Source organism: Haliotis cracherodii, unplaced genomic scaffold, assembly GCF_022045235.1.
Source record: "Haliotis cracherodii isolate W230 unplaced genomic scaffold, xgHalCrac1.p SCAF_26, whole genome shotgun sequence".
NCBI classification, from domain to species: domain Eukaryota; kingdom Metazoa; phylum Mollusca; class Gastropoda; order Lepetellida; family Haliotidae; genus Haliotis; species Haliotis cracherodii.
The window spans coordinates 3,042,055-3,114,143 of NW_027266282.1; the positions used below are offsets into that span (position 1 = coordinate 3,042,055).

The 72,089-nt window shown below is 39.8% G+C and overlaps 5 protein-coding genes across 5 annotated transcripts in view; 4 read left to right on the forward strand and 1 right to left on the reverse strand.

Moving 5' to 3' along the window:
* LOC139473067 (autotransporter adhesin BpaC-like) overlaps window positions 1-275 on the forward strand; it is a 7,588-nt gene extending 7,313 nt beyond the window's left edge. Inside the window, exon 14 of the mRNA XM_071255581.1 lies at window positions 227-275. Within this exon, the coding sequence (XP_071111682.1) occupies window positions 227-234 (8 nt within the window). The 3' untranslated portion in view covers window positions 235-275. The remainder of the gene's footprint in view (window positions 1-226) is intronic.
* Window positions 276-12,436: 12,161 nt separating this feature from the next.
* On the forward strand, window positions 12,437-25,591 carry LOC139472985 (cubilin-like). The gene is made up of 20 exons (XM_071255482.1): window positions 12,437-12,512; window positions 13,009-13,045; window positions 13,739-13,990; window positions 14,436-14,525; window positions 14,644-14,811; window positions 14,955-15,209; window positions 15,462-15,554; window positions 17,308-17,565; window positions 17,732-17,821; window positions 18,052-18,321; window positions 18,770-19,024; window positions 19,596-19,688; window positions 21,984-22,241; window positions 22,416-22,505; window positions 22,767-23,066; window positions 23,787-24,041; window positions 24,251-24,343; window positions 24,713-24,940; window positions 25,178-25,264; window positions 25,518-25,591. The coding sequence occupies exons 1-20, from the start codon at window positions 12,438-12,440 to the stop codon at window positions 25,523-25,525; spliced, it is 3,255 nt and encodes a 1,084-aa protein (XP_071111583.1). The 5' UTR covers window position 12,437; the 3' UTR covers window positions 25,526-25,591.
* A 12,556-nt stretch (window positions 25,592-38,147) lies between these two features.
* Window positions 38,148-43,837, forward strand: LOC139472988 (autotransporter adhesin BpaC-like). The gene is made up of 10 exons (XM_071255486.1): window positions 38,148-38,222; window positions 38,713-38,749; window positions 40,064-40,321; window positions 40,457-40,546; window positions 40,778-41,419; window positions 42,098-42,352; window positions 42,559-42,651; window positions 43,019-43,246; window positions 43,491-43,577; window positions 43,830-43,837. Exons 1-10 carry the CDS (start codon window positions 38,148-38,150, stop codon window positions 43,835-43,837), a joined length of 1,773 nt encoding a protein of 590 aa, XP_071111587.1.
* An 8,670-nt stretch (window positions 43,838-52,507) lies between these two features.
* On the forward strand, window positions 52,508-60,033 carry LOC139472987 (autotransporter adhesin BpaC-like). The gene is made up of 14 exons (XM_071255485.1): window positions 52,508-52,582; window positions 53,073-53,109; window positions 53,703-53,954; window positions 54,348-54,437; window positions 54,559-54,685; window positions 54,803-54,843; window positions 56,024-56,281; window positions 56,417-56,506; window positions 56,737-57,546; window positions 58,235-58,489; window positions 58,696-58,788; window positions 59,156-59,383; window positions 59,629-59,715; window positions 59,970-60,033. Exons 1-14 carry the CDS (start codon window positions 52,508-52,510, stop codon window positions 59,975-59,977), a joined length of 2,451 nt encoding a protein of 816 aa, XP_071111586.1. The 3' UTR covers window positions 59,978-60,033.
* A 9,382-nt stretch (window positions 60,034-69,415) lies between these two features.
* LOC139473090 (ankyrin repeat and SOCS box protein 8-like) overlaps window positions 69,416-72,089 on the reverse strand; it is a 3,593-nt gene continuing 919 nt past the window's right edge. The window contains exon 2 of the mRNA XM_071255608.1: window positions 69,416-70,890. Within this exon, the coding sequence (XP_071111709.1) occupies window positions 69,716-70,861 (1,146 nt within the window). The 5' untranslated portion in view covers window positions 70,862-70,890 and the 3' untranslated portion in view covers window positions 69,416-69,715. The remainder of the gene's footprint in view (window positions 70,891-72,089) is intronic.

A 72,089-nucleotide genomic window follows, 5' to 3' on the forward strand; every position in this document is an offset into this window, starting at 1 on the left:
GTAAACAATATGGATCCGGTAATACTAGTATATTTGTATGGAAGTGCCCATAAATTCAAGTCTATAATATTATTTAACCAATTGTTTGGTTTCAAAAACGTAAACATAAAACTATCTTTACAAATTGTGGAATCCACAATCAAATTTATTATGTTTGATGTGTTTTTGTAAACAAGATACACTGACACACATTTTTTAACTGATATTCCTATTTTCTTTTACGCAGTGGCATAAACAGACTGACCTACACGGCGAGATCTAGTTGACAACAATATGAGTTAATAAACTCCATGTGCTCTATATCTATATTTCATCTTATTATTTCAATTAGTGACTGACTGTGTGAGTTTGTTTTATTGACACTTTGAACTGTAAATTAACTCATCACGACGTGGCATACGGATGCGACGCATAGTCTTTCGTCTATATGCGGCAATTCGCTTTGCAGAGTTGTGAACCTTTGTTGCACCCTGATTATGTTTCTAGTGTTATGTTTCTTGTGTTTCACCACAGAGGCAAACGTCTGAGACCTGCATCACTTTGTTTTTTTCTGAACACAAGAAGCTGACACGCCGTGATGTAGCTGAAATACTCTTCAAAGCGGCGTTAATACCAACTCACTCACTCAATCGTAAAGGCTGTACATATGTTATAAGGCTCTCTTCATCTTTCTGATATTGGAGAGCCCACCCATGGGCCTATTGAAATTCATTGTGAAGTGCACTATATGAAAAAACAGGTGCTTCTGTAATGGCAAAATATCCATAAGATAGGCCCGGCAGACGAACTCTAACCCGGACCGCCGATTCCTAACACGACACCTTGATGACGTCCGCTGATTAGTATGTATGACGCCTCTATAGTTGGGCCTGATAACGTTCCTTCACGATTTCGACAAGCTCTGTGTGCACGTATTTCAACACCAAAGCCCACATGTACAGAACAGTCTTATTCAAGCAATCTTAGGCGCCTGCAATCAACTTGACAACCACCGTTCAGCTATCCTATTCCACTTGCACAAACCGATTGTAAGACGGCTTGGATTTAAGATCGAAATCCTTAACGGTGGAGTTACGATGATGTTTAGCTCGACTCCTGTCTACAGTTGTATGCAAACGCGCAAAGGTTGCTGCGCATAGCAATAGTGGAACCCGTTACGACACACAACACGTACCTCCCTCCATCGCTCCTTGCGCAGTTTTTCAAAAGGTTCAAATTATTTGATCGAAACGATTAGTAGAATGATGGCATATAGGTGTTTATTTGTGGTGAAATACCTACCCATGTTTTGGAAATATTAAAATAAGAATAAATACATCCATATTTAGTAACAAAATCATTGTGAAAATTAAAAGAAATTATTGCAATATATCCTTATAACATGACCCGTTAATGTATGATCGTCAAATGGTTGTCATCAGGTCACTATTTAATGCGGATCTATTTGCGGGAAGGGTATTTGGTAAAATCCTAAATATATCCTATATGTGTAGGTGATATTTTAATATATCGAGAAAGCATTGTGTCATATGTACTGGATATTAATTATTTAACAACATTACATTGATGCTTGTTTTTAAATATTTTTTTGACAAACATTTCAAATGTCCCATTATGCATATATCCATGTGCAACTGGATGGCGATTGTATCCGAAGATAACTATCGCGATTGTAATGATTTACAATTATTGCAGTGCTCAGATTGTTTTGTGCAAGTGGATCCTGGTAACGTGATGTTCGACTCGGGCTCGCTCGTCGCAATGTAGCATGTATTGATTCTGTATTGTAGGTTTTTAAATCACGCATGTCAACATCATCGCATAATTATGCACTTCATTACATTTTAATACAGAGCATTTACACATTTCATAGTGAACTTAATGCTCATGAGCACAGAATGCATCCTGTTCATGGGAAACTCAATATAATCAACATCTTGCAGTGGGTACTGAATTGAACAAACACATGTACAACAACCTTAGTTTTAAAAGGTACCTTGAAGGTCTACAGATTTTACATACTTTGCAATGTGACGTATGACTTATCTTGATACACGTGCAGCTTACATTCAACATGTAGCCCAATGATATATGACTTATCTTGATACACGTACAGCTTACATTCAGCATGGGCCCAGTGACATATAACTTATCTTGATACACGTACAGCTTACATTCCACATTCAGTCCAGTGACGTATGACTTATTTGATCCACGTACATCTTACATTCCACATTCAGTCAAGTGACGTATGACTTATTTGATCCACTTACATCTTACATTCCACATTCAGTCAAGTGACATATGTCTTATATTGATACACGTACAGCTCACATTCAACAAGCAGCCCAGTGACATATGGCAGCCCAGTTGAGTAGGCTATGCGTGAGAGAGTGAGTGAATAAGAGAGGGAAAGAGGGCGAGAAGGGTGGCTTACTAATAGAGTAGTGGCCAACCCTTAAAACGAAGCTGATTTAAGGAGTAACACCTCCCCACAGTAGAACAAAGCACAACCATATTTTTCTTTACAAGATGTCATTAATGCATTAGAAAACGATGGTTGTGGTGATTTCTTTTGGTCGCAGACATGTATTTAGGTGGTAAAATGCATATTTGTGTCTAAACAAGTCAGTTTGCATATTGCAATGTTCATTTTATGAACAAAATCAGTGTGCTGACTTCGGAAACCTACCAAAAAACAATTAGCAAAATTTTTAACGTCGAGTTATGGGCCAAAACAGGACAAAAACAGGACAAAATACTCAATTTTCATTTTCAAAATTTTCCAAAACTGAAGATAATGTTACCTCCATATTGACAACTATGTCGTGTGATAGCTCAAAATCTGCCTGAATGCTTTATAAACTTACAAAAATATCCTTAATTAATGTAGGTATAATATAATGTATGAAAATTTAGTAAATGTGCTCCGGTCCCCATCCTGTGAAGGAAACAACAAATAACAACATAGTTTAAAAATTACAATGACAACACTAACATTCTTGGACACCAATGTGTTTTATTTGAACACATGAATCGTTTAAGTATCTTACATATATGAGTTTAAGAAATTTGATTTATCCAATATGGCGGACAAAATGGCCTCCAAGATGGCCGCCAATACAGGAACATGATACTATTTCGTCTTCACTTCGGAATGTATGAGAACTTTAGATGTCAAAATTTTGGTTTCGACCAGGAACTCCATCTAGCATGTTATTGTCATATATAAGATATTATCGCCTGTGTTATGTACTATAATTGCTGATCATATTGACTTACTTTGAAGTGTCAATGTGAAGCACTTATATACTTACCGTAAAAGGCGACTATGCTTGTCGTAAGTGGCCACTAACGGGATCGGGTGGTAAGGTTCGCTGACTCGGTTGATGCATGTCATCGTATCACAATTGCATTGATCGATGCTCATGTTGTCAATCAATGGATAGACTGGTCTGGACTCGATTATTTTACAGTCCGCCTTCATATAGCTGTAATATTGCTGAGTGTGGCGTTAAACAACAAACAAATAAACAAACAAACAAACACTTGTCAATGTTGTCAGAAACTCTTACCAAATCCATTATCTTTCTGCAATGAAGTAAGGTACATATAGTCTCTGCCACCACTGCACTATCTCTCAAGCCTCAGGTTCAAATGACATATGATCTGTCACTGCAGATGAGATAGTGATATATCTGCAGCCATATTGCCGTCTGAAACATGGCTCTTAACATGTGTTGCTTGAAAGCATCTTCTATAGGTGGAACTTCTTCAATATTTCATCATGTGTCAGCAATGTCGAGAAAGCTGTCTTCTTGGAATTTATAACCAGTCATCACCATAAGAATATCACGTTTCACATTGTTCTTCTAGATCACACTTACCAGCGTGTAACTGACTTTCACGACTCACTTAGGAGATACAATTTTCGTTACGGCGTCGTGTTCAAATGAAATTTCCGTACATCCATTCAGCATAAAAACACGCAAATCTTACAAAATGAAATATTTATCGACATTGTAACATGAACGTTAATTTAAATCGATATTTAGGAGGAACTAATTTACTGAGCGCATGACACAACAAAACTGTCGTCAGCAATGCGTCTCCTCGTGCTCAACTTCGAAAAGATGCATGTTATGGGGTGCCGCGAAACCGATCAATGGTTTCAAGGTATTCCAATAATGATGGTTCGTTTTACGAAAGGAGTGGTCACATGTTCAAGCCCATTTCTCAGAAAAGAACAAACAACAGGAAATATCACAAATTCAATTCTTTATCACAGTTCCTCATCTTACTTGTAATTTGTAGTTATGCGTATCTACATGTCTGAAATACAAATAATCAAAATTAGAAAAGACGTACATGTACATACTGTTTGGCCCCTATACAAGATAGTGTCAACTCGACTGAAACTGAGGTGGTGACAAGAGACGTCAAACGTGCGAGATTTTAGACATGCAGCTTAGCTGGGATGGAAAAAGCTGTTTACTGTTACAGTGGAATTACATATATGAAAGAGACCAATGGAATTAGCAGAAGAATAAACCTGGAAGTTATTCACGGGAGCTGTGGACAGTGGCAGGATATTAGTATCTTGGACAGGTACCGAGCTGCTGCTGTCCCTGAAGAATGTTCGAATAATGTCGTCTTTGAGCCGAGCTCGAGTCAATGGAATACGACTTCAACGATTCATCGGTTTTGTGGCCGGTAATTTTGCAAATCTCGCGATTTTCAATACCTGCGTTTGACAGCCAAGTGACGGCAGTTGCCCGAAGACTACTTTGTAAACACTTTGAGACCAGCGTTGGTAGAAATTTCTTTCATCATGTTGCCAATGACATTTACACCAACTCGTGGTGTACCATTCGGTGTCGTCGACATGGACTCGTCTCTTGGGAGCCTGGTAAAAAGCACCATTGCTGTTTTTGAGGAGAGACATGTATTTTTCAAATGAAAGTACAGGACAGAATTGGTCCGATGTTGCATAAATGCGTTTGTTGGGCCCATTTGAGTCTTTGAGGTCCCCCCTGTGATTTTTAGTGACTTCGGAGTGTGTCATTTCAATAAACTCGAACCCCTGTTCATCAGTGGATACACGAAAGGAAGATGCAGTTAATTCCCTTTGGTTTTCTTTACCACGACGAGCGAAACCGATTGAGAGGTCGAACTACACTTTACGAAGCAAGCCGGAAGGAGTTTCCGTATCCAAACTTTCACGAATTATTTTTAAATCATTCCCGGGAATGGCAGCATGATGTGTTGTCTGGTCAAGGCCATCGCGCTTAAGTTTTTTTAACATGGACAGAAAAACATTGTTTGCAGTGTGAAATTCCCGGTCTTGGAGAACGCAACCCAACAAAACTCGATTTTGAGTAAAGATCTCCCTCAGCATTTCTGACTTCGGCATAAAAGAACCTCAGTCTCTCATTCAGTTGAAAAGCAGGAAGCTCTTCGAACTTGGGTTCAAAACCTCGGAAACCAAGCCATTCTGGAAGTGAAAAGATTGCCTTCTTCGGGGTACAAATGTGACAGTAAGTCGGAGTAATTTGTTATTATTACAGCGTTTTGTTTAAATGAAATTTCCGTATATCCATTTAGCATAACATATCTCAAATCTTACAAAACGAAATATTTAATTTACGGTAAGATTTTGGTCAATCTCGTTATATTATTGCCAATTTTTGCGATGACACATTGGTCAGGCTTTACATTGCTATCATGGCAATGGTGTAAGGGAGGTAACTCTCGCTGATATTGATCGAATCTGCGTAGAAATGTTTGGTATGTGTTTATGTATTCTTTAATGTTTCAATGGCTTACGTCGGAATATTTTAACTCCCCAGGAGGTATTACGCCCAGTAGATTTGGAGAGCTGCCTATCCACGATGTCCTGTACTGCTTTTGCTTGAACTTCGGGCTCTACGGAAACGCTGGCTGTATTTCCTAGTTCAGGGGCCATCTCAAAACGGTTTTCAGCTTCAAAAGATGTTGTGAATAATAATAATAACAAAATTAGGTGCGTGTATGAAAGCCATAACTATACTGAACAGCATTGAAAACGCACCGCCATGAAAATGGATGTATCTTTATCCGGGGTTAAGTCATATGAAAATATATAAGTGAATGAGTAATATACGACGTTCTGGACGAAGCTCGTCAAAACACATTCCTAAAGTATTTGTGAGCGAAATCGCCAAAACGCACACATCATGGAAAACGTGTTTTGTTTCACGGGAAGCATGCAGAATAGGGCTATAAAAGACAGACTTTTAAAAGCCACATCACTTATTGCTGCAGACGTTAAGGGTACTGACACAAGAAATGCCAAGATTAACAGCAGAAGAACGTGAAAGTGCCTTGGGCATGCTTCAAGTTGGTACGTCAAGTAGAGTCGTTGCACAACGGTTTCAATGCCATTATTCAACTGTCCTCAGGCTACTGAGCAGACACCAGCAGTGAAGAACCACCAGAGAGTAACTACAATACGTCAGGATCGCCATATTGTTCGTCGGCATCTTCGTGATCGTACACTTCCGGCTACCAGAACTGCAGCAACCGTACAAGGCCGACGGAATTGATCAGAGTTGACACCGTTCGTCGACGTCTCCGCTCAGCAGGGCTACGTGCTCGACGTCCATATGTTGGACCCATACTCACTGATCGACATCGAAATGAATGTCTGCGTTGAGCCAAAAGGCATCGTCAATGGAGATTGCGGCAGTGGCATTGTGTGCTGTTCTCTGATGAGTCTCGTTTAAATTTACGGAATGCTGACGGTCGACTGCGAGTGTGGCGTCGACGTGGAGAACGTTACCACAATGACTGCGTTGTACAGACAGATCGATGGGGGGGGGGGGGGGGGGAGGGAGTTGTTACGACGTAAATTGTAATAAAAAGGTAAATTGTAATACTTGCAGCAAATTGTAATAATTTTGACGTAAATTGTAATAACAACGTAAATTGTAATACGCAAATTGTAATAAATATTGACGTAAATTGTAATAATCTCAACTTGCGGTAAAATGTAAGAACTTTTTACGTAAATTGTAATAACTTTATAAGTTTAGTGTTAAAGGCCTTAAATGACTAGAACCTATCCTTGTCAGGGTTGGTACAGGGTTTATCGTACAATCGTCATCAAAGTATGGGTGTGGGGGAGGATTGAGGTCGCTATCGTACATTGTTGTATAATTATATGTATATATAAACGCATTGGAATTTCATTTCTATGGTTGTCCAGAAGAGGATTAATTACAAAAAAGAACTTACTTTTCTTATTTATTTGAGAAATACTCTGTGTGTTTTGTACTTAATTGTAATATATCCCATTGACGATTTCCATCATAATTGTTCATATTTTACCTAATGGAATCATATTTCAATTGGTAAAGTAGGTAGTAATATACACAATGGAATAATTATAACGTAACAAACGTACACAAATTTATTGATGTGTAAATGTGGAAAGTCTGACTTTTACTGACTGAAGCAAATTTATTTATTTTGCAACTGTATATTTGTACATATTTTATGCGGAGAGGGGTTTACTAAGTTGCAAGAACTTGTCCCCAATACAATTCTCATTTTGTTCTATGAATAAAATATGTTTAAACTAAACTAAACTAGTAAATGGATGACATGTCATTCTGCCGTTGTCTGTGTGCAAGCTGATATATACATGTTCATATACATAATATCAATTTATTATTATTCAAGTTTCAATTTTTTTAACGTTGCTCGGAGGATGTCAAGGAAATAATGACAATGTCCTGGGCGATGTACATGTAGGTATGTGAACCCGCAAGGACTACCTTTATCAATTATTTTACGTGCAGCTTGTGTCATGTCTGTATTGTTAGAATGATACTGTATCAACTGTACACATCGAAATGTATGACTGAAAGATCCATCCTCGGGTTATAAATGATGGATTACATTAGGTACGTCTATTCGACAAATAGCTTAATTGATTTATCATCCTATAGTAGCTTAGCTAGGAGTCCATTGCAATAACATTGAGTTATGAGTTACCGAAGAGTGCTCTGTGTAACCGGACCCTGAAATTATGTCGATTTGCATTGGAGGTTTACTCAATTTGATAAGGAGCACATGACCGTTTCCTTGAAACAAACGAGACAGTTCAATCATATTTATACATTATACTTTGACGAAGAATTCAATGAGTGACAGATCTCCTGTGCAATGTCAAAGGAAAAAAAGAGTCGTCAACAAATGCAACATAGATTTCCCATGCATGGGAAAGGAGAATACTTAATACATAACATTATATACAATGTTTTTATTAATATCAAAAGTGGGGCGTGGATATCCTTTACCTACATTGCATATAGTATTAGATATTGTGTATTCTAGATCTCTTTGAACTTCTCACAGATAAAGAAATAATAATAAATAAATGCAAACCATGTTAACTTGTGCAATATTTGTAGCAATGTATGATTAACATATGGATCATTAATATAACATAAGATATTTCCTTTCATAGGAAGAAGTATATTTAATGAATTAAATGAATAAGTGTAACTGTCTGGATTCCTTTCATATGTCATGAAGAACTAACAACAACTTATTGACAACTTTTGCTGGGATATTAACTCCTTGCCCTAACAACAAAAACAGAATCCATCATGATAACGGCACGAAATCATATTTCAAAGCATACACAAATAATATCCGGTATCTTCGGGCTTGTCTTGTTGAGTTTCAAAGAGCATCAGAATGTATAATAAATTTGTTGCAATCAGTTATTGCTGAAATATATCTGTTTTGATCAAAATTGAAAGGATGGAAAATCTATAATGAAAAGGGTTTTGTCACTAACGTAAATATTCTCTTTGACCTTATATAAAGAGTATTCTAAGATCATTAAACTCAGCAATCGTTGGTGGATTGCGCCAAGTAACCTTGATACCAAATTTGGTACCTAACGTATAATGCGGTACATAATTTTCGAAACAGATAATTACGTTTTTCATAAGTTATCACTAATTTGTGACATATATACGGACAAAAAATACCCAAGAGGATAATCTTCTCTGGGGGTTTAAGAGGATTAAAATAATTCCACCTAACATCAAGCACTGTAATAAATTATAGCATACCTTCTTAACATTCCAGTGAAAAGAATATTAGTGACTAACTAAGAAACCAAATTATATTTATCTCCGATACTATGCCCTCACCAGTATACAGTTATTACAGTGCTTGATGTTAGCCCAAATTACTTTAAACCTCTTAATCTTTCAGAGGAGGTTATGTTTTCAGAGGATTATTGTACGTATATATTTCGTATCAAGGTTCCTTCGCGCAATCCACCAACGCTTGTCGAGTTTAATGATCTTCATGTACGTTTCAATGTCAAAGAGAAAATTTACTTTAGTGACAAACATATTTTCATTATAAATTTTCAATTCCTATCTATTTGGATACAATCAGATATATTTCAGCAATTGATTGCAAGAAATTTATGATAATTCGTATACTCTTTGAAACTGTACAAGAGTTATCCGAAGACACCGGATGTTATTTGTGTATGCACGGGATCTGTCAACTTATTTGTTGAATTTGAATAGCCAAGCCCAAAAAAATAACATCCATAAGATGGATCCACTGATCGTAAGTTCCAACCCTGGATGAGCTCCGATTCTGACCCTCGGTCTCTGTGACGCATCTCTGTGCTCGCGGGTTCCACCAAAGCGATATTCTGAAATAATGCTAAAAGCAGCGTTGACCCACATTACTCACGTCAATTAAGGCTGGTTATTGGGACTTTGATAATAAAATACCGTTAAGTCATAACCCAGTTATTTTCTTCAGTGGCTATCCGTTGATATACCATGGAGATGGCACAAAGTAACCAATGGAGTGAAATATGTACAAAGCGCCTGTAAATACACGTATTCCGTGTTCTCAAAAACATTTCGTTTTGAAAATAATTACTTTGCATCATATCCTGGTGTAACAAAAAGACCCTAATTATCCGACCCACTCTATGTTTGATGCTATTTCATTAAACAGGGAAGGGGGGTAGCCTCGTAAGAAAACATACGCAAGTTTTACTTTTCAGTTATCAATAATAACTTTTGGGCATACCAGTATACCATGTACATGAATCAGACATGCTAGAAGACACAACAGCTAGCTTCATGTATGCTACATCCAATTTGTAAAACTTTAAAATAAAACATTCGGGAAAACATTAGAAAAATACCACCCTTCTTCGCATATCTGTCTTTGGCAAACAACAGAAGGAAGACATATGTCTCTTCCCGCTGTCTGTCGTACTGAACATACTTTTACTTAACACGAGGTTATCACGTACAGTCCGTTTGACTCCAAATGAGAACGATGAATTGCAAAATAACTCGAAATCCAGAAAAGTGTATGAACCGCGGAAGGAACAGCACAAGCACGGTCTGCACGTGATACACAGTGACCGTGTTCATGCAATGACAAGATGCGCTACAGATGTTAAACAGTTGATGTTGAATGTGTATGATTTCTTTAGAAGTAAAGCAGAAAGAGCAAAGCCATTTTATGCAATTAATAAATTCTTGGAACGAGCTTCAAAAGCTCTTGGTATGTCCCCTCAGAAACTTAAAAATGTTGTTAGTCGACGAGATACAAAAAGTCAGGCCAAGGAGGTAGGGAACTTGTCAAAACCACGCAAGGTTGATAAATTAGACAGTTTTCAGAGGGATCAAGTCAGACGTGCAATTGTTAAACTGCACTCAGAAAATAAGTACCTGTCCCTAAGAATTTTGAAGAAACATCTTGAAACTAACCATGATTTACGTGTTACAAAGTACAAACTATGGCAGCTGTTGCATACATTTGGTTACAAATACAAAAAGATAACTGGAGAAAATAGGGCTGTGTTGTGTGAACGGTCGTCTCAGAAATCATTACCTTCGTACCATCAAGCAGAAACGTGAAGAAGGATATGAGCCCGTCTTCTTAGATGAGACATGGGTCAATGCGTCACACACAGCCAGCAGTCATTGGGTACCCAGTGGTGACTGTAAGGAGTCTGGTAGAAAGTTACCAATGGGAAAGGGTGAAAGACTCACAGTTCTCCATGCTGGTTCTGCTAGACAGGGTTTTCTCCCAGACTGTGACCTCGTCTTTAGAGCCAAGGTCAAAGACAACAGGGACTACCACACAGAAATGAACGGCAATGTATTTCTGGAGTGGGTGAAAGATAAATTAGTCCCTGCTTTGCCTACCAAGTCTCTCATTGTCATGGACAATGCACCGTATCATAGTGTGCAGGATCCAGAAAGCAAGACTCCAACCTCTAAAAACCGTAAAGGAGACATGGTTACTTGGCTGCAACGGAGGAACATTACCTTTCCTTCTCGAGCGACGAAACCACAGCTCTATGAAATCATCAAAACTATGAAACCTGACCCCGTGTATAAAGTTGACAGTTACATCAAGGGTCAGGGTCACGCTGTCTTACGACTGCCACCTTATCACTGCGACCTGAATCCAATCGAGTTGGTATGGGGCATCGTCAAGGGTGACGTTGGACGATCGAACAGACCGTTCAAATTACGAGACTTTGAACAACTCGTAAAGGAATCCCTTGGTCGGGTAACAGTAGAAACATGGAGGCGTTGTGTGGCCACAGTCGTTGACGAGATAGAGCCACGTTATTGGTCACGAGATGGACTACGTCCAGCAACAGTCCAACCTATAATAGTGGCAGCCGGTTCAGGCACCAGCAGTTCCGACGACGAGATCTATGGCATGAGAGAGTCAGATTGCGACTGAAATTATCATGAGACGGCCCCTCTAACGCTCTGTCATTTCCCGTACCACCGAACGTGCAGTGTATGCGCGCTTGCGCTGTGCCTTCCACGGTCTGTCCCCCCTACGTGTCATGTACACATTTCTATACAAAATTACATGATAGTTTCTTAAAGAACTTCATCCGTCATGGGTCTTAAAATAAACAAAATTCAGATTTTGTTGGGTACAGGGTATTCATGGTCAAGTACCGTATTGATGTTTCATACACTTTTCTGGATTTCGAGTTATTTTGCAATTCATCGTTCTCATTTGGAGTCAAACGGACTGTAGTTACCACATGATATTTTTGTTGATTGTGAACACCTTGAACATATCAATATCTGTAGAGTAATGGTATGTCAATAGTGACCATCAGCGTCTGTGATATCAAATTCTGCAGATGGTCCTGTTGGTAGATATGTAAGCGTATTGCCAGCAGGTGAACACACAATTAGCACTTATTTTAAAAATGTACGTGTCTGTATGCTATAAGTTTCAGTATGTCGGAAGCTACCCACATTAGGGCCATTGCTGAAAATCAATATGATTCTTTAATTGTTGAAGCTCTGAGACTATATAAGTTTCAGCAATTGTCTGGAGGTACAGAGTACATCAAGATGTCTCCACGTGCAGTGATCAGCTTGCTGGTGGTTTGCCTCTGTCTGGCCTCCACAGAAGGACGAGCATTCAAAGTAAGTGTAGTACACGGCAACTTATCTAACGCGAGGATTTACACATTAATTGTGTTACTGTCCTCTTCAGTACAACTGCAGTTGGTCGTCATTCAACTCATAGTTTACAACTCTTAGTGACAAACAACAGTACGCCAGTTACAGAAAGCAAAACATACCACTCTGTCATGCAACGATATATAACTGTAACAATATGAAAGAATCGGGTGTTTTTCAAATTCGTTTGAGTAGTATTGGTGTACTTAATCTAGGTCTCTATTGCAGAACGAGACACATTAAATCACAGTTCAGACTTTTTTATATATATAAGTCGTGTTCGGCTAAAAAGATACAGATTTCTGTGCTGTTAAAACGTTTACGGCGTAAATTCACTGTGTGATATTTTGCAATGTCATGAGATCATACTGAGGTTATCAAAACCTGTTGAATATACAAACCATGCCGTAATGGAGGCTAAACATATCGACAGTAAATATATTCTATTTTTCTCCAACAGAATGAGAAAGCACGGCTGAAGCGACAAGCTGGAAGCAGTAAGTTCAAAGTTTTAACGGGTGGTTTAAAAAATGAAAACGCAGCTAAAAAATTAAATGCCATCATATCTACGTATATCATTGATCGAGTTTTGATAAATATGTACCTGTTGTACAGTTGGGACAAGAACACTGCATTACTTCTGAAGGTCGCAAGTCGTATCATGTGATGCAAAGAAGCTGAGGAAGCATTTCAAATAGTGGTAAAAAATCTATGTTAGCAGTTACAAAGCGTCATTAGTTGGCCGATTCTGGTTTCTACATTTCAATGTGGTTATTTCACACAAACAAAACTGAATACGAAGAAAGTATATTATTTTATGAAAATGCTACGAAAATAATTTCAAGGTGTATGTATTTCATTGCTAATGAATTTTGACCAATTAGTTCTTATATTAGTTTGACGTCTGGCCACATATTGATGGATAAGATATGTACCTATATTAATACATCAAGTGTATATACATGAACGTATATACATAATGCCACTGAAAGAAGTTACATGAATGTGTTTATGATATCGTTCAATAGGGACCTATCATTCATGGGTATTTTACCTGATGATGGACCTTGCAGTTGAAAGAGAGGTACAACGAGAACTAAGATTTACATGAAGACCAGCACATATTTTGATAACATATATGTTCAGTCCGTATATTATAATGTGTTCACATAATCTTCCATGATGTTCAGGATGTGTTGGGGGCGTGAGGGAAGATCCCATGGGAGAGATAGAGTTTGGCTCTGGTCAATACCAAAACAACGAAGATTGCTGCTTCGAGCTCCGTCCTTACTTTGGCGGTTCTTTCACGGTCGATCTGGAGTTTAATGTCTTTGACATTGAGCAAGGTCCTCGCTGCAGTTATGACTCTGTTACCTATGGAACAAGTGACGGTATTACCGAAATCGACTGTGGCACAAAGGATGTCGGATACATAAGATCGTGTAAGGAAGAATATATTTTCTTTTGGTTTTCTTTTCTTCTCTTTGTTTTGCAAAGTGTTAGAATTCACAAGCTTGACGTACCTATGATTTTCGTTTTGTTTGTTTTTTCTTCTCTTTGTTTTGCAAAGTGATTGGCGTACAAATGACTCTGTCGTCAACGCAACACGTGGCGGCAGTATACCTCCAGGATATACAACAATGGCCCACTTTTACCATATACGTTTTATATGTTCAAAGTACCTATCTTTATAATGACCATATAAATACTTGTTTATAAACAATACGTAATTCCGACATAGAAACATTACACAGACCTATCAATCTACCAACTGTTTGTTGACTCAACAACACAACATCGCAACAACATCTTGTATAGACATCTTGTATTATACTTGAAACAGCAACTTACTTAAAAATGCGTGATTGTACCATGTTTGCGTTTCAGTCACTAGTACGGACAGTTTCCAGTTGTGTTTCCATAGTGACGGCTCTGAAGTTGGTCGTGGCATCAATGTCATTTATATGACTATCCCAGGTGTGTACAGGTTCGGTTTAAGAACGCAAAACAAATTTCAACTTCCATTGTTTTGACTGAGCTCAAAAGATCTAGCGTCGAATCCCAAATATATATATATTTTTTTTCATCGATACAGTACCTTCTCTGAACTATAGCACCACTCCGTCCTTGAACGTGACAGCCTCGCCTTCCCTGAACTATAGCACCACTCCGTCCTTGAACGTGACAGCCTCGTCTTCACCGAATTTTACCCTTCCCTACAACAATGCAACATCTTCTCTCAACACAACCGGAAATGGGACTCGTAAATATATTTTCATCGCTCTTTGATTTTAAGTCTACATATAAAACACAAAACGAAACGTTTTCCCTCCTCTCTGAATAAGTTGTATAAAGGTAAAAACATTTGCAGCAAAAACAAAAACACACATGTAACTGTTATTTCAGAATCCTGCAACAGATATCTGACTGGCGAGAGAGGCAACTTTTCAAGCCCTAACTACAACCAGACCTACCCCAACAGACAGGACTGTGCGACTGTCATCAGCGGACTCAATGGGGACTACACATTGAGGGTCAACTTCACTAGGTTTGATCTGGAGAGTAATAGTGCCTGCAGATACGACTGGCTTCAGTTCAGCTGGGCTAACAACCAGACCGAAAAAGCCTGTGGTCACGAGTGGGACAACCGCACACTGGAATGTACGTTGCACTGTGTCCTTTGTTTACTTGTTATTATAATGATACAACACACTATTATGATGTGCACAATAACGAAGTCACATTTACCGAAGAGTTGCCTGTACTGAAGTCAGATATGTTCCCTATTATGAGGCCATGACCATTATATATGGATATATATGGAGTACCCCAACAAAACTATCCTATGTGCTTCAGTTCTGCCTCTAACCAATCCAGATGTCGATGCTCTCAACACTGGTTCGTTTGTTTCAGTCGACGTCGACGGTGGTAACGTCACAGCAAGCTTCCACTCCGACGGCAGCGTTACAAAGCCAGGATTCTTTGCCACATACGAAATCAAGCCAAGTGAGAGTGACTTCATAACGCATTCCTCTGTTAGTGGGCCTTTAGATTTAAACTGATTGTAGGTCAGTTTTATAATTCACATAGTTTTATAGGTACATTATAGGTATATGGACACATACGAAATCAAACCAAATTGGTTTTAATGAACTCTGTATTTCTTTGTCATTGAGCCAAGCCATTATGTTATGTGTTGGTTGATAAAAAAAAATCTGCGTTCAACGGCTCACTACGATGAGGCATTGCCTCCTCGACGATTAAGTAACATTTTCACTGCATTAAGTATATCAGTACAACAGGAGAAATTGCCTCATATAAAATGAAATAACATTTTCACTACATTAGGTATGTCAGTACAACAGAAGATATTGCTTCATAATATTTTGACTAGATGAAGCATTGCGGTACAACGAAAGACATCGCCTCATTGACAACATTTTAACTACTGCCCTTATCTTCGCATTCTGTATGGTGTTTGATTTGAATCGACTACAAATGTTAGTGAAAGCATGCAAACTATTCTTCAAGACAAGATATTTGTCAGCGGGTTTAAACACAAACTACTACGTTCAGCCACAGGGAGGGACATGAGATTCTATATAGCATTTGAATATTTATTTGAATAAAATCAAAAAAAACATTTCCATAACCATAAGAATTCAAATTCGATTATTCGATTCCGACTATATCTTAAGTATGTATTTATGAACAACTTCCAAATAGTGATGATACCACGTATTCGCGTAATGATAAGCGTGCTCGGCTTCACAGATGACACAAACACGTGCCGAGGCAAGTCAATTGTTCACCATAAAAAATACGGGTACATATGATACAACTTAAATAAGGATTTGCGTCATACATCATTTTAGGAACTTACCTTCACATATATCTCATAAATCTTTTGAAAGTTTTACTGAGGCCTTGAATGTGGTAACTCGATCAAACAAACTTTGAGCAAGAGTCGTATGACGCTCTTCAAAATCTTCGGAGAAAGAGTATGCTCGATTGTACCTCAAACGTTGTGACATGTAGATAAGCATTGCAATATTGCTCGACATAAGAAGAAAGTTATTGGTAAGTTAAAGTCATCTCTCTTATCATAGTATTGTGAATACCGATTTTTTATGAATAGATCTGAATATAAAACAGATGAGGTGGTTTCACTGGTATCTATTATTTCTAGCTCAGGTGGGCAAATAAGTGGAAAGGAATTGGCTATTTGACAATTATTGAAAGATACGTGATCTTTTATATACCTGAAGCATAAGTTATACTTTTTGCCCAAATTTCCTTATTTTGATTTTGCCAATCTGAGCATAAATACTGACTCGAATGCATAACAAAAACCAAACAGGTCAGGTAATTTCGAGCATAACTGGTACCCACGGGAATGCCCACTCCTTGTCTAAATGTCCTATCCCTACATTTCACACATATGTCATATACATGTGTGAGGAAGTCCAACATTTCATATGTGTTTTCTCAATAAACTTACGGTTAATCTTTAAGACAGGAATTTAGTTGTACATTTCCAAGGCCATGATGGATATTGCCCTTTGTACGGACTTTTATAAATACATTTAGATTAATTTCGAGTAATTTGCGATATGACTGTATTCTGAAATGACGAGCTGTCCTCGGCATGTCAACTTACCACTTGTACCATGCCCTTTCAAAACAATGCATGACGACATACATGCTACTGGACTGATAAGTTGTCTGCACTTGATAGAAGCCTATTTTTGTGTTGTAGAGGGTGTTCCCAGGAGCCGTCGCAACTGCACCTTCACTACTCGGGCTGAGCACGGTATGATCCAGAGCCTGCCTGGTACAGGGGAAGACTACGAGAACAACCTCAACTGCAGCTACGTCTTCAATGTCCCCAGCAATAGTAGTCTTCATTTCAACTTCACCACCTTTGACCTCGAGGGCGGAAATGGATGTCCCTACGATTATGTTCAGATAAATGGTGGACGAAGATGGTGCGGAAGTACCATTAACGGGAGGCAAGGTGAGCTCATAGAAGTGGTCAATATCAAATGAGAGTTCAACATGGTTGTAACGCACTACTTGAAAAACAAACTTTCACTAGATTCTTACCACAAGGATGTATGCATATTTATTTTCATTTGGGACTAGAAGTCTTTTGTCAGTAGATTCCACTGTTACTGTTGCAGTGAACGGAACTGGTGAGGTTGTGCTGAGATTTGTCACCGACGGTTCAGTGAGGAGGAGAGGTTTTGTGGCTCGTTTCAACATTAGGATGGGTAAAGTTCATTTTTGGTTGTATTAGGTTTGGCAACAATATATATTCAATTCTACTGTATAAATGTGAGCATTGATAATTAGTATTATTTTGGAGGATTTGCATGCTCCAGTAGGACTTAATCTTTCATGCATCCCTTCAAACAGCAGTACGCTATAACTCTGCCGACAAAATAATTCATGTCAAAGCAGGCGCTGTCAAAATGATGTCATAATGATATTTTTCCTTCAGACAATGGAACATCACCAAACACAACAGTTGCCCCAGCCAACACAACCATCGTCCCAGCAAATACGACAGTCGTTCCACCCAACACAACAGTTGTACCAGCCAACACAACAATCGTCCCAGCAAACACGACAGTCGTTCCACCCAACACAACAGTTGTACCAGCCAACACAACTATCGTCCCAGCAAACACGACAGTCGTTCCACCCAACACAACAGTTGTACCAGCCAACACAACTATCGTCCCAGCCAACACAACTGGAAATGGAAGCCGTAAATATCATACCACGTATATGTATATGTGTTAGTTTAAAAAATGTTCTGAGAACTATATTGTCTGAGAAATATAAAATATTCAAGTGTTTGATGGACATTTAGTTGGAAGAACATGAAGACATTCAACTTTTTGTGGATAACAACTTCTTTTATACTTTGTAACTACCTTTCAGGATTATTCAGGTGGATACTAAATAAGCGTATTGAGTTGATATACATATACATATATATATATATATATATATATATATATATATATATATATGCTGGCATGTGAATATTGTCTTCATGTAAACTATTCATTGAAATCAGTGTTTGTGGAAAGACACTCCGTTTCTGTCAACAGGTTATTTGTAAAAGTTGTTTTCTTCAATGCTTACGATGCTCTAATGAATCATTGCCAAATATAGTGGTTACGTATCAAATTATATCTGTTTTACATTAGAATCCTGCAACAGATATTTGACTGGCGAGAGAGGCAACTTTTCAAGCCCTAACTACAACCAGACCTACCCCAACAGACAGGACTGTGCGACTGTCATCAGCGGACTCAATGGGGACTACACATTGAGGGTCAACTTCACTAGGTTTGATCTGGAGAGTAATAGTGCCTGCAGATACGACTGGCTTCAGTTCAGCTGGGCTAACAACCAGACCGAAAAAGCCTGTGGTCACGAGTGGGATAACCGCACACTGGAATGTATGTCGGCCTGGTTGAAATGATACCGTTATTACTTTAAACGTTAGCATTACAGTCACTTGTTAACGAAACGAAGTCAGTTGTAATGAAAACTTGATTAATCTAAGTTACGTAAAACAAGCCATTAATGATAATGAAGCACGTTTCTATAAGGAATAACCAAACTGGTTTTGAAATTACTAAATGTGTGTTACATCGTAACTAGGGAGGAGTACGTGTTCTAGTCAGAAGTATGTCATGTTCTACTCGTTCAGAAAATAGCTTTCTACCTATCCCCTAACGTCCATGCAGTCGCTCTTAGACTTTCAAATAAACCTTAGCTGCAAAGTTTTGTTCGACAGAATCTTACAAAGGATTAGAAATGTGGTGATAGTTTATTGTTCATGACCGACAGAATGAATGTGTGATTCTTTTCGTAGACATAGGTCTGAGAGTGTGTTTTAATAAATCTCATGATCATGAAAGTAGTTATTTTTAATCTTACCTCCCTTTGTATCAGTGGCATGCATCTTTAGGTTCCATTCGTCGAAACATTCAGATCCTGCCAACAATATGAGTCTGTTTGTTTCAGTTGACGTCGACGGCGGTAATGTCACAGCACTGTTCCACTCCGATGGCAGCGTAACCAGGCCAGGATTTTTTGCCACATACGAAATAAAGCCAAGTGAGATAAGCTTCATAATTCACTCCTCTGCGATTGCGCAATGAGTTTTAAACTGATTGCAAGTCATGGGTTTTATGGGTAAAGGACATATTCAAGGAACTATTCGTCGATCATTTGTCGCCCCCTACTTTTCCATAAACAGTAATATATACACAGTGAGGTAAAACGGAAAACACATATGTCAACCTGGGGAGAATGTTTCATTTGTTCTTGATGCTAAATTGACGAAGAATGTCAGTGAAGATTATGAATGATACAGGTTAATACTTGACCCCACAATATATGTATAACTGCCGAGGCTGCTCAAAAAACGTCTATTCCCATGACAAAATATCCGTAAGCTCAAGTAGTTATGTTATGGCGTTGAGTCTCGTGAAGCTGCCGTATATGTATATTTGAACACACGAGATGTAGTTCGAGTTACATACATTGCCTCATAGAAAATGAAGTACCATTTTCACTACATAAAGAATGTCATTACAACAGAAGATATTGCTTCATAGACACTGCACTAATATTCTAACTATATGTTATTATTGTCTTCAGACTGTATTCTGAATCTTGTGGGGTGTAAACTACTTCTTGCCGTTGCAGAAACTTTTTTAAAAAATCAGATGAATGACAAAAGTATTTTTCTCTCTTTGTACGGAATTTAATGAATACATTAGACTTAATTCACATAATTTACGATATGACTGTATTCTGAATTTACGATATGACTATTGCATGTCAACTTACTACTTTTACCATGCCCTTTTAAAAAAAGTGAATGACAACGTTCATGCTACTAAATTGATGGCCAAAAGACACGTTTCCAACGATATTTCTAGGATAAAATATGACCAACACAATTTGAAGCAGCAGTAACAATTGCATTGAAGATATTCATCATTCAGAACAGTAAATTTACTAATTCAACAACAAATTCCTTGACCTCCAACAGGGACATTTCTTGACAAGGGGTCATTCGTCCAGCATTCGATCAACAACATTGGTTGCAACTTTAAGGTGACGACGGCCCAGACCGTTCAATACGGGATATGACCTCCGTGAGCGGCAATGCATCTTGGAATGCGGCGTCGAACTGAGTAGACAAGCGTCCTCACATCGACTGCAGGTATCCGATTCCATTCCTCACGGAGGCCAACGATCAACGCTTGTTTCGTGAAGGGAGGATGTTGACGTTTCCGAAGACGACGCCCCAGCTGGTCCCAGAGATGTTCTATGGGTGACAGATCTGGTGATCGAGCTGGCCACGGCAGGACAGTCACGTTGGCGTTGAGGAAGTCTCTAGTAATACGGGCTTTATGGGGTGTGGCGTTATCTTGTTGGAACACCGTCCGTTGTTGACGCTGGATGAAAGGAAGAACCACTGGCCGTAAGATTTTGTCAATGTAGCGTTGTGCTGTCAGATTGCCTTCGATGATGACAAGTTCCGTGTTCTCGTCCCCGCAAATGCCGCCCCAGACCATCACACGTCCGCCCCCGTAAAGTTCCCCTCCTGGACACAACAAGGAGCCGTACGTTCACCACGTCGTCGATAATCTCGCGTCCGCCCATCAGGTTTGAAGAGTTGGAACCTGCTCTTGTCACTAAACAGCACTCGCCGCCATTCCCTTTGTTGCCATCGCTGAGTTTCCCTGCACCACGTCAGTCTGGCACGTCGATGTTGACGGGTCAGGGTCATGCCCTTGAAAGGGCGATAAGCCCGGAGACCATAATGTCGTAGTCGTCTGGTCACTGTTTGTCTGCTGACCGGATGCCCTAAGGTATTGGCAGCTGATGACGTCACAGTAAGAAATCTGTTCCTCAGATGAGGTACCCGTAAAAAGCAGTCATCCTGCGGGGTCGTGGCCTTTGGTCTGCCATTCCGTGGTCTGTCTGCGGTTCTGCCAGTCTGTCGGAGACGTGCGACCAGTCTGGTAATGGTCATCTTGGAGCAGTTCATGTTAATGGCAACCGTTCTCTGTGTCGCTCCCATCTGCAGCATACCTATGGTTCTCTACCTCTGATCAGCGTTATTTTTACCCGTAATTTGCACGATAATTTGGGAAAGAATGTTTTAAAAAGATGCTGAAAAACACCAATTTCTCCCTAAATCCGCAAAGCACGTGCAAAGAACGACAGAGAACATGAAGGCTGTATTCGTGAAATGTGTTCTTTACTGAATTTGAACAGGTTGGCATCTTTGTTTCAAAGTGGCAACTCAGTTAATGTTGTTAACGTTTCTTTTGGCCCTCAGTTCAGATGTTTTAGCTCTCTGTACTATCTATTGAAACCTATTTTGTGTTTTAGGGGGTGTTCCTAGGAACCGTCGCAACTGCACTTTCACTACCCGGGCTGAGCACGGTATGATCCAGAGCCTGCCTGGTACAGGGGAGGACTACGAGAACAACCTCAACTGCAGCTACGTCTTCAATGTCCCCAGCAATAGCAGTCTTCACTTCAACTTCACCACCTTCGAACTCGAGGGCGGTAATGGATGTCCCTACGATTATGTTCAGATCAATGGTGGACGAAGATGGTGTGGAAGTACCATCAACGAGAGGCGAGGTGAGCTCAAGTGGTCAATATCAAATGGGAGTTCACATTAACGTCGCTATAACACACAATTTGACCAGCGAGAACTTTCACCAGAGTGTTGAGTATTTTATTTAGTTTGGGACTGGAAGTTTCTCTCAGGTGGTACTGCTGTTGCTTTTTACGTTGTGTGTGCTGCTTTTACAGTGAACGGAACTGGTGAGGTTGTGCTGAGATTTGTCACCGACGGTTCAGTGAAAAGGAGAGGTTTTGTGGCTCGCTACAACATCAGGATGGGTACGATACACTTCTTAATGTGTGGGATGATGAATAATGGCTGGCTATGAAAAAGATTTACAATCACTAAATATCAAGTTAGTGAGTTCGTTAAAACGTTGCCAGAAGATTTACCATTTAATAACTTATAACTAATGATCATGAAAATCATTGAGGACATGTTTCATTACTGTATGTAAGTTAAACTGGAGACATGTTGATCACTTTTTTCCTTTAAATGCTGCATTACTTCAAAAAATGGAACATCTTCGAACACAACAGTCGCTCCTGCAAATACGACCGTTGCACCAGGCAACACCACCGTAGCACCCGGCAACACGACCGTCGCACCAGGCAACACCACCGTCGCACCCGGCAACACGACCGTCGCACCAGGCAACACGACCGTCGCACCAGGCAACACCACCGTCGCACCAGGCAACATCACCGTCGCACCAGGCAACATCACCGTCGCACCAGGCAACATCACCGTCGCACCAAGCAACACCACCGTTGCACCAGGCAATTACACCGTCGCACCAGGCAACACAACCGTGCAACCTTACGACGTAACGACATATGGTAGGTTATAGTCATCTTATACAAAAATAAAGCCTTCAGTTGTAAAGAGTATTCATCATCTAAATATGTGGGACTGTGATGGGCACATTTAGATTTTCAGTAGATTGTTAAAATGGGAACAATGGGAATCTTGTAAATCCATTCGTTCACGTCGCTTATTAGATGCAGAGGCATTTGGTTTCAGCCAAAGAAATATAAAAAACAAAATAACAAATTGTTGAACTAAAGCCATCCGTTATATTATGATTTTGCATTTTCTGGCAAACACGGAAACATGTTTGTCTCAGAGGCAGCCTTATTTAATGTTTTGATCAGGGTGTAGTTCTTTCTGAAAGCTTGAAGGCGTACGGTTCCAGAACAATGCCATTTGGATCGTAAACAAAACACGACTGGATGAGTCATGAAAACGTTGTTCGTTTTGGGTATTTTTCAATGATTCATACTTTCATAACAATTTCTATATATCTGACTCAGGGTTTGGGCCTTGTCAGTATATCCAACAAATTTTGTCTCTTTATGTGTTATTTTAAGAGGAAGGAAACTTATTTTTAATGATTCATAGTTCAAAGTTCTGCCTTCAATGGTGCCGTGACATGCATGACATAAAACAAAGGCGACCAGGGCAAAGGTTTTTCTCCAAAGTTACTGAGTTTGAAGGTTTGCATTTGAGTGTTTCTGAAAGACGATTACAAACGTGTATGTCCCCATCTCCTATTGCAGCCTGCAACTACGACACTGAATCCCTGGAAGGCAGAATATCTCTGGCAACTGACATTGATGGTTTCTACGCAAACAACGAAGAGTGCCGCATCAATCTATATTCACCTGCTCTTCCCCACGTGACAACGATCAACTTCACACGCTTTGATGTTGAATATAATAGCAACTGTCGTTACGACAGCCTGTCAGTGAGGCTTGGAAACAACACCATCGACACACTATGTGGAAACAACAGAGGTCCCTTCGTGAAGCAATGTAAGCACACTGCAAGTGTTAATATCAATGTTAACACAGCTACATTACTACATTTATGCATGTGTCTTCTGATATCGTCTTTTAGCATATGCATATTTGTGTCCCCAGCCCTGATATTTGTATACTTGAGATTTCAGAAACAAGATTTTCCACATCACTTTTATCAATTAAACTCCTCTGTTATCTGATAAAAAAATTCTATAATCCAGACTCTAACGCAGAGCCACTCCTCACCATGACATTCGTCAGTGATTCGAGTGTTTCGGGTCTCGGTTTCGCCTTCGACTACCAGACTGAAGTAGGCAAGTACAACCTTCGCATCACATACGTAATCAGTGATTATTATTAAGACATTTACATTAACGTATATTTATCATTGTATCATGCCCCAGAGACCATTCAGATGAACAAATACTGTGATCATTTTAAAAATGAATTGTTGGGACGAACTTTCAAGTTGATTTCATATCAGCCAAACAGGCGAATATCACCTCACAAGCATTATTCCGCTTTCCTCCTTGGCATTGCAGTTTTAATAACCCAAAGCCCTCATTAACAGGCGAGACACTTGTTTGACCCCAAGATCCCAAGCTCAGTATCGTGTGGTCAATGACGCTAAACTAAGGACATGAAACTACTTTTAGGGTGTTCTGCCTTTTTATCGTATTCAGAGTATTGTAATGCTGTGATCAATGGTACATCCGGGTCATTCGCAACTCCCCCTGGTGGCTACGGTCCCAACATGGCATGCACATACACCATCAACACCCCCATGCCAGCTGAACTCCACTTCACCTTTGAGGAATTTGACATTGAGAGTGGAAGCAGATGCATGTACGACGCCGTCACCATGGGCGAAGACAGACTGTGTGGAAGCAGCCCCGGCAGCAAGACATACCGTGAGTGTAGCTCACTTTCCACCTCTGTAATTTATGTAACATGCTTATCATTTCTGCTTTCCGTTACCTTGAAACAACTGATGAACAAGAAACACTGAAATAGAAACAGTTTTAGTACCTTAGAAGTATTTTAAGATTAAAAATAAAAAGCTAAACCAAGCAAACTTTCACATATGAATTTCTTTCTGTAAAATCCGTATTAGTACTTCCAGTAACTTTATGTTTATTGCTCCTCAGAATCTGATGGAACCTTTGTGATCACCTTCACATCTGACGGCTCCGTGCAAAGGGAAGGTTTCTACATGTCCTTCACATCATCGCCAGGTGAGCTTCGCACATATTCTAGTAAACAATATGGATCCGGTAATACTAGTATATTTGTATGGAAGTGCCCATAAATTCAAGTCTAAAATATTATTTAACCAATTTCTTTGTTTCCAGAACGTAAATGTAAAACTATCTTTACAAATTTTGCAATGCACAATCAAATATAATTTTTATTATCTAATATTTTTTTTCGAAGCAAGATACACTGACACACACTTTTTAACTGATATTCCTATTTTCTTTTACGCAGTGGCATAAACAGACTGACCTACACGGCGAGATCTAGTTGACAACAATATTAGTTAATAAACTCCATGTGCTCTATATTTATATTTCATCTCATTATTTCAATGAGTGACTGACTTTGTGAGTTTGTTTTATTGACACTTTGAACTGTAAATTAACTCATCACGACGTGGCATACGGATGCGACGTATAGTCTTTCGTCTCTATGCCGCTATTCGCTTTGCAGAGTTGTGAACCTTTGTTGCACCAGAGACCTCTGATGGTCGGTTCGAATCCAAGATTCACCCTGATTATGTTTCTAGTCTTATGTTTCTTGTGTGTTTCACCACAGAGGCAAACGTCTGAGAACTGCATCACTTTGGTTTTCTGAACACAAGAAGCTGACACGCCGTGATGTAGCTGAAATACTCTTCAAAGCGGCGTTAATACCAACTCACTCACTCAATCATAAATATGTTACAAGTCCCTCTTCATCTTTCTGATGTTGGAGAGTCCAGCCATGGCCCTCTTGGTGATCATTGTGGAGGTACATACAATCCGCCATAGGGCACTATATGAAAAAAACAGGCGCATCCACAATGGCAAATTATCCATAAGGATAGGCCTGGGAGACGAACTGTAAACCGGACCGCCGATTCCCAACACGACACAGACCGCAGACTGGCGTGTCTCTAGCTAACGCCACTACAGTTTGGCTTTATACCGTTTTTTCACGCTTTCGTTATGCTCCCAGTGCATGTTTTTGAACTTCTAGGCCCACATGTACAGAGCAATCTTAGTTACAAGCGATCTTTAGAACCACCATATAACTGTCCTATTCCACTCGCAGAAACCGATCTTTGCACGATTGTATGATGGCTTTGGAGTCAGTTCGAATTCTTCAACGATGGAGATACGATTATCTTTAACTTGACTCCCGTCTTCAGGTATCTGCAAATGCGCAAAGTTTGGTGCTCATACCAATAGTGGAACCGGTTACGACACACAACACGAACTCCCTCCATCGCACCTTGTGAAGTTTTACTAAACGTCCCAATTATCTGATGAAAACAATGAGTAGGATGATGTCATACAGGGTTTTTTTCTGTATTGATACTGCAGTGATTTGTGAATTTGATATCACAACAAGAGAAATACCTACCCATCTTTAATGGAAATATTGAAATAGGAATAAATACATGCATACATTTGGCTCCAGGTTTAGTGACATAATCCTTGTGAAAATGATTATAAGCAGTAATAATTTTTCCTTATAACATAACACGTAAATGTATGATTCGCCAATGGTTGTTATAAGGTCACTAGTTTATGCGCATCTATTTCGGGTAGGGTTAGGCTTTTCGTAAATCCTAGATATATCCTATATGTATAGATTTTGCTGCTATAATAAAAGATGCTATGACTTCTACGGGATTGTGAATGAAAGGGAAATAGGAAGAATATATAATAATGTCGGGAAAGCAGTTGTTTAATATATAATAACTAGGTATCAATTACTGAACAAAATTACATTGATAATTTTAGTTTATTTTAAATGTGAAATATGCTTTTGCTTTTTATAAATTATTTTTAACAAAAGTACAAATGTCATGTGTATGCCCTTGTTTGATGAATACTTTTATTTAATATTCATATATTAAAACCGATCGTCACGGGTCCCACTGCATGGTGTTGCACTTCAACTTGTATTTAGATGTAGATTATTTTAATGATAAACTGAAGACAAATCGCAGACAGTAATGTAACCCCCAAAAATATAGGCAGAGGTCAACGATTTTACAACATTAATACATTTATTTACGTACTGCTTACATTCAACACGCAGCCAAGTGAACGTGACTTATTATCTTGATACACGTACAGTTCACATTCAACATGCAGCCCAGTGACATATGACTTATCTTGATACACGTACATCTTACATTCAACAAACAGTCCAGTGACATATGACTTATCTCCATACACGTACATCTTACATTCCACATGCATTCCAGTGACGCATGACTTATCTGGATACACGTACATCTTACATTCCACATTCAGTCCAGTGTCATATGACTTATCTGGATACACGTACAGCTTACATTCAACAAGCAGCAAAAAGAAATCAGTTTGCATATTGCAATGTTCATTTTTATAAACGAAATCAGTGTGCTGACTTAAGAATCCTACAAAAGAACAATTCGCAAAATTATTAAAATCAAGTTATGGGCCAGAATGTGTCACAAACAAATGGAAATTTTTTAAATTTCATTTTCAAAATATTCCCAAACTAAAGGTAATGTTGACACCTCCATATTGACAACCATGTCGTGTGATATCTCGAATCTACCTGAATGCTTAATGAACTTACATTAATATCCACAATTAATGTAGGTATAATATAACGTATGAACATTTAGTAAATGTGATCCGGACCCCCATCCTGTGGAGGAAATAACAATTAATAACATAGTTTAAAAATTACTATGACAACACTAACTTTTTTGTACACCAATGTGTTTATTTTATTTATATAAGATAATTATCGCAGTGTTATGTACTATAATTGCTGATCATATTGACTTACTTTAAAGTGTCAATGTGAAGTACTCATATGCTTCCAGTAAAAGGCGACTATGCTTGTCGTAAGTGGCGACTAACGGGATCGGGTGGTGAGGTTCGCCGACTCGGTTGATGCATGTCATCGTTTCACAATTGCATTGATCGATACTCATGTTGTCAATCAATGGATAGACTGGTCTGGACTCGATTATTTCACAGTATGCCGTCATATAGGTGGAGTGCGGTGTTAAACAACAAACGAATAAACAAACTAACAGTAATATGCAACTGCTTCACTATTGTCAGAAGCTCTTTACCAAATCCATTTTTTTCACAATGCAGTATATAAGATACATATAGTCTCTACCACTACTGATCTGTCACTCAAGCCTCAGGTTCAAATGGCATGTGATCTGTCACTGCAGATGAGATGAGTCATATATCTGCAGCCATATTGTCGTCTGAAACATGGCTGTCAACATTTGTTGCTTGAAAGCATCTTCTATAGGTGTCAGCAATGTTGAGAAAGCTGTCTTCTTTGAATTATAACCAGGTCATCACCATAAGAATATCACGTTTCACAATGTTCTAGATCACACTTACGAGCGTGTAACTGCCTTTCACAATTCACTTACAAATAAATTACAGACAATACCCAGTCCAGTTTAACTCAGCTCAGTGCAATAATGCTGTATCGTCAAGTTACACAAGAATGTGAGTTCACACAATTTCCATAAAATCTTATCCTTATCATTATCTCAGCTAATGTTTACTCATCTAATATGGTCTCTGTCTTCATATTAGAGGTGGGCACACTCCACCGACCCACCCAACCCTCTCTCTAACCCTCTAAACCGTTTAAACAGTTTTGGTACTTGGTATATCATGCTCTGAGATGCTTACAATACGACAACACCAAGCAAGAGCTTAAACATGTCCTATTAAATATGGACATTTTTACAATCCTTGCTCGACTCTTGCTTGCTGTTGTATTTATCAAAGAAAAGTGATGAAATATTCAAATAATCAAGTAGTTAATGTCTAAATGGGTTTCGATTGGACATCGCACAACAGTTGACATTTCTCTTCTGACTCTTCTAGACGTACCTCGTGTTGACTCGCGAGCGGGAGGGGGTAACTAATGAATGACACCAATAACTATATTCCACACTTTTCATGAACATGTTATGTTCAAAGCATGATGATATTTTGAGATATTGAGCCTCTGACATATGATACATGTCATTAACGTGTAGAGTTAAAACACACAAATATTTTATTTCTTTCAGCGACATAAATCCAAAGCTAAGTATGTTTAAAACCTATTTCATACCATAACACATTTATTACAGTCTATAAATGTCGTAACATCTTATAGGCACGACCCTTAAAATTCAGTATTGCAGAACATAATAGAACAAAATATTTTTTTAAAGTTATAAAACGTCAACAACCAGGCTCGATTGTCCGCCAATACAGATTCCCTTGAGCGTAAAAGCAAAACAGCCGAAGCGAAAAATGATATGAATAGATCACTGAAAATCAGCGAAAAAGGTAGAACTGTCCTGCCCTACCGGTAGCACATGCCACTGATACAATTGTATGTTGCCTTCCATGCGACAGTTGTCTTTAAAGAGACCAGAGAGTCAAGTAATGGACCAGATAGATAGTCCAGTGACACCATTGTGTATTTACTGTTTTTTTGTGGAAACAGAAAACCGATATGTTAATTTTTAATAAGTAATTAATCAAGTTCAGAAGTGTGTTTGGCACTGAGCATGGCAACATAGCCACAATATTGTTCTATGCCATGAGTAAAGCTATTTCTCGGTTACGTATAAGTGACTTTCTCTTCTGAAGAATCATGTATGTAATTACAAATATAATCATAGTAGTGCACTCCTTTGGGTATTTTCAGAAATAGTGTATTCATAAAAATTCTGATTTATATGTATGATTATGAGGTTTAACGACCTTGTTGTCTTTGAATATCATTTAGAAGTGTAACACATAAAGGGGAGATTTTACGGATGTCAACTTCTTTATAATGAGGATCATTTCGGAATATATACTTACTCCTTCATCTGGTGAATTCATGCTATGCAGCAGAGTACATATTTATATATGTAAGTAATAAGATAACAAAGGTGGAAACTAAACAAGGTAAGCCAACAGTTAATAAGCACTGTTATTACCCATATGGGCTCAAAAATGCAGTGTAATAACTTTTTGATATTTGCACAGTGTGCAATTAGTGATTCTCGAAGCTGATTGGTCAGTGGAACAAAGATCAATTTTCATTGGACAACGGAACTATTTTTTTCTCATCCCATTCATTCACAAGTCCACGCCTTTCCCTTCAGATGTTTTACGTGCTACAATCTCACTGATTCGAGATTTTTAAGACAAGACACATAGTTTCATATTCACAACATGATTTCACATTATCATTTTTTTCATTTATTTCACATGATTTTCATTTTACAGTAAAAACCAAAACTACGTCCCCGTTTGTAAACAAACATATGGCTGGCCATTTGATACCTGTCAAAGTAAATGACCCCGGAGATCTGACTGACATAAAAAGTTATTCGATAATTCAACCTCTGAACACATTTAATGTCTTTGTTGTCAAAACTGCATATGGCCAGATTGAAGTTCCAAGATTCAGATTGTGATGTTGCCAGAAACTGTCTCTAGGGCGCCAAGATCATCACCACCAAGTCCTGGTTTGCGTCTGTGTTAGAGGGCTTGCTGTTTGATGAATTTTTCGACACCCCGAATCCAAAAATCGGACTTTGTAATGTATAGACAGGTTTGCCTTTGTGAACGATGATGACATCGATAACTGCCAATGAAAATGAAAACACAATGAAAAAGACTAAACTTGTGAAGTTGACATGAACTTAGTTCACAAATGAAAAACACGAAAAATATGACTACTAACACTTTCAACGATGGTATGAGAATAATAAAAAATTCATTTTGCAACAACATTTAGACTTTCCGAAAGACATCATATAGATACACTATTTCGTACAATTTTGTAACGTTGTGTGAAGAAATAAGAACGTGACACTTTTTTATACAATGTATACGGTTTTCGTAACCGCGACGTCTGCAAAGTATGGCGCTGAGCGGTATGCAGGCTGACTGACGTCCGGAGACAATATGACTATGAGGTTAATGACACAGGAAAGGTGCAACTAAACATTATTATTTGCAAATGTATCATTTCGGCATGCACATCAGACAGTTCAGAATTCAGATCAAGGGTAGCATAGAGTGTTACCTTAGCGACATGATTACCAGCATCTGGTTGCGAAATCGATGCACTTTGCTAAATTCGGAGAGGTTTTGAAATCAAAACAAAAATAATTAATAAAAATACAAGGAAAAGAAAACTTACCCCAGCGAGCTGATCCTGTGTCCGACACTGAACTAAATGAACACCGTGAATGCGGACAGCTTAGCACCAAGTCTCCAGATACCGTGATTGTCTATCAACAGGTATTCGACCATTATGAATCACATCAAAATATCAACAAACTCCCGTCATCTGACTGTGTCCACTCCGCGTTTGACAAATCCTCATGAAATCCCACATGCACATGTTTCCAATCAGTGACACTTGTCTCAAATCACACACGATGTTCATTAACCTTGTCCGGATTAAACTGTAACGCCGGTTCTCTTGTCATTCCTGGTTTCGGCTGTCTCATATCTGGGTCAAGTCGGGTCATTCATTCCGACACTGTGACAGCAATCGTACTTTTCAAAGTTTACCTTCTTTTCGTAACTTTTCTCTAACAAACAAGACTTCTGTACATTCCGTCTATGTTGTTGTTATAGGTTTTGGCATTTTTGTCAAATGACACATAAAAAAATTGACAGGTTTTCCATGTTTCCTCTTCTCAATGTGAAATGCATGTATCTGCCGATGCACGACGGGGGCGTCTGTCAGTGACGAGATCTTGTCAAAACAAGCTTTGATTTCAAAACCTGATGAACCTTTTGGGAAACCTGTCTTCTTTATCAATGCTAGATAGTGTACGCTGTGTAAATCGGACAGAAATATAACTGCAATAATGTGATCTTTACATTTTTTTAACAGAACTATATTTTTCACGCGTAACAACACGTTAATTGAGTAATGCGGTTGGAATGAGTGGACAGCGTTTTTTCACACGCGGATTGATACAAAACAGCTGATTCTTGACAGTTGATTGTATTTTTCTTGAAACAGGTCTTTAATATGAATATGGGTAATAAATAGAATAACCCACTCGGTAAATTAATGTTTTAAGTTCCTCGCTAAAGCTCGGAACTTAAAACATTAATTTCACTCGTGACATATTTTTCGTAATCACTCGTACCGCGTAGGTTATTCTATAAATAGGTGACTGTCGCAAGCTGGTGGTAGACAGGACTTTGGTGGCTTGGTTCTTGATTATATGTTTGGAAATAGCGGATTTCAGGTCACGTCTGCCGTTCTTTGAGTCTGGTGTTGAGGGATCTGAGGGTACATCCAATGTATTGGTGGCCACAGTTGCAGGGGATCTGGTATATACATCCTCTACGGTTGGGACTTGCGCTGCTGGTGCCTCTGCCATTGGCTCGGAGACTGTTACCGGTTCAATTTGTACATTGCTAATCACCTATCAGAGCCAATTAAATGTTGGCTTCCTCTGTGAAGGTTCCACCTTTGTTATCTTGTTACTGTCTTGTTCTCACAGGTAAATATATATGTTCTCTGCGGGGAAGCAGTTATTTTGACATTTTTAGTTTGTTTCTTCGTATATTCTATAGGTCTTTACCAAACACACCCAGAACCAGTAATGATAGTTGTATGTGCATTTGTAGCATGTTTTATAAGTTTATGTTATAATTTAGAACTTGACCTTCAAAGTGACTTCAACACTGCCATCTCATCATAAGGCGTGTCGGCTCATTTTGAGATATCAAATAGCTTGGTTGATAATACTAATGATTCATTTCGGTTCTTTTTCCAATAATTGGAAAATGAAAATGGAGCAAAATATTTTGACTAATAACTCAATTTGTGAGAGGCTATAATTAAAAATGATAATAATAATTCCAGTCTATTAGAACTCAGTGGGACTATATGTTTGGGTTTCTCCACTTTTACAACAGAAAAGTGCATTTTGACTTATCTGCCACCAACCCATTTGACAACAACCACCATTTTCTAGTCTGTTGGATACAAAAACATAAGGAAAATCTAAGTTTGCTATGTTCTACTATGGGGAGGGGTATGAGGGTCTGGCCACTACTCTATAATGTGAACTCTGAAGTAATTACCCGACGCTTCATCTGTCACACCCTTTAGACAAAAGTTTGCATGTATATGGGCTGCGGTGCTCTTCCCCAACCAATTCCAGCTGAACTAAACTATCGTTGTCAAAGTAAGAGTAAATCAATTTGTTTTTTAGATATTGGGGACAGATCATTTGGTACATTGTCATACAATTAACCTTTAATACAAATTGAATAGCCTTCGGGGTCATTGGGTTCGTACCTGAGCCTGCTTAGTGCTGAATACCAGTAAGTGCATCGACTATTTGTTTGATTCATTGACAACTGAAAATGTTAAAAAATCGTCATCGTAAAACTTAACAGTTACCGATAGCGAACCGAACGACACGATCACGTATTATTTAAGATGAAAGCATTGGTAATTCCTGCTTGAGTTCCGTGTTGATGGCTGCCTTTGACGCTGGCGTCCGGTCAGAATTACTTGGATTAAGTTGCATAAAACAACACGTGTCTAAAATACTGTTAACTCTTTACCAATAAGCTGTATCGACTTGAAACTATTTTGTAAATGGTATTTGGCAAAAGAAACACAATGTCATGTCAGATATTTGATAATTGCACTGATATAGCGACATACATGCACGCGTGTGTGTTTGTGCTTGTACTAGCCAGGACTAATGCCGACTTCATAGTGCTATATCCCACTGAATACCATTTCGCTGTTTAACATGAATACACCTACTCAGACGCATTATACTGGCTCCGTGGCGACCAATTCTTGCTTTGGACCCTAAATGCTTCGGGGGGGGGGGGGGATTATGTTTCAAGGTATGTCAGCACCATACACGTGCTCGTGGGTTTCACCGAAGTGGTAAACGTCCTGCATCACTCCGTGCTTTCCTCACACATTAACCTGACACGCGGTGATATAACTGGAATACTGTTAAAAGCGGCGTTAAACCCAACTCATTCACACACATTAATGCTTTGTGCCAGGCAGGATAACAACAAGTATTATCTTTTAAAGATTTTCGTATATATGACGTGGCTGGTGATCGAACCCCTGACCTTCCGCTCTCCGGGAGGATACTCTATCCACTATACCGCGGAAGCGGCCCATGTCAAATGTACATAATATAATGAAAATTAATATATGTTCCATGTGAGAAGGGGTGGGCGTGGACAAGTGGTTGACGCTATACTTTCATCATAAGATGGATCCACTGATCGTAAGTTCCAGTCCTGGATGAGCTCCTATTCTGACCCGTCTCTGTGACGCATCTCTGTGCTCGCGGGTTCCACCAAAGAGATATTCTGAAATAATGCTAAAAGCAGCCTTAACCCACATTACTCACGTCAATTGATCCTGGTTATTGGGACTTTTCGACAATAAAATATCTTTAAGTTATAACCCAGTGTTTTTCTTCAGTGGTTATCCGTTGATATACCATGGAGATGGCACAAAGTAACCAATGGAGTGAAACATGCACAAACCACCTGTAAATACACGTATTCCGTGTTCTCTAAAACATTTTTGAAAAAGTAACTACTTTTGATATCCTGGTGTAACAAAAAGACCCTAATCATCAGACCCACTGTATGTGTATGATGCTATTTCATAAAACAGGAGGGGCGGTGGGGTAGCCTCGTTGTTAAAGCGTTCGCTCGCGACGCTGAAGACCCGGGTTCGATTCCCTACATGAGCACAATGTGTGAAGCCCATTTCTGGTGTGATATTGCTGGAATATTCCTAAAAGTGGCGTAAAATCACAATCCCTCACTTACTCATAAAACAGGAAGAATATGTAAACTATTGTCGGAACGCCGATGAAGACGAATATCACGCACGACCTATGCAGTTTCAGTTGGGATTGGTATAAAGTACTCAGCCAATATTATTTGTTATCAATTAATCTTTCAGTACCAATTCTAATGTTAACAAATAATTCCGAATTACTTAATGATTCAGCCTTGTATATTCAACGCGTGACGCGTTATGTATTGTAGAAAACATTTCACTTACAATATTGTGTCTCTACTCTATGGACCCAAGGCATCTCAATTCGTAAATTTTAATTGGGCAAAAGACCAAATTAAATACATTTTTGTATATCTGATGGGTATGAGTAATACTTGGTGTAAGCACGTATGGCTCGTTCAGTTTCGTTCATGTACATTACAAGTAATTCTATTTACTTTGAAAATACGCTAAGAATCGACATGCTCCTTGGTTCTTCCTTATAAAACATGGGGGCGGTCGGGTAGCCTAGTGGTTAAAGCGTTCGCTCGTCACGCAGAAGACCCGGGTTCGATTCCAGACATGGGTACAATATGTGAAGCCCATAACCCAGTGTTTTTCTTCAGTGGTTATCCCTTGATATACCATGGAGATGGCACAAAGTAACCAATGGAGTGAAACATGCACAGACCGCCTGTAAATACACGTATTCCGTGTTCTCAAAAACATTTCGTTTTTGAAAAGAAACAAAAAGACCCTAATTATCAGACCCACTGTATGTGTATTATGCTATTTCATAAGACAGGATTTGGTTTGATGTTTAACGCCGCACTCAGCAATATTCCAGCTATATGACGGCAGTCTGTAAATAATCGAGTCTGGACCAGACAATCCAGTGATTGACATCATGTGTATCGATCCACGCAATTGGGATCGATGACATGCATCAACCAAGTCAGCGAGCCTGACCATCCGATCCCGTTAGTCGCCTTTTACGACAAGCATAGTCATAAGACTATGGGGTGGGGTAGCCTCGTTGGTTAAAGCGTTTGCTCGCCACGCTGAAGACCCGGGTTCGATTCCCTACATGGGCACAATGTGTGAAGCCCATTTCTGGTGTGATATTGCTGGAATATTCCTAAAAGTGGCGTAAAATCACAATCCCTCACTTACTCATGAAACAGGAAGAATATGTAAACTATTGTCGGAACGCCGATGAAGACGAATATCACGCACGACCTATGCAGTTTCAGTTGGGATTGGTATAAAGTACTCAGCCAATATTATTTGTTATCAATTAATCTTTCAGTACCTATTCTAATGTTAACAAATAATTCCGAATTACTTAATGATACAGCCTTGTATATTCAACGCGTTCTGTATTGTAGAAAACATTTCACTTACAATATTGTGTCTCTACTCTATGGACCCAAGGCCTCTCAATTCGTAAATTTTAATTGGGCAAAAGACCAAATTAAATACATTTTTGTATATCTGATGGGTATGAGTAATACTTGGTGTAAGCACGTATGGCTCGTTCAGTTTCGTTCATGTACATTACAAGTAATTCTATTTACTTTGCTAAATATGCTAAGAATCGACATGCTCCTTGGTTCTTCCTTATAAAACATGGGGGCGGTCGGGTAGCCTAGTGGTTAAAGCGTTCGCTCGTCACGCAGAAGACCCGGGTTCGATTCCAGACATGGGTACAATATGTGAAGCCCATTTCTGGTGTCCCCCGTCGTGATGTTGCTGGAATATTGCTAAAAGCGGCGTAAAACCATACTCACTCACTATAAAAAATGACTAGAAATATGGACACCGGTTCCAATTGTATTACAATATCAGTCAGTGAGCTAGGTCTGGCGCTCCGTTAAAAAGTGTTTCCAGACGGGTTAGCCTGACGAGGATGGAAATACCGAAGGGAAGAATTTCGCTTAAACCGCCAGGGATATTGTGTTGACAGGCCAAAGATGGTACTCAGGGCGAATCTGGGATTCGAGGTACAACCAGCTGAACCTGTAACAAATAAAGAACGCAACTCTTCATAGCAAATTGTGGCGCCTTAGACCCTTTCGTCCATATTGTTATATCAAGTACGAACGTCAGCACAAAAAACTGTGTGGAAGTGTTGTCTTAAATATATATATGTAAACTTAGCCAAATCCATACTTCATGGTTGCAGGAACAAAGAGTTTTAAAAGACTGACATGGGTTGTCTTGCACAGCAAATTGAATATATCTATTAATTCCACATTTTACTCACAAACAAATATGATACAATGTGATTTAAGGTTAAACAAAGCAGATATAATATTCAAGGGTCGCGGGAATCTAATTTTTCTCCTACAAACATTCCGTCCTCTATGAGTGGGGAGTGACACCCCATATGTTCGCTGCCGTCCTGTTGAAACACCCAACAGAACCACGTGTCCCACCATCAACATAGCACATTACATACAAAGACATGATAAGTGACTGTTTCAAAAATCATATTTGTCATATTGTGAATTTTTAGACTGAATATCGGTCAGGATAGTATATCATGAACATGAATCAGACATGCTAGAAGACACAACACAACCCCGGCTGCAATTTGTAAAACCTTAAACGAAAAGATCTGGGAAAACATTAGAAACATACCACCCTTCTTCGCACATCTGTTTTTGGCAATCAACAGAAGGAAGGCACATCTTTCTTCCAGTTGTCTGTCGTCTCTAGACCAGGTACGCCTACAGCCTTGTAGTACAAACTTTTACTTAAAACGAGGTTATCACGTAGTTACCACATGATATTTTTGCTGATTGTGAAAATCTTCAACATATCAATATCTGTAGAGTAATGGTATGTCAATAGTGACCATCAGCGTCTGTGATATCAAATTCTGCAGATGGTCCTGTTGGTAGATATGTAATCGGATTTCCAGTGGGTGGTCACACAATTAGCACTGTTCCGGAATGTCGGACGCTACCCACATTATCGACGTTACTGAAAATCGACATGCATCTTTAATGTTTTGAAGCTCTGAGACTATATAAGTTTCAGCAATTGTCTGGAGGTACACAGTACATCAAGATGTCTCCACGTGCAGTGATCAGCTTGCTGGTGGTTTGCCTCTGTCTGGCCTCCACAGAAGGACGAGCATTCAAAGTAAGTGTAGTACACGGCAACTTATCTAACGATTGTCATGATTTACACATAAACTGTCTTACTGTCCTCTTCAGTACAACTTCAGTTGGTCGTCATTCAACTCAAAGTTTACAACTCTTAGTGACAAACAACAGTACGCCAGTTACAGAGAGCAAAACATACCACTCTGTCATGCAACGATAGATCACTGTAGAAATATAAAAGAATTGGATGCTACTTAACTTCTTTTGAGTAGATAATCTAGATCTCTATTGCAGAACGAGACACGTAATGTCATTGTTCACACTTATGTTTTATGTATAGTCGTGTTCGGCTAAAACGATCAAGAGTTCTGAGCTGTTGAAACTTTTAGAGCCATTTTTTACTAAAGGATATTTGGCAGTGTCATGAGATCATACTGAGGTTATCAAAAAGCCGTTGAATATACAAACCATACCGTTATGGAGGCTTCACATATCCACAGTCAATATGTATTATTTTTCTCCAACAGAATGAGAAAGCACGGTTGAAGCGACAAGCTGGAAGTAGTAAGTTCACAGCTTTAACGGCTTAAAAAATGAAAACGCAGCTAAATATGAAAAGCCATCAGATATCCCGAACTGTTTGGACTTATCTATGTATAACATTGATCGAGTTTTGATAGAAGTGTTGGTACAAGAACACTGCATGTTTCTTCCGAAGGTCGCAAGTCGCAAGTCGCAAGTGGTCCAAAATCTATGTTAGCAGTTACAAACCGTCAAAAGTTAACCGATTCCGGTTTCTACATTTCAATGTGGTTATTTCACACAAACAAAACTGAAAATGAAAAAAGGATATGAATTTTTAAATGATTTCAAGGTGTATATATTTCATTGAGTTTTGACCAATTAGTTCATAGTTTGAAGTTCATAGATATTTTGATGAATACAATATGTACCTCTATTATTACATCAAGTGTATATACATGAACGTGTTTATGATATCGGTCAACAGGGACTTGTCATTCATGGGTATTTTACCTGATGATGGACCTTGCAGTTGAAAGAGAGAACTAAGATCTTCATGAAGACCAGTACATGAATAGCATCATGCATCATTTTTTTAGATATCCTACCATAAAGCTTTTGAAAGTTTTACTGATGCCATGACTGTATTAACCCTGAAAAAAACAACCATTGAGCAAGAGTCGTATGACGCTCTTCGAAATCTTAGGAGAAAGAGCATGCTTGATTGTGAAATGGAGATAAACATTGTAATATTGCGCGCTCGTATCGTAGTATTGTGAATACTGAATTTGTATGCATATATCTAAATATAAAACAGATATAGCGGTTTCAATGGTATCTATTATTTCCTGCGCAGGTGAGCAAATCAGTGGAAGGTAATTGGTTATTTGACAATTATTCAAAGATATGAGATCGTTCATATACCTGAAACGTAAGTTATACTTTTTGGCAAAATTTCCGTGTTTTGATTTTGCCAATCCAAGCATAAATCCTGACTCGTATGCATAACAAACAGATGAGGTAATTTCGAGGACAACTGGTACCCATGGGGATGCCTACTTCTTGTCTACATTTCACACAGATATTATATACATGTATGAGGAAGTCCAACATTTCACAGTGAGATTCGGTTATGCATTTCCTAAGCCATGCTATATTTCCCTCTTTGTACGGATTTGTATGAATACATAAGACTTATTTCGAGTAATTTATGATATGACTGTATTCTGAATTGACGAGATGTCGTCGGCCATGTCCCATGCACTTCCAACAAATTGAATGACAACATGCAAACATACATGCTACAAGACTATTGAGCTGTCTTTCCCTGATAGAAGCCTATCTTTGTGATTTAAGGGGGTGTTCCCAGGAGCCATCGCAACTGCACCTTCTCTACCCGGGCTGACCATGGTATGATCCAGAGCCTGCCTGGTATAGGGGAGGACTACGAGAACAACCTCAACTGCAGCTACGTCTTCAATGTCCCCAGGAACAGCAGTATTCACTTCAACTTCACCACCTTCGACCTCGAGGGCGGTAATGGATGTCCCTTCGATTATGTTCAGATCAATGGTGGACGAAGATGGTGTGGAAGTACCATTAACGGGAGGCAAGGTAAGCTCAGAGAAGTGGTCAATATCAAATGAGAGTTCAACGTCGTAGTAACGCACTACATGAAATCAAAACCTTCACTAGATATTTATTTTTGTTTGGGTCTCTTGTCAATAGATTCCACTGTTTCTGTTACAGTGAACGGAACTGGTGAAGTTGTGCTGAGATTTGTCACCGACGGTTCAGTGACAAGCAGAGGTTTTGTGGCTCGCTTCAACATCAGGATGGGTACGATACACTTCTGAATGTGTGGCTATATCAAAGATATATGATCGAGTTCGTGAGTTCGTCAAAACGTTGTCAGAAGATTTACCATTTAATAACAAACTTCTGAATACGAAGATCATTGAAGATATGTGTTTTGTCATCTCATGACTCATTACTGTGTGTATGTATTCACATACAAGTTATACTGGAGTCGTTTTATCTTTTTTCCTTTAAATTTTTACTTTATTTAAGAAAATGGAACATCTCCGAACACAACAGTCGCACCAGCCAACACGACCGTCGCACCAAGCAATACCACCGTCGCACCAGGCAACACCACCGTCGCACCAGGCAACACCACCGTCGCACCAAGCAACACGACGGTCGCACCAGGCAACACCACCATCGCACCAGGCAACACGACCGTCGCAACAAGCAACACGACCGTCGCACCAAGCAACACCACCGTCGCACCAGGCAACACGACCGTCGCACCAGGCAACACCACCGTCGCACCAGGCAACACCACCGTCGCACCAAGCAACACCACCGTCGCACCAAGCAACACCACCGTCGCACCAGGCAACACCACTGTCGCACCAGGCAACACTACCGTCTCACCAAGCAACACGACGGTCGCACCAGGCAATACGACCGTCGCACCAAGCAACACGACCATCGCACCAGGCAACACCACCGTTGCACCAAGCAACACCACCGTCGCACCAAGCAACACCACCGTCGCACCAGGCAACACCACCGTCGCACCAGGCAACACCACCGTCGCACCAAGCAACACGACCGTCGCACCAGGCAATACGACCGTCGCACAAAGCAACACGACAGTCGCACAAAGCAACACAACCGTTGAACCTTCCGACGAAAAAACATATGGTAGGTCATTGTCATCTTACACACAAATAATGCCTTCATCTGTAAAGGAAATTCATCGTCTAAATATGTGGAGCTTTGATGGACAGGTTTAACTGTTAAATAGATAGTTGATGGGGGCAGTGGGATCTTCTAAATATGTTCGTTCACGTCGCTTATAAGATGAAGAGGAATTTGGTTTCAGCAACTGAAATATTAAAAAGGAACAAATTGTTGAACAAAAGCCACCCGCTATGTTATGATTTTCTAAATGCATATTATTTGCATTTTCCTACAAACACGGGACAAAGTTTCATTCCTTGAACTTCTTTATGGAAGCTTGAAGTCATACGGTTCCAGGACAATAATATTATGATCATAAACAACCCGTGAGTCATGTAAACGTTTTTTGTGTGTTTTTAATAATTATTTATACTTTCATAATAATTTCCATATTTCTGACACAGGATTTGGGCCTTGGGTCAATATATTCAACACATTGTGACTCGTTATGTGTTATTTTTAGAGGAAAGAAACTTGCAGTTCTGCCTTCTGTTGTGCTGTTACATGCATGAAGTCAACTTTATTTAGAGTTGCACAAGGAAAACATAGATGACAAGAGCAAGGGTTTGTCCCCAAAGTTACTTCATTTGAGTGTTGGCAAACGTGTACAATGATGCAAGTTCCCATCTCTCATTGCAGCATGCAACTACGACACTGCCTCCCTGGAAGGCAGAATATCTCTGGCAACTGATATTGATGGTTTCTACGCAAACAACGAAGAGTGCAGCATCAATCTATATTCACCTGCTCTTCCCCACGTGACCACGGTCAACTTCACACGCTTTGATGTTGAATATAATAGCAACTGTCGTTACGACAGCCTGTCAGTGAGGCTTGGAAACAACACCATCGACACACTATGTGGAAACAACAGAAGTCCCTTCGTGAAGCAATGTAAGCACACTGCAAGTGTTAATATCAATGTTAACACAGGTACATTACTACATTTATGCATGTGTCTTCTGATATCGTCTTTTAGCATATGCATATTTGTGTCCCCCACCCTGATATTGGTATACTTGAGATGACAGAAACAAGATTTTTCACATCACTTTTATAAATTCAACTCCTGTTTTCTGATAAAGATTTCTATAATCCAGACTCTAACGCAGAGCAACTCCTCGCCATGAAATTCGTCAGTGATTCGAGTGTTTCGGGTCTCGGTTTCGCATTCGACTACCAGACTGAAGTAGGCAAGTACAACCTTCGCATCACATACGTAATCAGTGATTATTATTAAGACATTTACATTAACGTATATTTATCATTGTATCATGCCCCAGAGGCCATTCAGATGAACAAATATTGTGATCATTTTAAATGAATTGTTGGGACGAACTTTCAAGTTGATTTCATATCAGCCAAATAGGCGAATATCACCTCACAAGCATTATTCCGTTTTCCTCCTTGGCATTGCACTTTTAATAACCCAAAGCCCTCATTAACAGGCGAGACACTTGTTTGACCCAGAGATCCCAAGCTCAGTATCGTGTGGTCAATGACACTAAACTAAGGACATGAAACTACTTTTAGGGTGTTCTGTCTTTTTATCGAATTCAGAGTACTGTAATGCTGTGATCAATGGTACATCCGGGTCATTCGCAACCCCCCCTGGTGGCTACAGTCCCAACATGGCATGCACATACACCATCAACACCCCCATGCCAGCTGAACTCCACTTCACCTTCGAGGAATTTGACATTGAGAGTGCAAGCAGATGCATGTACGACGCCGTCACCATGGGCGAAGACAGACTGTGTGGAAGCAACCCCGGCAGCAAGACATACCGTGAGTGTAGCTCACTTTCCACCTCTATAATTTATGTTACATGCTTATCATTTCTGCTTCCGTGATCTTGAAACAACTGATGAACAAGAAACACTAAAATAGAAACAGTTTTAGTACCTTTGAAGTATTTTGAAATTTAAAATAAAAAGCTAAACCTAGCATACTTTCACATATGAATTTCTTTCTGTAAAACCTTTCTGTAAAAATTAGTACTTCCAGTAACTTTATGTTTATTGCTCCTCAGAATCTGATGGAACCTTTGTGATCACCTTCACATCTGACGGCTCCGTGCAAAGGGAAGGTTTCTACATGTCCTTCACATCATCGCCAGGTGAGCTTCGCACATATACTAGTAAACAATATGGATCCGGTAATACAAGTATATTTGTATGGAAGTGCCCATAAATTTAAGTCTAAAATATTATTTAACCAATTTCTTTGTTTCTAAAAACGTAAGCATAAAACTATCTTTACAAATTGTGGAATCCACAATCAAATTTATCATATTTGATGTGGTTTTTTTTGTAAACAAGATACACTGACACATACTTTTTAACTGATATTCCTATTTTCTTTTACGCAGTGGCATAAACAGGCTGACCTACACCGCGAGATCTAGTTGACAACAATATGAGTAAATAAACTCCATGTGCTCTATATTTATAGTTCATCTCATTATTTCAGTGAGTTAATGACGCTTTGAACTGTATATTAACTCATCACGACGTCTTTCGTCTAAAAGCTGCAATTTGCTATGCAGAGTTGTGAACATTTGTTGCACTAGAGACCGCTGATCGTCGGTTCGAATCCAAGATTCACCCTGATTATGTTTCTAGTCTTATATTTCTTGAGGCAAACGTCTGAGACCTGCGTCACTTTGGTTTTCTGAACACAAGAAGCTGACATGCCGTGATGTGGCTGAAATACTCTTCAAAGCGGCGTTAATACCAACTCACTCACTCAATCATAAAGGCTGTACACATGTTACAAGTCTCTATTCATCTTTCTGATGTTGGAGAGTCCAGCCATGGCCCTCTTTGAGTTCATTGTGAAGGTACATACAATCCGCCATAGGGCACAATATGAAAAAACAGGCGCATCCACAATGGCAAATTATCCATAAGGATAGGCCTGGGAGACGAACTGTAAACCGGACTGCCGATTCCCAACACGACACAGACCGAAGACTGGCGTGTCTCCAGCTATAGTTTGGCTTTATACCGTTCTTTCACGCTTTCGTTATGCTCCCAGTGCATGTATATGAACACCTGGGCCCACATGTACAGGAGCAATCTTAGTTACAAGCGATCTTAGGCGCCGAAGATCAACTTTAGAACCACCACTCAACTGTCCTATTCCACTTGCACAAACCGATCTTTGCACGATTGTAAGATGGCTTTGGGTTCAGTTCGATTTCTTCAACGATGGAGATACGATTATCTTTAACTTGACTCCCGTATTCAGGTATCTGCAAATGCGCAAAGGTTGGTGCTCATACCAATAGTGGAACCGGTTACGACACACAACACGAACCTCCTTCCATCGTACATTGTGAAGGTCCCAATTATCTGATGAAAACAATGAGTAGGATGATGTCATACAGGGGTTTTTCTGTATTGATACTGCAGTGATTTGTGAATTTGATATCACAACAAGAGAAATACCTACCCATCTTTAATGGAAATATTGAAATAGGAATAAATACATGCAGACATTTGGCTCCAGGTTTAGTGACATAATCCTTGTGAAAATGATTATAAGCAGTAATAATTTTTCCTTATAACATAACACGTAAATGTATGATTCGCCAATGGTTGTTATAAGGTCACTAGTTTATACGCAACTATTTGGGGGAGGGGAAGGCTTTTCGTAAAATCCTAAATATATCCTATATGTATAGATTTTGCTGCTATAATAAAAGATGCTATGACTACTATGGGATTTTGAATGAAAGGGAAATGGGAATAATATATAATAATTTCGGAAAAGCAGTTGCTTAATATATAATAACTAGGTATCAATTACCGGAACAAAATTACATTGATAATTTTAGTTTATTTTAAATGTGAAATATGCTTTTGCTTTTTATAGATTCTTTAACAAAAGTACAAATGTCATGTGTATGCCCTTGTTTGATGAATACTCTTATTTAATATTCATATATTAAAACCGATCGTCACGGGTCCCACTACGTGATTTTGCACTTCAACTTGTGTTTAAATGTAGATTAGTTTAATGATAAACTGAAGACAAATCGAAAGACAGTAATGTAACCCAAAAGAAATATAGGCAGAGCTAAACGATTTTGCAACATTAATACATTAATTTACGTACTGCTAACATTCAACACGCAGCCAAATGACTCGTGCCTTTACCTTGATACACGTACATTTTACATTCTACATGCAGCCCAGTGACATATGACTTACCTGGATACACGTGCAGCTTACATTCAACAAGCAGCCAAGTGACATATGACTTATTTGATCCACGTACATCTTACATTCCACATTCAGTCCAGTGACATATGACTATATCTGGATTCCCGTACAGCTTACATTCAACAAGCAGCCAAGTGACATATGACTTATCTCCATACACGTACATCTTACATTCCACATTCAGTCCAGTGTCATATGACTTATCTGGATACACGTGCAGCTTACATTCCACAAGCAGCCAAGTGACATATGACTTATTTGATCTACGCACATCTTACATTCCACATTCAGCCCAGTGACATATGACTTATCTGGATACACGTACAGCTTACATTCCACGAGCAGCCAAGTGACATATGACTTATTTGATCCACGTACATCTTACATTCCACATTCAGTCCAGTGTCATATGACTTATCTGGATACACGTGCAGCTTACATTCCACAAGCAGCCAAGTGACATATGACTTATCTCCATAAACGTACATCTTACATTCCACATTAAGTCCAGTGTCATATGACTTATCTGGATACACGTGCAGCTTACATTCCACAAGCAGACAAGTGACATATGACTTATTTGATCCACGTACAGCTTACATTCCACATTCAGCCCAGTGTCATATGACTTATCTTGATACACGTACAGCTTACATTCGACATGCAGACCAGTGACGTATGACTTATTTGATCCACGTACATCTTACATTCCACATTCAGCCCAGTGACATATGACTTTTCTGGATACACGTACAGCTTACATTCCACAAGCAGCCAAGTGACATATGACTTATCTCCATACACGTACATCTTACATTCCACATTCAGTCCAGTGACATATGACTATATCTGGATTCCCGTACAGCTTACATTCAACAAGCAGCCAAGTGACATATGACTTATTTGATCTACGTACATCTTACATTCCACATTCAGCCCAGTGACATATGACTTATCTGGATACACGTACATCTTACATTCCACGAGCAGCCAAGTGACATATGACTTATTTGATCCACGTACATCTTACATTCCACATTCAGTCCAGTGTCATATGACTTATCTGGATACACGTGCAGCTTACATTCCACAAGCAGCCAAGTGACATATGACTTATCTCCATAAACGTACATCTTACATTCCACATTCAGTCCAGTGTCATATGACTTATCTTGATACACGTGCAGCTTACATTCCACAAGCAGACAAGTGACATATGACTTATTTGATCCACGTACATCTTACATTCCACATTCAGCCCAGTGTCATATGACTTATCTTGATACACGTACAGCTTACATTCGACATGCAGACCAGTGACATATGACTTATTTGATCCACGTACATCTTACATTCCACATTCAGCCCAGTGACATATGACTTTTCTGCATACACGTACAGCTTACATTCAACAAGCAGCCAAGTGACATATGACTTATCTCCATACACGTACATCTTACATTCCACATTCAGTCCAGTGACATATGACTATATCTGGATTCCCGTACAGCTTACATTCAACAAGCAGCCAAGTGACATATGACTTATCTCCATACACGTACATCTTACATTCCACATTCAGTCCAGTGTCGTATGACTTATCTGGATACACGTACAGCTTACATTCCACAAGCAGCCAAGTGACATATGACTTATTTGATCTACGTACATCTTACATTCCACATTCAGCCCAGTGACATATGACTTATCTGGATACACGTACAGCTTACATTCAACAAGCAGCCAAGTGACATATGACTTATCTCCATACACGTACAGCTTACATTCCACATTCAGTCCAGTGTCATATGACTTATCTGGATACACGTACAGCTTACATTCCACAAGCAGCCAAGTGACATATGACTTATTTGATCTACGTACATCTTACATTCCACATACAGCCCAGTGTCATATGACTTATCTGGATACACGTACAGCTTACATTCCACAAGCAGCCAAGTGACATATGACTTATTTGATCCACGTACATCTTACATTCCACATTCAGTCCAGTGTCATATGACTTATCTGGTTACACGGGCAGCTTACATTCCACAAGCAGCCAAGTGACATATGACTTATCTGGATACACGTACATCTTACATTCCACATGCAGCCCAGTGACATATGACTTATCTGGATACACGTACAACTTACATTCCACATTCAGCAAAGTGACATATGACTTATCTCCATACACGTACATCTTACATTCAACATTCAGTCCAGTGACATATGACTTAGCTTGATACACGTACAGCTTACATTCCACATGCAGACCAGTGACGTATGACTTTTTCGATCCACGTACATCTTACATTCCACATTCAGTCCAGTGACATAGGACCCATCAGAATACACGTACAGCTTACATTCAACAAGCAGCCAAGTGACATATGACTTATCTCCATACACGTATATCTTTCATTCCACATTCAGTCCAGTAACGCATGACTTATTTGATCCACGTACATCTTACATTCCACATTCAGTCCAGTGACATAGGACTATATCTGGATACACGTACAGTTTACATTCCACATTCAGCCAAGTGACAAATGACTTATCTGGATACACGTACAGTTTACATTGCACATGCAGCCCAGTGACATATGACTATATCTGGATTCCCGTACAGCTTACATTGCACATTCAGTCCAGTATCATGTGACTTATTTCCATACACGTACATCTTACATTCCACATTCAGTCCAGTGTCATATGACTTATCTGGATACACGACATTCAACAAGCAGCCAAGTGACATATGACTTATCTCCATACACGTACATCTTACATTCCACATGCAGTCCAGTGTCATATGACTTATCTCCATACACGTACAGCTTACATTCAACACGCAGCCCAGTGACATATGGCAGCCCAGTTGAGTAGGCTATGCGTGAGAGAGTGAGTGAATAAGAGAGGGAAAGAGGGCGAGAAGGGTAGCTTACTAATAGAGTAGCGGCCAACCCTTAAAACAAGGCTGATTTAAGGAGTAACATAAATGTGGTAACATCTTATAGACACGACCCTCAAAATTCAGTATTGCAGAACATAACAGAACAAAATATTTTTTTTAAGTTATAAAACGTCAACAACCAGGCTCGATTGTCCGCCAATACAGATTTCTTTGGGCGTAAAAGCAAAACAGCCAAAGCGAAAAATGATATGAATAAATCACTGAAAATCAGTGAAAAGGGTAGAACTGTCCTGCCCTACCGGTAACACATGCCACTCATACAATTGTATGTTGCCTTCCATGCGACAGTTGTCTTTAAAGAAACCAGAGAGTCAAGTAATGGACCAGATAGATAGTCCAGTGACACCATTGCATACCCAGAACCAGTAATGATACTTGTATGTGCATTTGTAGCATGTTTTATAAATGTATGTTTTAATTTAGAACTTGGCCTTCAAAGTGACATTGACCTTCCTCGGTGGTTTAAATAATCATTGATTTATGTAAGAATATCCTATACAGAAAAGGTATTTGCAAACGGTGATAGGTATGTGTTTGAGATATCAAATGGCTTGGTTGATAATACTCATAATTTATTTCGGTTCTTTTTCCAATAATTGGAAAATGAAAATAGATCTAGAGTAAAATATTTTGACTAATAACTCAATTTGTGAGAGGCTATATTTGTTTGATTCATGCTTAGACAACTGAAAATGTTAAAAAATCATCATCGTAAAACTTAACAGTTACCGATAGCGAACTGAACGACACGATCACGTATTATTTCAGATGAAAGCATTGGTAATTCCTGCTTGAGTTCCGTGTTGATGGCTGCCTTTGACCCTGGGGTCCGGGTCAGAATTACTTGGATTAAGTTGTATAAAACAACATGTGTCTAAAATATTGTTAACTATTTACCAAAAAGCTGTATCGACTTGAAACTATTTTGTAAATGGTCTTTGGCAAAAGACACACAATGTCATGTCAGATATAGCGACATACATGCACGTGTGTGTGTTTGTGCTTGTACTAGCCAGGACTAATGCCGACTTCATAGTGCTATATCCCACTGAATACCATTTCGCTGTTTTACATGAATACCCCTACTCAGACACATTATACTGACTCCGTGGAGACCAATTCTTACTTTGGCCCCTTAAATGCTTGGTGCCAGGCAGGGTAACAATAAGTATCATATTTTAAAGATTTTGGTATATATGACGTGGCCGGGGATGGAACCCTTGTCCTTCCGCTCTCCAGGCGGATACTCTATCCACTAGACCGCGGAGGCGGCCCATGTCAAATGTACATAATGTAATGAAAATTAATATATGTTCCATGTGAGAAGGGGTGCGCGTGGACAAGTGGTTTCATCATAAGATGGATCCACTGATCGTAAGTTCCAGTCCTCTATGAGCTCCTATTCTGACCCGTCTCTGTGACGCATCTCTGTGCTCGCGGGTTCCACCAAAGAGATATTCTGAAATAATGCTAAAAGCAGCCTTAACCCACATTACTCACGTCAATTGATCCTGGTTATTGGGACTTTTCGACAATAAAATATCTTTAAGTTATAACCCAGTGTTTTTCTTCAGTGGTTATCCCTTGATATACCATGGAGATGGCACAAAGTAACCAATGGAGTGAAACATGCACAAACCACCTGTAAATACACGTATTCCGTGTTCTCAAAAACATTTTTGAAAAAGTAACTACTTTTGATATCCTGGTGTAACAAAAAGACCCTAATCATCAGACCCACTGTATGTGTATGATGCTATTTCATAAAACAGGAGGGGCGGTGGGGTAGCCTCGTTGTTAAAGCGTTCGCTCGCGACGCTGAAGACCCGGGTTCGATTCCCTACATGAGCACAATGTGTGAAGCCCATTTCTGGTGTGATATTGCTGGAATATTCCTAAAAGTGGCGTAAAATCACAATCCCTCACTTACTCATAAAACAGGAAGAATATGTAAACTATTGTCGGAACGCCGATGAAGACGAATATCACGCACGACCTATGCAGTTTCAGTTGGGATTGGTATAAAGTACTCAGCCAATATTATTTGTTATCAATTCCTATTCTAATGTTTACAAATACTTCCGAATTACTTAATGATACAGCCTTGTATATTCAACGCGTTATGTATTGTAGAAAACATTTCACTTACAATATTGTGTCTCTACTCTATGGACCCAAGGCCTCTCAATTCGTAAATTTTAATTGGGCAAAAGACCAAATTAAATACATTTTTGTATATCTGATGGGTATGAGTAATACTTGGTGTAAGCACGTATGGTTCGTTCAGTTTCGTTCATGTACATTACAAGTAATTCTATTTACTTTGAAAATACGCTAAGAAGCGACATGCTCCTTGGTTCTCCCTTATAAAACATGGGGGCGGTCGGGTAGCCTAGTGGTTAAAGCGTTCGCTCGTCACGCAGAAGACCCGGGTTCGATTCCAGACATGGGTACAATATGTGAAGCCCATTTCTGGTGTCCCCCGCCGTGATGTTGCTGGAATATTGCTAAAAGCGGCGTAAAACCATATTCACTCACTATAAAAAATGACTAGAAATGTGGACACCGGTTCCAGTTGTATAACAATATCAGTCAGTGAGCTAGGTCTGGCGCTCCGTTAAAAAGTGTTTCCAGACAGGTTAGCCTGACGAGGATGGAAAGACCGAAGGGAGGAATTTCGCTTAAACCGCCAGGGATATTGTGTTGACAGGCCAAAGATGGTACTCAGGGCGAATCTGGGATTCGAGGTACAACCAGCTGAACCTGTAACAAATAAAGAACGCAACTCTTCACAGCAAATTGTGGCGCCTTAGACCCTTTCGTCCATATTGTTATATCAAGTACGAACGTCAGCACAAGAAACTGTGTGGAAATGTTGTCTGAAATATACATGTAAACTTAGCCAAATCCATACTTCATGGTTGCAGGAACAAAGAGTTTTAAAAGACTGACTTGGGTTGTCTTGCACAGCAAATTGAAAATATCTATTAATTCCGCATTTTACTCACAAACAAATATGATACAATGTGATTTAAGGTTAAACAAAGCAGATGTAATATTCAAGGGTCGCGAGAATCTAATTTTTCTCCTACAAACATTCCGTCCTCTATGAGTGGGGAGTGACACCCCATATGTTTGCTGCCGTCCTGTTGGAACTGTAGGCCTGTTGAAACACCCAACAGAACCACGTGTCCCACCATCAACATAGCACATTACATACAAAGACATGATAAGTGACTGTTTCAAAAATCATATTTGTCATATTGTGAATTTTTAGACTGAATATCGGTCAGGATAGTATATCATGAACATGAATCAGACATGCTAGAAGACACAACACAACCCCGGCTGCAATTTGTAAAACCTTAAACGAAAAGATCTGGGAAAACATTAGAAACATACCACCCTTCTTCGCACATCTGTTTTTGGCAATCAACAGAAGGAAGGCACATCTTTCTTCCAGCTGTCTGTCGTCTCTAGACCAGGTACGCCTACAGCCTTGTAGTACAAACTTTTACTTAAAACGAGGTTATCACGTAGTTACCACATGATATTTTTGCTGATTGTGAAAATCTTCAACATATCAATATCTGTAGAGTAATGTTATGTCAATAGTGACCATCAGCGTCTGTGATATCAAATTCTGCAGATGGTCCTGTTGGTACATGTGCAATCGCATTTCCAGTGGGTGGTCACACAATTAGCACTGTTCCAGAATGTCGGACGCTACCCACATTATCGACGTTACTGAAAATCGACATGCATCTTTAATGTTTTGAAGCTCTGAGACTATATAAGTTTCAGCAATTGTCTGGAGGTACACAGTACATCAAGATGTCTCCACGTGCAGTGATCAGCTTGCTGATGGTTTGCCTCTGTCTGGCCTCCACAGAAGGACGAGCATTCAAAGTAAGTGTAGTACACGGCAACTTATCTAACGATTGCCATGATTTACACATAAACTGTCTTACTGTCCTCTTCAGTACAACTGGAGTTGGTCGTCATTCAACTCAAAGTTTACAACTCTTGGTGACAAACAACAGTACGCCAGTTACAGAGAGCAAAACATACCACTCTGTCATGCAACGATAGATCACTGTAGAAATATAAAAGAATTGGATGCTACTTAACTTCTTTTGAGTAGATAATCTAGATCTCTATTGCAGAACGAGACACGTAATGTCATTGTTCACACTTATGTTTTATGTATAGTCGTGTTCGGCTAAAAAGATCAAGAATTCTGAGCTGTTGAAACTTTTAGAGCGATTTTTTACTAAAGGATATTTGGCAATGTCATGAGATCATACTGAGGTTATCAAAAAACCGTTGAATATACAAACCATACCGTTATGGAGGCTTCACATATCCACAGTCAATATGTATTATTTTTCTCCAACAGAATGAGAAAGCACGGTTGAAGCGACAAGCTGGAAGTAGTAAGTTCACAGCTTTAACGGCTTAAAAAATGAAAACGCAGCTAAATATGAAAAGCCATCAGATATCCCGAACTGTTTGCACTTATCTATGTATAACATTGATCGAGTTTTGATAGAAGTGTTGGTACAAGAACACTGCATGTTTCTTCCGAAAGTCGCAAGTCGCAAGTCGCAAGTGGTCCAAAATCTATGTTAACAGTTACAAACCGTCATAAGTTAACCGATTCCGGTTTCTACATTTCAATGTGGTTATTTCACACAAACAAAACTGAAAATGAAAAAAGGATATGAATTTTTAAATGATTTCAAGGTGTATATATTTCATTGAGTTTTGACCAATTAGTTCATAGTTTGAAGTTCATAGATATTTTGATGAATACAATATGTACCTCTATTATTACATCAAGTGTATATACATGAACGTGTTTATGATATCGGTCAACAGGGACTTGTCATTCATGGGTATTTTACCTCATGTTGGACCTTGCAGTTGAAAGAGAGAACTAAGATCTTCATGAAGACCAGTACATATTTCGATAACATATATGTTCAGTATATTAAAATGTGTTCACATAATCTTCCATGATGTTCAGGATGTGTTGGGGGCGTGAGGGAAGATCTCATTGGAGAGATAGAGTTTGGCTCTGGTCAATACCAAAACAACGAAGACTGCTGCTTCGACCTCCGTCCTTACTTTGGCGGTTCTTTCACGGTCGATCTGGAGTTTAGTGTCTTTGACATTGAGCAAGGTCCTCGCTGCAGTTATGACTATGTTACCTATGGAACAAGTGACGGTATTGCCGAGATCGACTGTGGCACGAAGGATTTCGGATACATTAGATCGTGTAAGGAAGAATATATTTTCTTTTTGGTTTTCTTTTCTTCTCTTTGTTTTGCAAAGTATTAGAATTCACAAGCTTGACGTACCTATGACTCTGTTGTCAACGCAACACAATATTCACATCGAGATGTCAGTGGCACACTATTACCATATACGTTTTATATTTATATGCTCAAAGTACTAATCCGTCAAATTATTTTAAAATGGCCATATAAAAATACTTGTTCATAAACAATACCTTATTCCGATATAGAAACCTTACACAGACCTATCAATCTACCTGTTTGTGATGTGCAGCAAGACTCACCATCGCAACAACACTAAATAGACATCTTGTATTATACTCCAATCTGCAACTTACTTAATAATGAATGATTGTACCATGTTGGTTTTTCAGTCAACAGTACGGACAGTTTCCAGTTGTGTTTCCATAGTGACGCCTCTATTGTTGGTCGTGGCATCAGTGTCTTATATATAACTCTCCCAGGTGTGTACATACTGTATTTGTTTAAGAACGCAAAACAAATTTCAACTTCCATCGTTTTTCTGTATGCAAAAGATATGACGTCAAATTCCAATATATTCTAAATTTCTTTTCATGGATACAGTATCTGAAGAAAATAGTTCTCTGCCAGCCTTAAACTACAGCACCACTCCGTCCTTGAACGTGACAGCCTCACCTTCCGTGAACTACAGCACCACTCCGTCCTTGAACGTAACAGCCTCGCCTTCCGTGAACTACAGCACCGCTCCGTCCTTGAACTTTACAGCCTCGCCTTCCCTGAACTACAGCACCGCTCCCTCCTTGAACGTGACAAACTCGTCTTCACCGAATTTTACCTTTCCCTACAACAATGCAACATCTTCTCCCGAAACCATCGGAAATGAATCTCGTAAATATAGTTTCATAGTTGATTTTAAGGCTATATATGAAACAAGAAACTTTTCCTTTTCCTCTGAGCTTTGTCTCATCGAAAATGAAGGCACAAATCGTGACAACTACTCTTCCCGACCAGCTTTCGTCAGTGGGTTTAAGTACTACGTTGAACCGCGTAGGATAGCATTTGAATATTTATTTGAATGAAAAAAAAAATTGCAAAAACGATGAGTCCATTGTGAGATTCCGACCATATCATAAGCATGTATTTATGAACCACTTCCAAATAGTGAGGATACTAGTTGTTAACCAACATATGAGCGTAACCGACTGACACCATCACAAACACATGCCAAGACAAGTCAATTGCTCACCTGAAACAAACAGGTACACATGATACAACTGAAATAAGGAATTGCATCAAACATCATTTTTTTAGATATCCTACCATAAAACTTTTGAAAGTTTTACTGATGCCATGACTGTATTAACCCTGAAAAAAACAACCTTTGAGCAAGAGTCGTATGACGCTCTTCGAAATCTTAGGAGAAAGAGCATGCTTGGTTGTGAAATGGAGATAAACATTGTAATATTGCGCGCTCGTATCGTAGTATTGTGAATACTGAATTTGTATGCATATATCTAAATATGAAACAGATATAGCGGTTTCAATGGTATCTATTATTTCCTGCGCAGGTGAGCAAATCAGTGGAAGGTAATTGGTTATTTGACAATTATTCAAAGATATGAGATCGTTCATATACCTGAAACGTAAGTTATACTTTTTGGCAAAATTTCCGTGTTTTGATTTTGCCAATCCAAGCATAAATCCTGACTCGTATGCATAAAAAACAGATGAGGTAATTTCGAGGACAAGTGGTACCCATGGGGATGCCTACTTCTTGTCTACATTTCACACAGATATTATATACATGTATGAGGAAGTCCAACATTTCACAGTGAGATTCGGTTATGCATTTCCTAAGCCATGCTATATATCCCTCTTTGTACGGATTTGTATGAATACATAAGACTTATTTCGAGTAATTTATGATATGACTGTATTCTGAATTGACGAGATGTCGTCGGCCATGTCCCATGCACTTCCAACAAATTGAATGACAACATGCAGACATACATGCTACAAGACTATTGAGCTGTCTTCCCCTGATAGAAGCCTATCTTTATGATTTAAGGGGGTGTTCCCAGGAGCCATCGCAACTGCACCTTCTCTACCCGGGCTGACCATGGTATGATCCAGAGCCTGCCTGGTATAGGGGAGGACTACGAGAACAACCTCAACTGCAGCTACGTCTTCAATGTCCCCAGGAACAGCAGTATTCACTTCAACTTCACCACCTTCGACCTCGAGGGCGGTAATGGATGTCCCTTCGATTATGTTCAGATCAATGGTGGACGAAGATGGTGTGGAAGTACCATTAACGGGAGGCAAGGTAAGCTCAGAGAAGTGGTCAATATCAAATGAGAGTTCAACATCGTAGTAACGCACTACATGAAATCAAAACCTTCACTAGATATTTATTTTGGTTTGGGTCTCTTGTCAATAGGTTCCACTGTTTCTGTTACAGTGAACGGAACTGGTGAAGTTGTGCTGAGATTTGTCACCGACGGTTCAGTGACAAGCAGAGGTTTTGTGGCTCGCTTCAACATCAGGATGGGTACGATACACTTCTGAATGTGTGGCTATATCAAAGATATATGATCGAGTTCGTGAGTTCGTCAAAACGTTGTCAGCAGATTTACCATTTGATAACAAACTTCTGAATACGAAGATCATTGAAGATATGTGTTTTGTCATTTCATGACTCATTACTGTGTGTATGTATTCACACACAAGTTATACTGGAGTCGTTTTATCTTTTTTCCTTTACATTTTACTTTATTTAAGAAAATGGAACATCTCCGAACACAACAGTCGCACCAGCCAACACGACCGTCGCACCAAGCAACACCACCGTCGCACCAGGCAACACGACCGTCGCACCAGGCAACACCACCGTCGCACCAAGCAACACGACGGTCGCACCAGGCAACACCACCATCGCACCAGGAAACACGACCGTCGCAACAAGCAACACCACCGTCGCACCAAGCAACACGACCGTCGCACCAAGCAACACCACCGTCGCACCAGGCAACACCACTGTCGCACCAGGCAACACGACCGTCGCACCAAGCAACACCACCGTCGCACCAAGCAACACCACCGTCGCACCAGCCAACACGACCGTCGCACCAAGCAACACCACCGTCGCACCAGGCAACACCACCGTCGCACCAGGCAACACCACCGTCGCACCAGGCAACACCACCGTCGCACCAGGCAATACGACCGTCGCACCAAGCAACACGACGGTCGCACCAGGCAATACGACCGTCGCAACAAGCAACACGACCGTCGCAACAAGCAACACCACCGTCGCACCAGGCAACACCACCGTCGCACCAAGCAACACGACCATCGCACCGGGCAACACCACCGTCGCACCAAGCAACACCACCGTCGCACCAAGCAACACCACCGTCGCACCAGGCAACACCACCGTCGCACCAGGCAACACCACCGTCGCACCAGGCAACACCACCGTCGCACCAAGCAACACGACGGTCGCACCAGGCAATACGACCGTTGCACCAAGCAACACGACAGTCGCACAAAGCAACACAACCGTTGAACCTTCCGACGAAACAACATATGGTAGGTTATTGTCATCTTACACACAGATAATGCCTTCATCTGTAAAGGAAATCCATCGTCTAAATATGTGGAGCTTTGATGGACAGGTTTAACTGTTAAATAGATAGTTGATGGGGGCAGTGGGATCTTCTAAATATGTTCGTTCACGTCGCTTATAAGATGAAGAGGAATTTGGTTTCAGCAACTGAAATATTAAAAAGGAACAAATTGTTGAACAAAAGCCACCCGCTATGTTATGATTTTCTAAATGCATATTATTTGAATTTTCCTACAAACACGGGACAAAGTTTAATTCCTTGAACAGGGTATAGTTCTTTATGGAAGCTTGAAGTCATACGGTTCCAGGACAATAATATTATGATCATAAACAACCCGTGAGTCATGTAAACGTTTTTTGTGTGTTTTTAATAATTATCTATACTATCATAATAATTTCCATATTTCTGACACAGGTTTTGGGCCTTGTCAATATATCCCACACATTGTGACTCGTTATGTGTTATTTATAGAGAAAAGAAACTCGTAGTTCTGCCTTCAGTTGTGCTGTTAAATGCATGAAGTCAACTAGATTTAGTGGAAAAGCACAAGGAAAACATAGATGACCAGAGCAAGGGTTTGTCCCCAAAGTTACTTCATTTGAGGGTTGGCAAACGTGTACAATGATGCAAGTTCCCATCTCTCATTGCAGCATGCAACTACGACACTGCCTCCCTGGAAGGCAGAATATCTCTGGCAACTGATATTGATGGTTTCTACGCAAACAATGAAAAGTGCAGCATCAATCTATATTCACCTGCTCTTCCCCACGTGACCACGGTCAACTTCACACGCTTTGATGTTGAATATAATAGCAACTGTCGTTACGACAGCCTGTCAGTGAGGCTTGGAAACAACACCATCGACACACTCTGTGGGAACAACAGAGGTCCCTTCGTGAAGCAATGTAAGCACACTGCAAGTGTTAATATCAATGTTAACACAGCTACATTAGTACATTTATGCATGTGTCTTCTGATATCGGCTTTTAGCATATGCATATTTGTGTCCCCCGCCCTTATATTTGTATACTTGAGATGACAGAAACAAGATTTTTCACATCACTTATATAAATTCAACTCCAGTTTTCTGATAAAGATTTCTATAATCCAGACTCTAACGCAGAGCAACTCCTCGCCATGACATTCGTCAGTGATTCGAGTGTTTCGGGTCTCGGTTTCGCCTTCGACTACCAGACTGAAGTAGGCAAGTACAACCTTCGCATCACATACGTAATCAGTGATTATTATTAAGAAATTTACGTTAACGTATATTTATCATTGTATCATGCCCCAGAGACCATTCAGATGAACAAATACTGTGATCATTTTAAAAGAATTGTTGGGACGAACTTTCAAGTTGATTTCATATCAGCCAAATAGGCGAATATCACCTCACAAGCAGTATTCCGTTTTCCTCCTTGGCATTGCACTTTTATAACCCAAAGCCCTCATTAACAGGAGAGACACTTGTTTGACCCCAAGATCCCAAGCTCAGTATCGTGTGGCCAATGACACTAAACTAAAGGACATGAAACTACTTTTAGGGTGTTCTGTCTTTTTATCGAATTCAGAGTACTGTAATGCTGTGATCAATGGTACATCCGGGTCATTCGCAACCCCCCCTGGTGACTACAGTCCCAACATGGCATGCACATACACCATCAACACCCCCACGCCAGCTGAACTCCACTTCACCTTCGAGGAATTTGACATTGAGAGTGGAAGCAGATGCATGTACGACGCCGTCACCATGGGTGAAGACAGACTGTGTGGAAGCAGCCCCGGCAGCAAGACATACCGTGAGTGCAGCTCACTTTCCACCTCTATAATTTCTGTTACATGCTTATCATTTCTGCTTTCCGTTACCTTGAAACAACTGATGAACAAGAAACACTGAAATAGAAACAGTTTTAGTTAATTTGAAGTAATTTGAAATTAAAAATAAAAAGCTTAACCTAGCATACTTTCACATATGAATTTCTTTCTGTAAAACCTTTCTGTAAAAATTAGTACTTCCAGTAACTTTATGTTTATTGCCCCTCAGAATCTGATGGAACCTTTGTGATCACCTTCACATCTGACGGCTCCGTGCAAAGGGAAGGTTTCTACATGTCCTTCACATCATCGCCAGGTGAGCTTCGCACGTATACTAGTAAACTATATGGATCCGGTAATACAAGTATATTTGTATGGAAGTGCCCATAAATTCAAGTCTAAAATATTATTTAACCAATTTTTTTTGTTTCAAAAACGTAAACATAAAACTATCTTTACAAATTGTGGAATCCACAATCAAATTTATCATATTTGATGTGGGGTTTTTTTGTAAACAAGATGCACTGACACATACTTTTTAACTGATATTCCTATTTATCTTTTACGCAGTGGCATAAACAGACTGACCTACACGGCGAGATCTAGTTGACAACAATATGAGTTAATAAACTCCATGTGCTCTATATTTATATTTCATGTCATTATTTCAATGAGTGACTGACTGTGTGAGTTTGTTTTAATGACACTTTGAACTGTAAATTAACTCATCACGACGTGGCATACGGATGCGACGTATAGTCTTTCGTCTATATGCCGCTATTCGCTGTGCAGAGTTGTGAACCTTTGTTGCACCAGAGACCTCTGATTGTCGGTTCGAATCCAAGTTTCACCCTGATTATGTTTCTAGTGTTCCACTTGCACAAAGCGATTGTAAGACGGCTTGGATTTAAGATCGAATTCCTTAACGGTGGAGGTACGATTATGTTTAACTCGACTCCTGTCTACAGTTGTATGCAAACGCGCAAAGGTTGCTGCGCATACCAATAGTGGAACCGGTTACGACACACAGCACGAACCTCCCTCTATCGCTCCTTGCGCAGTTTTTCAAAAGGTTCAAACTATTTGATGGAAACGATTAGTAGAATGATGGCATATAGGTGTTTGTTTGTAGTGATACTTTTGTAATTTTGGAATTTTGAGATTGATTTCACAACTAGAGAAATACCTACCCATGTTTTGGAAATATTAAAATAAGAATAAATACATCCATATTTGGTAACAAAATCATTTTGAAAATTAAAAGAAATTATTGCAATATATCCTTATAACACGATCCGTTAATGTATGATCGTCCAATGGTTGTCATCAGGTCGCTATTTAATGCGTATCTATTTGCGGGAAGGGTACGTGTATTTTGTAAAAGCCTAAATATATCCTATATGTATAGGTTTTGTGCTATAATAAAAGATGCCTTGATTACCATTTTAAAACACATAAAGACATAGGATTGTGAAGAATTCATGGAAGGGAAATAAGAATAAAAATTAATATATCGAGAAAGCATTGTGTCATATGTACTGGATATCAATTATTTAACAATATTACATTGATGCTTGTTTTTAAATAGTTATTTTACAAACATTTCAAATGTCCCATTATGCATATATCCTTGTTAAATGAATACATTTACGTAATATTCATATTTTAAAACCGATCGCCCTCGTCCCACTGTGAGGTTTAGCACTTCAACTTGTATTTAAATGTAGATCACAAGACAAAATCACTGACAGGAATGTGACCAAATGAAGTATAGGCGGAGGTCAGCGATTTTACAACAATAATACATTAGGCAAGGTAGATTGGACGCTACGGGCGACGGCATATACAAAGGGAAACCACTCCCATCTAGAGTATAAACTACGATTAGCTGCCCTTGTTATCCAAAATGTCACGGACATTACGATAATCACTTGAGGACCCCATCCGTTTTAATCCTTCCTTGGATTAGCGAAAAGTTATGCTGCTTCACAATTCTTTCGGCGTTGAATCGAGTAGGAATAGTGCTTTTACCTATCAACGCTATAGTCATGTGGTTCACTATCGCACTTAAAGGTGTTTCTGAGGTTCAAACTGTGGTGCGTTCTTCGTGTTGATGAAATGCCGATTCGGATCAAACGGTTTAACAAAACAAAATGGCAACGTTTGAAGGTAAAGCAGACTATTTTTATGAAACAAACCCTTACTTGCACGCCGTTTTGTCAAGTTTATTCACTGACGACAACGATATTAGCTACTTAACCTTGGTCCTGACCAAGTTCCGATTGTAGCTTACAGTGATCTTAGCCAGCAATCGCTTTGTGCAACTGGATGGCGATTGTAGCCGAAGATTACTATCGCGATCGTTATGATTTACAATTATTGCAGTGCTCAGATTGTTTTGTGCAAGTGGACCCTGGTAACATGATGTTCGACTCGGGCTCGCTCGTCGCAATGTAGCATGTATTGATTCTGTATTGTAGGTTTTTAAATCACGCATGTCAACATCATCGCATAATTATGCACTTCATTACATTTTAATACAGAGCATTTACACATTTCATAGTGAACTTAATGCTCATGAGCACAGAATGCATCCTGTTCATGGGAAACTCAATATAATCAACATCTTGCAGTGGGTACTGAATTGAACAAACAAAACAACCTTACTTTTAGAAAGTGCCTTGCAGGTTTACAGAATTTACATACTTTGCAATGTGACGTATGACTTATCTTGATACACGTACAGCTTACATTCAACATGTAGCCCAGGGATTCATGACTGATCTGCATACACGTACAGCTTACATTCAACATGTAGCCCAGGGATTCATGACTGATCTGCATACACGTACAACTTACATTCAACATACAGTTCAGTGACGTATGACTGATCTGGATACAGGTATAGCTTTAATTCATCACTCAGCCCAGTGATTTATAACACGAATGACTTATTTGATACAAGCACTGCTTACATTCAACATGCAGCCCAGTGAGTGTTACTTATTTGATACAAACACTGCCAACATTCAACATGTTGCCCAGGGCTTCATGACTTATTTGATACAAGCACTGCTTACATTTAACATACAGTCCAGGGATTCATGAATTATTTGATACACGTACAGCTTACATTCAACATGCAGTCCAGTGATTCATGACTTATCTGGATACATAGAGAATACTACACTGACTCTCGTTAGATACAATTTTTTTACGAAACGAGTGGACTTTCACTGGTTGAACACACCTTTACTTCAAGTATCTGACCGAACGAAAGCGAGGTCAAATAACAATGAAAGTTCACAAGTTTCGTAAAAATGGTATTTAACGAGAATGAGTGTGGTATTTTATTTATTTACCTCGTTAAATATATATTTAAGTGTAAATACAACTTTCGTTCGTTGACAGACCAAACTGAAACCGGTTGCAAAATCTGTTCGCGCATGAATATTGATACATGCTCAAATATGGGCATTGTTGACATTTCTGTGCATACGCCTTCACAACATGCGCCTACAGTTGTGTTTGCAAACAAAACAACACCGACGCACAAGATCCTTTTGGAAGAATTTCTTCAACATATGGTAATTCAAGCGCCATGTCGTTAGTATGCATGACAATTTGAAAAGTCACATTACCGCCGCGCTTTGATTATCGGACCAACAGTCGGTCATTAGCAATGCGGGGGGCCCGTCTGTGAATTCAATATGGTTTAGTTCCCTTGATCTATCAGCTGAATTTATATCATGTCGGAACAATTTTGGAAGAGGGAAATCAGAGTCTTCGCAGAAGACATTCATGTTAACTGTACCACCCTATACTGAAGACATGAAAATCAACAGATTCAAGCCCGCTTGCATGTCAGTGACAGCTTCGAACGAAGGACAAGGTCGCCACCGAAATAAGAAAAGACAACCGTGATCCACTCACAGCGTTTTACGCTAGAGATAGGGATTGTTATTGTTCACATTTGGGATATTTTGGACCACATAATCAGAAATCAGACACGAAGTTTTCGAATGATTTGCATCAAACATGTTCCCTCTAAGTGATGTTATCGTGCTGTCGTGAACCAACAACTCCCGAGACGGTGGCAGAATCGGATCATCACAAGTAAGTCTAGATATCTGTCCAGATAGTGTAAACTGACTTCATTTCACCACGCTTGTCTTTTTACGTTATATCAAATTGAAAGATGAAAGTGGTCAGGTGCGTCACGCTCATGGGGACCATCTATTGATCGATCGGTAGTCGTACATTGTAAAAGGATATAGCTCGATTATATAATGTCAGTAGATGCTCTATGCATAATTTATATAGAATACAAACCGAAGTTGATGCGTGTGACTATCTTGTTGGTTTAATCAAGTGTTTGTAAATATCTCTCATGAGATTGCTTCCGTTCTGCCTTGTTGCAAAATGAATGACGTCTCGCGATTTTTTATGAATGAAAAAAGTAGTCCCGGTATGACAGAGGTCACGGTTATACAATCAAGAGAATAAAATAAGGTCAACCTTGTATGACGCACGTGTGACATACGGATTTATTATCTTAATACCTGTATCTTCGTCACGTGGGCAATAAACGTACAGCTTACATTCAACATGCAGCCCAGTGATGTATGACCTATCCGGATACACGTACAGCTTACATTCACCATGCAGCCCAGTGATGTATGACTTATCTGGATACACGTACAGCTTACATTCACCATGCAGCCAAGTGATGTATGACCTATCTGGATACACGTACAGCTTACATTCACCATGCAGCCCAGTGATGTATGACCTATCCGGATACACGTACAGCTTACATTCACCATGCAGCCAAGTGATGTATGACCTATCTGGATACACGTACAGCTTACATTCACCAAGCAGCCCAGTGATGTATGACTTATCTGGATACACGTACAGCTTACATTCACCATGCAGCCAAGTGATGTATGACCTATCTGGATACACGTACAGCTTACATTCACCATGCAGCCAAGTGATGTATGACTTATCTGGATACACGTACAGCTTACATTCACCATGCAGCCCAGTGATGTGTGACTTATCTGGATACACGTACAGCTTACATTCACCATGCAGCCCAGTGATGTATGACTTATCCGGATACACGTACAGCTTACATTCACCATGCAGCCCAGTGATGTATGACTTATCTGGATACACGTACAGCTTACATTCACCAAGCAGCCCAGTGATGTATGACTTATCTGGATACACGTACAGCTTACATTCACCATGCAGCCAAGTGATGTATGACCTATCTGGATACACGTACAGCTTACATTCACCATGCAGCCCAGTGATGTATGACCTATCTGGATACACTTACAGCTTACATTCACCATGCAGCCAAGTGATGTATGACCTATCTGGATACACGTACAGCTTACATTCACCATGCAGCCCAGTGATGTATGACCTATCCGGATACACGTACAGCTTACATTCACCATGCAGCCCAGTGATGTATGACTTATCTGGATACACGTACAGCTTACATTCACCATGCAGCCAAGTGATGTATGACTTATCTGGATACACGTACAGCTTACATTCACCATGCAGCCAAGTGATGTATGACCTATCTGGATACACGTACAGCTTACATTCACCATGCAGCCCAGTGATGTATGACCTATCTGGATACACTTACAGCTTACATTCACCATGCAGCCCAGTGATGTATGACCTATCCGGATACACGTACAGCTTACATTCACCATGCAGCCCAGTGATGTAGGACTTATCTGGATACACGTACAGCTTACATTCACCATGCAGCCCAGTGATGTATGACTTATCTGGATACACGTACAGCTTACATTCACCATGCAGCCAAGTGATGTATGACTTATCCGGATACACGTACAGCTTACATTCACCATGCAGCCCAGTGATGTGTGACTTATCTGGATACACGTACAGCTTACATTCACCATGCAGCCCAGTGATGTATGACTTATCCGGATACACGTACAGCTTACATTCACCAAGCAGCCCAGTGATGTATGACTTATCCGGATACACGTACAGCTTACATTCACCAAGCAGCCCAGTGATGTATGACTTATCCGGATACACGTACAGCTTACATTCACCATGCAGCCCAGTGATGTATGACTTATCCGGATACAAGTACAGCTTACATTCACCATGCAGCCCAGTGATGTATGACTTATCCGGATACACGTACAGCTTACATTCACCATGCAGCCAAGTGATGTATGACTTATCCGGATACACGTACAGCTTACATTCACCAAGCAGCCCAGTGATGTATGACTTATCCGGATACACGTAGAGCTTACATTCACCAAGCAGCCCAGTGATGTATGACTTATCCGGATACACTGTGTGTCATAAATAACTGGTTCCAATGGACGTTCTCTTAACAACGCCGATTACATTAATCCATAATTAATCAATTAATAATATATGCATGCTGCAAGAGTTACTCTAAAAGATATACGGGGTACTTACTGAAAGATGGACGAACGTGGACTCCAGGAAAGAGATACACAAATTGCCCTGTTTGCCTGTTTGCTGCGGTGCCCTTCCCCAACCACTTCCAGTTCAACTGGAGAGTTAAATTTAAGAGTAAATCAGTTTGTTTTCTAGATAATGGGGATAGATCGTATGGTACATTATCATACAATTAACCTTTGATACAAGTTGTATAATTATCCAATGTTAATTCTGCGACAAACTGGAACATTAAAAAAATCATCGTCGGGAAACTGCATAGATACCGATAGCGAACTGAACGATACGATCACATATTATTTCAGATAAAGGCCTTCATAACTCCTGCTTGAGTTGCCGTAATCCGAATCTGGGTCAGAATTACTTGAAGAAAGATACATAAAACAACATGTTGAACTATTGTTAAATCTTTGCCAAGAAGCTGTATCGACTTGAAATTATTTTGTAAATTGTCTTTAGCAAAAGAAACAATCACATGTCAGATATAGATAAACATTGAAAAATAATATTGAAAAGGGGTGCGTGTGGACAAGTGGTCGACGCTATACTTTTATCATTAGATGTTAGAATCCACTGAACTCCGATTCTGACCCTTGGTCTCTGCGACGCATCTCTGTGCTCGTAACCGCCTCCGTGGTCTAGTGGTAGAGCGTCCGCCTGGAGAGAGGAAGGTCCGGGGTTCGATCCCCGGCCGCGTCATACCAAAAGACGTTAACAGATGGTACTTGTTGTTACCCTGTCTGGCGCTCGGCATTAAGGGGCTAAAACAAGGACTGGTCGGCTCGGAGTCAGTATACTGTGTCTGAGTGGGGTATTCATGTTACACTGCGGCATGGTAAATCGGCATCAGTCTGGACTAGTACAAGCAGCCACACAAACACACACACGTACATACACGTCGCTATATAAATGCAATAATCTTGGACGCGACGTTAAACCCCATTTCACCTCACTTCTGTGCTCGTGGGTACCACCAAAGTGATATCCTGAAATAATACTAAAAGCAGCGTTAACCCACATTTCTTACGTCAATTAATCCTGGTTATTGGAACGAATCCTCGTCATATTAGTCTATATCATAGCTTCACTCTAGATGATAATACGTTCTTGAAGATTCGCAGACATTTAGAGCGTAAACCAATTGTCTGCAAACATTCTTTTATGGATATTTGTTGAGAAAAAGAAAGCTTCAGAAAAACTTGAAGAATTTACCATGAAGTTTCCTGAACTCTGAGACGCCGGTGACGAAGATGCCAACACAAACGCACGATCACTCTCACTGACCAACAGAAACTGAGTCAGTCAGAAATACCACATACCTTGATGGCTACTTACATGTCGAAATTATTTTTAACCTGATGGAAATTATCTTATGTAAATGTCATTCTTATTCTCACCATGTTAAATATTTTAACTTCCAATAAATTGCATCGATGGTTGTGTCTTAAAGTGTGCTGTTTATAAATCAAAATTACTGTCAATGCATGGTTCCATTGTTCTCACCCGGGTCTGAACCAACTCAGTTGCTGGTTTGACACCGTCAGGCGTCCTCTAACCTATACTTATAATGTTGAATCTGTGAGTCAGGCGTCCTCTAACCTATACTTATAATGTTGAATCTGTGAGTCAGGCGTCCTCTAACCTATACTTATAATGTTGAATCTGTGAGTCGGGCGTCCTCAAACTTATACTTATAATGTTGAATCTGTGAGTCAGGCGTCCTCTAACCTATACTTATAATGTTGAATCTGTGAGTCGGGAGTCCTCTAACCTATACTTATAATGTTGAATCTGTGAGTCATGTGTCCTCTACACTATACTTATAATGTTGAATCTGTGAGTCAGGCGTCCTCTAACCTATACTTATAATGTTGAATCTGCGAGTCGGGTGTCCTCTTACCTATACTTATAATGTTGAATCTGTGAGTCGGGTGTCCTCTAACCAATACTTATAATGTTGAATCTGTGAGTCGGGTGTCCTCTAACCTATACTTATAATGTTGAATCTGTGAGTCGGGTGTCCTCTATCCTATATTTATAATGTTGAATCTGCGAGTCGGGTGTCCTCTAACCTATACTTATAATGTTAAATCTGTGAGTCGGGTGTCCTCTTACCTATACTTATAATGTTGAATCTGTGAGTCGGGTGTCCTCTAACCTATACTTATAATGTTGAATCTGCGAGAAATCATACATTTCATGTAGGGGTACTATATTGACTCAAAACACAACACTGAAAGAATAAATGACATCTTGAGATTAAAAGGCGATATGTAAATAAAACAAAAGCACAAAACACAGTTCCTGCAAGTGAGTGAATCTTATGCAATTGTTCACTGGGTATGTGGAAAAGAATTGATATTGTTACACTCGACGTAAGCGAGGTACAGAGGAAGAAATATGTACAGATTTCAATAAGGTCACAGCGATCTTAATATGGACGTGAAGTGACGTGACGTCCGATCATGGTTCCCTGGTGGCGATTTCGGAGTAAAACAGGCCCAAAGAAAGTTATGTTTGGTGATCGAGGCGTCTAAATGGACCCGGGTTTCAGACTAAGTGACTTGGTTTGAAATATTGTCAAGGATGCACCGCAGCAGATGTTGCACGGGTCAATCAGTGGTTTGTCTGGTTTTGTCTGGATTCGATTATGTACAGGTCGATGTGATACACCCGGAATATTACTGAACAGTGCGTTAAAAGACACAAAATGAAGTCACTGGATAGTATTACAAGAAAGTTGTAATCTCTACAAACTACATCTAAATACCATTTTTATAGAGGACGGCATTAAGACTTCACGTTTTTTTGACTATATAAAAAGACACTAGTCAACGCTTGTGTTCCAATTATTCAATCATACTGTCTCAATCAGAAATTGATATGAGACTGGTATAAATACTGCGACGCCAGTTAAAAGAGTATTGTGAAATAATCGCAATAGGAGATATGTCGCAAAATGGGATTTCATTGATAACTGTTGAACGATTTTTCACATCTGTGATTCTAGGCGATAAACTGGCTTCAGATGGAGCAGTCCCATACACGACAGTTCCGCGGTGACCGCAAAAACATGTCTGGGAGTCAAGACCAACATGAACCCAGGAAAACAACATTGCATCGGACAACCAAATGTAAGCGTAGAATTCCTCTTGTTATGGTCACTTCATTGAATGGTGTTAAACTATACATGTATGTAATTTAGTGACTCAAAGTGGTCTCTGCCTTCAAGCTCGACTGTTTCATTCCTTCCCTTTTGCGGTTGCTGTCATTGACAAACAGAGGGACATCTGAAATATCTCTTGTTGATGTAGCAGTAACACCATTAAATACATCCCCATTTCACCGTAGCAATTGCATGCATACATTTGTTTCACGGGAATTTATTTAGAATGTGTAGAGCAGTCACCAATACACGAATCCGGATACCCCTTCCTCGTGTCTGAAGTATACGAAGCATTTATTCATTTAGAAGTCGATGGGTGATCAACTTTACAAAGTTGAGCGAATTGAAACACCATACCTACCTCATATGGTGATATATTTACACGACTATCAACGAAATATGTGTGTGTATCACGTATCGCGGCATTAAGCAATATTTCAGCTATATGACGACGGGCTGTAAATAATCAAGTCTGGACCAGAAAATCAAGTGACCGATATTGAGGGCAACGATCCAGGTCGTCGGTGTAAAATCACGCGTAAACATCCAAGTCACCACACCTGAGATCATCCGCTAGCTGGGTGTATCCGTCGCACGGATGCGTCCGCTGGCACTAAACTATTTCTAAACAACACCTTAAACCACATTACTCCAGTCTTCCAAAATAGTGTTCGAGTTTTACTCGTCGTTTGATTGGGTCGGGTATAGGCAATTGTATAACTAACTTCGGTAAGCGTCTACCAAGGACTTCTCGTATTCGGAAACATGCGATGTCTTGAAGGCTTCTCGGCTGGAAGAGGTACATCTCCAACATGTCCTCCAATCTGGACAGCCTGTCCCTATATTTAGGTTTTACTGCCGTTTGGTTTCGGAACCTGTGCAATCTGGTTCTGTCACATCGACACCCTGCTTGCATCAACAGCATTATCCGTCTTGTCCCGACCGCCTTCCAATTAGAGAGCGCCCATTGGAGAGGTGTACGCCCACGGGAGTCTACAGTATTCATCGGAGCGTTCCATTTAACAAACATGCGAAGCAAATCGTCACCTTTAGTTTGTCTAACAGCAGCCATGTGTACAGGCGTGTCCCCCAGTACATCACCAATACATGGATCTGCACCATTTTCAAGTAAGAGATTAACTATGTTTGGCATTGCCCGATCAACTGCAAAATACAATGGTGTACAAAGCGAATTGTTGGTTTGCAAATTGACATCGGCCCCCGATTCAATCAACAGACGGACTAATGTTGCTCCCGAATTGTACAACACGGCCGTATGAAGTGGTGCAAGAGCCCAGCTCCGCTCGCCTTCTTTGTTCACATCGGCGCCCTGGGAGACAAGAAAGTGCAGCTTCTCTTTATAATCTTTCACTCGAGAGATACCTTTCTTGTAGGCAAGATACAGAAGCATCGTCATTCCACCAGGGTCCACTGCGTTCACGTCGTGGCCTTCATGAAGAAAGACGGTGAGACAGGGCAAGGAGCCATCAGCAATCAGTGCATGTACCAATACGTGTAGCTTCTGATGAGGGTGCTCTGTATCTCGACGCGTCATACCAGGGAACAAGTACTTCAGCATGACCCCGAACACATCTACTCTGTTCCGTTGGACAGCTTCTATAAGAATGTACACAAGCTTGTTCAGCACGTTGTCGCTTATTTCAGTAAGGTTTGTGATGATGGAAGGATGTGATTCAAACCACCGCAATGTTTTGGCAAAATCGTTCAGATGGACGGCTTCGCGCAGTGCACCGATGTTGTGTGTGAGGAGCTGAGCTTCCCCGTCGTCCATGTCGTATTCTGGTTGTTCCGAGCATGGATCTGTAAAAATGAGAATAAAATATTCAAAGATGCAAAGATGCGAATGTTGACTACTTTCAGCAAGAAAGACTGTCGCTTATGCAGATGGGAACAATCTTGATTAAAGGGGTTTCACTGTGTATGGCAGGGCAGATGTATGAGCCAGTTTATCTTACCTCCATGTCAGAATGTTGGATTGGTTCAAATGAATTTGAAAAAATACTAAGTGTCCCGCCTGGGAGAGAAATACATTTCTGAGTGGGTGAATAAATCCCGAATACCCCGCCCCGAAGAAAACAGGCTGCACATGGATTTCTGAGTGGGGCAATAAACCTCTTGCACAGCGCTACGAAGCAAAAGCTGTACGTATAAATGAGAGTTACGTGACACAGCTAAAGTTAACCTCAGCTCAATCGAACAGCTGTTTTCTATTTGCAATGTATTTAATTCTTTTACAAAGTCAGATTAGAACATGTTCGCAGATTAATTGGTTGTAGCAGTATCATTCGGGGTATATGTGCTTTTATGCGTCCCTCGATATGTTTTATGCTCCGACTCGTGGGAGAAAACATAATGCGAGACGCATAAAACAACATATACCGTGAGTAATACTGCTACAACATAAAATATACATGTATCCAGTGGACCCGTGAAGATTCCGGGTAAGAGTAGGTCTTCAGCAACCCATACTTGGCGTAAAAGGCGACTTTGCTTGTCGTAAAAGGCGACTAACGGGATCGGGAAGTCAGGCTCGCTGACTTGGTTGATACATGTCATCGATCCCAATTGCGTGGATCGATGCTCATGATGTCAATCACTGGATTGTCTGGTCCAGACTCGATTATTTTACAGACCGCCGTCATATAGCTGGAATATTGCTTAGTGCGGCGTTAAACAACAAACAAACAAACAAACAAACATGTATCAGGTGTGGGATAGTTGAGAGGGTATATAATTCACGGTAGACCCCAGCCGCCTACACATAACCCAGGGGGAAGTTCCGTATCTAGCTTAGATGTCAAAATAAACTGAGAAGAGAAGAGCTGGTTTAGTGGAGGCTTATGCAAATATACTGAGTTGTAGACAGAGGCACGTTAATAAATTGTACCTCCGTGTAAATCAGCTGGGAGACCCTTTGTGAGCGGTACACAATGTGACATAGCCTGTAGGTCATCCCATGATAGACCACCTCCGTGGTCTTGTGGTAGAGCGATCCCCGG

Excerpts from the sequence above, each read along its gene's own strand:
- LOC139472985 (XM_071255482.1), top strand. The coding sequence starts at position 12,438 with ATGTCTCCACGTGCAGTGATCAGCTTGCTGGTGGTTTGCCTCTGTCTG. Across the intron at positions 14,812-14,954 it reads CACAACCGGAAATGGGACTC|AATCCTGCAACAGATATCTG; the intron begins GTAAATATATTT and ends CTGTTATTTCAG. Across the intron at positions 17,822-18,051 it reads TCGTTTCAACATTAGGATGG|ACAATGGAACATCACCAAAC; the intron begins GTAAAGTTCATT and ends TTTTTCCTTCAG.
- LOC139472988 (XM_071255486.1), top strand. The coding sequence starts at position 38,148 with ATGTCTCCACGTGCAGTGATCAGCTTGCTGGTGGTTTGCCTCTGTCTG. Across the intron at positions 38,223-38,712 it reads CAGAAGGACGAGCATTCAAA|AATGAGAAAGCACGGTTGAA; the intron begins GTAAGTGTAGTA and ends TTTCTCCAACAG. Across the intron at positions 43,247-43,490 it reads CCCCGGCAGCAAGACATACC|AATCTGATGGAACCTTTGTG; the intron begins GTGAGTGTAGCT and ends ATTGCTCCTCAG.
- LOC139472987 (XM_071255485.1), top strand. The coding sequence starts at position 52,508 with ATGTCTCCACGTGCAGTGATCAGCTTGCTGATGGTTTGCCTCTGTCTG. Across the intron at positions 53,110-53,702 it reads GAAGCGACAAGCTGGAAGTA|GATGTGTTGGGGGCGTGAGG; the intron begins GTAAGTTCACAG and ends CATGATGTTCAG. Across the intron at positions 54,844-56,023 it reads AACCATCGGAAATGAATCTC|GGGGTGTTCCCAGGAGCCAT; the intron begins GTAAATATAGTT and ends TTATGATTTAAG.